The 70,508-nt window shown below is 51.3% G+C and overlaps 1 protein-coding gene across 1 annotated transcript; it reads right to left on the bottom strand.

Annotated features, from left to right (window-relative positions):
• Positions 1–19,789: 19,789 nt before the first annotated feature.
• sec22bb (SEC22 homolog B, vesicle trafficking protein b) lies at positions 19,790–44,170 on the bottom strand. The gene is made up of 5 exons (XM_078536959.1): positions 43,861–44,170; positions 41,133–41,242; positions 32,830–32,990; positions 21,759–21,905; positions 19,790–20,468 (listed from the first exon to the last, which is right to left on the bottom strand). The coding sequence occupies exons 1-5, from the start codon at positions 43,933–43,935 to the stop codon at positions 20,314–20,316; spliced, it is 648 nt and encodes a 215-aa protein (XP_078393085.1). The 5' UTR covers positions 43,936–44,170; the 3' UTR covers positions 19,790–20,313.
• Positions 44,171–70,508: the final 26,338 nt, after the last annotated feature.

Here is a 70,508-nt window from a genome sequence, read left to right as displayed (position 1 = left end):
CTCTCTCTCTCCCCTGGTCTCTCTCTCTCTCCCCATGTCTCTCTCACTCCCTCCCCCCTGATCTCTCTCTCTCTCTCTCACCCCCCTGGTCTCTCTCTCTCTCTCTCACCCCCCTGGTCTCTCTCTCTCTCTCTCACCCCCCTGGTCTCTCTCTCTCTCTCTCACCCCCCTGGTCTCTCTCTCTCTCTCTCTCACCCCCCTGGTCTCTCTCTCTCTCTCTCTCACCCCCCTGGTCTCTCTCTCTCTCTCTCACCCCCCTGGTCTCTCTCTCTCTCGCTCTCACCCCCCTGGTCTGTCTCTCTCTCTCAGCCCTCTCTCTCTCTCCCCTGGTCTCTGTCTCTCTCTCTCCCCCCTGGTCTCTTTCTCTCCCCGCTGGTCTCTCTCTCTCTCTCTCTCTCCCCCCTGGTCTCTCTCTCTCTCTCTCTCTCCTGGTCTCTCTCTCTCTCTCTCTCCCCTGGTCTCTCTCTCTCTCTCTCCCCCCTGGTCTCTCTCTCTCTCTCCCCCCTGGTCTCTCTCTCTCTCTCCCCCCTGGTCTCTCTCTCTCTCTCCCCCCTGGTCTCTCTCTCTCTCTCCCCCCTGGTCTCTCTCTCTCTCACCCCCCTGGTCTCTCTCTCTCTCGCTCTCACCCCCCTGGTCTGTCTCTCTCTCTCAGCCCTCTCTCTCTCTCCCCTGGTCTCTGTCTCTCTCTCTCCCCCCTGGTCTCTTTCTCTCCCCGCTGGTCTCTCTCTCTCTCTCTCTCTCCCCCCTGGTCTCTCTCTCTCTCTCTCTCTCCTGGTCTCTCTCTCTCTCTCTCTCCCCTGGTCTCTCTCTCTCTCTCTCCCCCCTGGTCTCTCTCTCTCTCTCCCCCCTGGTCTCTCTCTCTCTCTCCCCCCTGGTCTCTCTCTCTCTCTCCCCCCTGGTCTCTCTCTCTCTCTCCCCCCTGGTCTCTCTCTCTCTCTCCCTGCTGGTCTCTCTCTCTCTCTCTCTCCCCTGGTCTCTCTCTCTCTCCCCTGGTCTCTCTCTCTCTCCCCTGGTCTCTCTCTCTCTCTCTCCCCCCTGGTCTCTCTCTCTCTCTCTCCCCCCTGGTCTCTCTCTCTCTCTCTCCCCCCTGGTCTCTCTCTCTCTCTCCCCCCCCTGGTCTCTCTCTCTCTCTCCCCCCTGGTCTCTCTCTCTCTCTCCCCCCTGGTCTCTCTCTCTCTCTCCCCCCACCCCGGTCTCTCTCTCTCTCTCTCCCCTGGTCTCTCTCTCTCTCTCCCCCCTGGTCTCTCTCTCTCTCTCTCCCCCCTGGTCTCTCTCTCTCTCACCAGACGAAGTCGCTGCTTTTATCTTCATACGAGTTGACCAGGCCGTTGAGAAGGGGCCGTTTTCTTCCGGCTGCCCCAGATCCAGAACCTCTGCCCGTGCCGCGGCTGCTGCCCGGAGTGGGAGTGGAGGAGGCGGCTGCCGCTCCGCTTCCTGTAATGGCTCCGGGTCCAGGCTGGGGGCTCGGGCTCTGCCGGTTACTCGCCATTATCTCCGGCCAGGCTGACAGCTGGGCTAGGCCGCAGCGCATGCGCACCACCAGCCGGCACCGACGTCGCTCCGACCTGTTGCATACTGGGACTTCCAGCCTGGGCGGAGCTAGGTCCGGGTCGGAGTTAGGGCAAAGGCGGAGCTAGGGCCGGGGCGGTGCACGGGCCGGGGCGGAGCTAGAATCGGGTCGGTGTTAGGGCAAGATCGGATCTAGGACGGGGGCGGAGTTAGGGCAAGGGCGGAGCTAGGACTGGGGCGGAGTTAGGGCAAGGGCGGAGTCTGGGCCGGGGCGGAGCTAGGACTGGGGCGGAGTTAGGGCAAGGGTGGAGTCTGGGCCGGGGCGGAGCTAAGATCGTGGCGGTATTAGAGCAAGGGCGGAGCTATGGCCGGGGCGGCGCTAGGGCCTGGGTGGAGCACGGACCGGGGCGGTGTTAGGGCAAGGGCGGAGCTAGGGCCGGGGCGGAGTTAGGGCCGGGGAGGAGCTCGGACCGGGGCGGAGCTAGGACCGGGGCGGTGCTCGGGCCGGGGCGGAGCTGGTTCCAACATGTCCAGGGGCGGGGCTAGTGTGTCTGGGGGTGGGGGCAGTGTGTCTGGGGGTGGGGCAGTGTGTCTGGGGGTGGTGTCAGTGTGTCTGGGAGTGGTGTCAGTGTGTCTGGGAGTGGGGTCAGTGTGTCTGGGGGTGGGGCAGTGTGTCTGGGGGTGGTGTCAGTGTGTCTGGGGGTGGTGTCAGTGTGTCTGGGTGTGGGGTCAGTGTGTCTGGGGGTGGGGCAGTGTGTCTGGGGGTGGTGTCAGTGTGTCTGGGTGTGGGGTCAGTGTGTCTGGGGGTGGTGCCAGTGTGTCTGGGGGTGGGGGCAGTGTGTCTGGAGGCGTTGCCAGTATGTCTGGGGGTGGTGCCAGTGTGTCTGGGGGTGGTGTCAGTGTGTCTGGGCGTGGGGTCAGTGTGTCTGTGGGTGGGGCAGTGTGTCTGGGGGTGGTGTCAGTGTGTCTGGGCGTGGGGTCAGTGTGTCTGGGGGTGGGGCAGTGTGTCTGGGGGCGTTGCCAGTATGTCTGGGGGTTGGGTCAGTGTGTCTGGGGGTGGGGGCAGTGTGTCTGGGGGCGTTGCCAGTATGTCTGGGGGTGTTGCCAGTATGTCTGGGGGTGGTGCCAGTGTGTCTGGGAGATGGGGCTAACAACTCCATGTTCCCCCAGGTTCTACTACAGAGTCCATTCAGTCCATGGCAGCCGTTGTGGTTCTCCCAGGGAGCTATCCAAATAATCACCTTCCCTTCTCTTTCCCCATTCCCCTGCTTCCTTTCTCTATTTGTCCCCAGTTGAATTTGCTTTGACCATCCTTTCAGTTAGTGCTTTCCAGGTTACACCAACTCGTTGAGTGAGAAACATTTTCCTCATGTCACCTGTGGCTTTTTTCTTCATCTGTCTTCTCTGGTTACTGACCATTTGATTACTCTATTAAAATCCTTCATAATTATGAAAATCATCTTTTAACATTCTCTGTTCTAAGGAGAGCCATCCAGCTTCTCCAATCTATCCACACTGAAGTCCCTCATCTCCGGAAAATCTCCTCTGCAAGGCCTTGATATCCTTCCTAAAAGGTGGTTCCAGAATTGTATGCAATCTAGCTGTGTGCTGACCAGTGTTTCAAATACTAATGTACCTATTAGAAGTAGGAGTAGGCCATTCAGCCCCTCGAGCCTGCTCCACCATTCAATAAGATCATGGCCTCAACTTCACTTTCCTGCCGACCGCTAATACCCTTTGGCTCCCTTGTCGATCAAGAATCTTTCTAACTCACCCCTCAAAATATTCATTGACTCTGCCTCCACCGCCCTTTTGTATCTTTTTAAACTCCCTTCCTTTATTAATAAAGACAAGGATCCCTTTATTTATTTGCAGTGTTCCCAGATTTGTATGATTCAAGGGTTAACATCAGGAACACCTGATACTGACCTAACTACTGATGTATGCTGCAATGTCACATGATTCAGTCACTGCGATCTGGAGGGAAGCAGAAGGACAACCTTGTGCAGACTATTGAGGCCCCCTTAGATTTGTAAATGAACAAGAGTGAATCTGTGGTAACATTCTTAGGGTAACAGGCAAACCCTAAAGAAACCCCAACCAAGCCCGAATCCAAGACAAAACACCAAATATTTTTCCAACAGCCTTCTTAGATTTGTGTGAATACCCACCTTAAGTTTCTCTGTTCCTGCACCCCCTTTAAAATTGTACCACTTAGTTTATGTTGTCTCTCCACATTCTTGCTACGAAACACCAATTAACTTGATCCTGATTATTGTCTCTAAAAGGTCTGTCCACCACCAATGTTTGACTGACTGGCATGTCGTTTATCCTTCTCCCATTCTGTAAACAAGGGCATAAGATTTGCAATCCTGCAGTCCCCTTTCACCACACCCTTATCTGAGGAGGATTGGAAGATTTTGACCAGCGCCTCGACAATTTTCACCCTTGCTTCCCTCAGTGACCTTGGATGCACTACTTCCAGATCGACTTAACTTTTCTACTTTAAGCACTGCCAGTCCCTCCTGTTTATGTATTTTTATCCCATCCACTATCACTGCAACCTCCTTTACTGTGACAAGGTCAGCATTCGCTTTAGTCAAGGCAAATGCAAAGTACTCCATGTACCTCAGCCACACCCTCTGCCTCCAAATAATATAGTTTTCGTCCCTATTTGGTCCCACTCATCCTTTGACAATCCTTTTACAATTTATGTTTATGAACAGACTTTGGCGTTCCCTTTTACATTAGCCTGCTGATCCATTCTCATATACACTCTCTTCCCCTCTTTTTTCCCTTCCTCTGTTCTCTTCCCAACTTTCTGTATTTAGCTTGTTTCTCTACTCAACCTGATATTTATCATAAACCTCTTTTTTTCTATTTCTATTTAATCTCCAGCTTTGGATACCCTTCCTTTCTCCTCATGGGAGTGTGTCATAGAAACATAGAAACAAGGAGCAGGAATAGGCCATTCGACCCTTCGAGCCTGCTCCGCCATTCATTATGATCATGGCTGATCATCCAACTCAATAGCCTGCCCCTGCTTTCTCCCCATACCCTTTGATCCCTTTCGCACCAAGAGCTACATCTAACTCCTTCTTGAAAGCATACAATGTTTTGGTGTCAACTCTGTACTGGAGCCATCTCCTGTTTCAAAGCCCCGACAGTTCATTTACTGTTTTACCTGCCGAGATTTGATTCCAACCCACCTGGGCCAGACCTCTTTTGAACTGACTGGTCTTAGCCCTTGTCCACTTCCGTATTTTCACGCGAGTTAGTTGCCTTGCCTTTTTGCATAAGTCCTCTAGACCTAACATTGTGTCTTTAGCTGAAGCCACTGAGGGGAGGAAATTAGATGAAAAATAGGAGGGAGGCCAAGGATAGATCATGTGGGTGGTGATAAAAATTGAACATAATACCATATACCTTTATTCATAAAACCAAGATGCCATATGCTTTTTAATATCCTTCTCAATTTTTCCTGCCACGCACATAGATTTGTGTACATACACCACTTGTCTCGCTCTGTTCAAGCACCCCTTTTAAGATAGAACCACTTCGTTCCACTTGCTGTGTAAACAAGTTCTTCCTCACATTCCCCCTGTATCTCTTGTTCAAAACCTTAAATCTGTGCCCCCCAGTCCTTATACCATTAGCCAATGGGAACAGCTTTTCTTTGTCTACCTTATCTAAACCTCTCTTAATCTCGTACCCCTCTATCAAATCTCCCCTCAATCTCCTTTGCTCCAAGGAGAACAACCCCAGCTTCTCCGACCTAACCTTGTAACTAAAATCCCTCACCCCTGGATCCATTCCAATAAATCTCCTCCGCACCCTCTCAAGGACCCTCGCATCCTTCCTAAAGTGTGGTGACCAGAACTGGACACAATATTCTAATTGGGGCCTAACCAGAGCTTTATAAAGATTCAGCATAACTCCCCTGCTTTTGTACTCAGTACCTCTGCTTATGAAGCCCAATCCCATCTGCTTTACTAACCCTTCTCAATATGTCCTCTCAAAAATCAGTGCACATGAACCCCCAGGTTCCTCTATCCTGCACACCCATTAGAATTATGCCATTAAATCTATATTGCTGCAGCCCACCTCTTCTATCAAAATGCATCACCTCACACTTCACAGTATCCAATTCCAACCACCACTTGACAGCCCATTCTGCTGGCCTGCGTCTTATTGCAATCGATTGGTATCATCCTCATTTTTTGCCACACCTTCAAGTCTGGAATCACCAGCAAGATTTGAAATTTTACTTTGTATTTCAATATCCAAGTCATTTATGGACATATCAAAAAATAAATAAGAATAAAAGAAGTCAGGACTGAATAGGAGCACAAAGGGATGGGCCAGATAAAATGAACAGCAGCAACAACAAATGGTAGTTAATATTAAATATTTTTCTTCAGTATTTACCAGGGAGAAAGTTCAGGTGGCCCTGATGTTGTGAAATGGGTTTGTTTTTATTTTGTCACGGGATCTGGGCATTGTTGGTAAGACCAGCATTTACTTCCCATCCCTAGCTGCCCTTCAGAAGGTGGTGGTGAGCTGCCTTCTTGAACTGCCGCAGTCCATGTGGTGTAGGTACACCCACAGTGCTGTTAGGGAGGGATTTCCAGGATTTTGACCCAGCGACAGTGAAGGAACAGCGATATAGTTCCAAGTCAGGATGGTGAATGACTTGGAGGGGAACTTCCAGGTGGTGGTGTTCCCATGTGTCTGCTGCCCTTGTCCTTCTAGATGGTAGTGGTCGTGGGTTTGGAATGTGCTGCCTAAGGTGCCTAGGTGAATTTCTGCAGTGCACCTTGTAAATGGTACACACTGCTGCTACTGTGCGTCGGTGGTGGAGGGAGTGAATGTTTGTGGGTGGGGTGCCAATCAAGCGGGCTGCTTTGTCCTGGATGGTGTCAAGCTTCTTAGGTGTTTTTGGAGCTGCACTCATCCAGGCAAGTGGGGAGTATTCCATCATACTGAGGCTGGGGACCTCCAGAGGAGCCGAGATGGATCATCCACTTGGCACTCCTGGCTGAAGGTGGTCGCAGATGCTTCAGCCGTATCTTTTGCATTTATGTGCTGGGCTGTGACCCCAACTCTGACCTGCTTTCCCCTATTATGCTCTATGAGCTTGTCATAGATTTAAGCATCTTTGTAAACTATTCCTTCAGCTAAACACTCCCTCAGTTTTTTTAAACTTATCTTAACAGCCAATAAGCCCACAGTAATCATTTATAGTGCTTTGAACAGAATTCTTGTCGAGACCAGTGTCATTTTGAAGCTTTAGAGATGGGATGGAGCAGCAGTCAGGGTAAGCAATAGGAATTCACTGTTGCCTCCTCCTCTTTTACCTGATAACATGCCCAGCGCTCTTTGAATTCACAAATACTCAGTCCTCCATGAATTCACCTATTTGTTGGTGTGCCCTTTGCCCTTCATTTAATTCGCCATTGCCTACATGAGGCTCCGATGATCAGTTAACTGACAGCGACTCTGTTCACCACCTATTCATTGCCAATGACTTGTGTGGTGTGCTCCAAAATAATACATTCATTTTGAATTTAAATGTTTCACTGTATATTCTGTGTTTTAATATCCATGCAGTAGCAACTTTTGTTGTCTACTGTTTTTCCTGCTGTAATGTTATGTTTCTTGGGAAAGATAAGAATAAAACGTTCCAACACTGCACAAGCTGAGCTCACTGTACACAAGGCTCCAAGCAGATTACCTGGCATTCAAGTTCTTTCCAGTTGTGTGCAGATTCTGTCACATTTTCGAATAGTGCTTTTTCTGTAAACATTACATTACGTTTGCCTTGGAAGAACTGAATAACAAAATACTTTAAGGGGAAAAAGTTTCAACAGGTATTTGGCTTCTGAGGAACTGAAATTTCAAATTTAAACAAAATTAAATAAAAATTGTGAATTGATTCCCCGAATGTATTTTCTAAAATTCTAATGTTTTAGTTGACGCTATCAGAATCTGCCAAAACTTTGGCCGAGACACACTCGTCTGCTAACGTGCTTATAGAGGAGAACAGTAGTATTCAGCAAGTCAAATCTCTGTTAATCTCAACAGAAATCAGTTTGATTGTTTTACAACCGTTTTGAAAGTTTTATTTATATGAAAATTATCCATGGAGTCTGTATTTTTTTAAGAAAAGAGGTTTCTATAGATACCAGCTGGAAACTTACTGCTTCCTAGTCTCTGGGTCAATTTCTGACCTGGAAACTTCACTCCCCAATGAGCAGGTCCCCTGGTGGCTCTTTTCTAGAGCCAAGCAATTAATAGTCTGGCTCCAGGTTCACCAACCAATTAGACAGCGCAGGCAGGATGACATGTGGAATGTAGGAATGAAGAATCTGTATTTAAAGGGACTCAGAATGTCAGCACCTTATGGTGTGAATCACAGTGTGAGGCAGGAAAGAGAACAATGGATCAGTGCTTGGTGATGTGGGAAAGGTATCTCACTGGTTACATCCCTGCAGGTAATGCTGGAAGCACAGGAATCCTTCTTCCAGAAGAGAGCAGGAGATCACCAGCAAGTCTTACCAAACAATCTTGGCTTGAGATTGTAGAGGATGTGACGCCAGTGCCATAAACGTTGCAATGATCTCCTGAAGTCTGATAAGGTGTGTCCTCAGTTTGCAGCCATCACTGTCTAATCTCCTTGCAGTCTTATGTACAGCAATACTCTGAGCCGCACGCTTTTCTGTCACACACAATCCTTCCTGTCCAGGCTCCTCCTCAAGTCTCCAGCTCAGCATACAGCATTAACATTCATCCCCAACCTGGCACCATCTGGTACCCCAGCCCAACCTTCCCACCCTAACACTGCCCACAGCAATAACTTAACACCTCACAATCCGAACTCTCAGCCTTTTCTCATGGTTTTTGGGGACTCCACCCCTGCCGGGACAGGCAGGGAAGTAGGGGTGGAGCTGGATCCATGGTTATCCTCACCACAATTGAGGAGAAAGCCTAGGAGATTGACAGGATGGCAGCAGTGTAGGCCATTGCCAATGAAGGGATGGGGATGGCCCGGGTGAACTCATTACATGCTACATGGCACTGAGAGAAAATGGGGCTTTGACAAACTGGTATTCTGCATGGTATAGCATTCTTATGAGGTTAGGTAACACTTCTCTCTCTCTGGAAAGGCAATTTCTAAACAGTTAGATAAAAGCAAAATACTGCGGATGCTGGAAATCTAGAACAAAAACAAAAATACCTGGAACAAAAACAAAAACAAAAACAAAAAATTTCGAAACAGTCCTTGGAAGAAGTCACTTGGTTCAGGCTTCCATGTTGACATTCCTAAGTTGGTAGGATGGCATCTTGTGTACCCCTTATCTCTGCGAGTGTTTACATATAAAAGGGCCAGGAAATCACCCTCAGCATGATGTAAACTAAAAAGCTGACCTCGAGCAGAGTGATGAACAGGTGTTATGACCAGGATGGGGGGTGTGTGCAGGTGATCCAGCCCCACTGCTCCACAGGCCACAGCTTGAGTGTAAATGTTCAATTCACTCACCAAAATGGCCAATTATTTACCTTCACTACTGTTATCCAGAATAAAAGAAACTGTAACCAGGCTTCTTTCAATAAACAACAAACTTATTAGTTTATTATAAAAAACAGTCTTCTTGAATAGAAAGATAAAACTTATCCACATACAGTATGGAATATGAAATTATACTCATTACTCTTTCCAGATACCTTAAGTCTCTCTCTCTCACACACACAGACACAAAACAGACACACATACATAGACACATACATGGACACACACACACGCAGACACACACAAACGGACACAAACACACGGACACACAGACACGCACACACACAGACGCATACATGGACACACACAGAGACACATACATTGACACACACACACACACATGCACACATACGCATGCACACACATGCACAGACACATATACACACATATGGACACACACACACGCACATGGACACATACTACAAATCCACACACCCACACATGGACACACACACAAATCCACACACACAAGCAATGAAATTAAAATAGAAATGGAGAATTTCTGTCAAAGTCAATGGTTCAAAGGCAATGGAGTCCTTGAAATGTCATCAGGGTTATACAGTTGGTCTCTCAACACTGATCTGCAAAACAATTAATGACTCTGGCACTGCCTTCCAAGAGGGCTAGAGGAACACTTGCAGGTACTCTACATCAGCATGTCGCAGCTTAGCAGCAACTTGTATTCACTTCCAGCTGTGGACTGGTTCTGGACTGCAAAAAGGCTGCTGTCTTCCTTCTCAAAAGCAAAACCAAAACCCACTTATTAAAACCCAGTCTTCCAGACATGGTTTTTCTTCACATTCAGAAAAACCCATGTAGCCCCTTTTGTACACAGTCCACCCAGGTCAAGAGGTTCACAGTTTATTTTCACAACTGCTTAATTACTCTTTCTTCTAAATGGATGCTTTTGCCAGGAATCAGAGTCTTGTGTGAACCCTTTAAGGGACACTGTCTTTTAAACACAAATTCTTCCAGAATGTCCTATGTCCTGTGATTAAAGTGTTAATGACACACGGGAGGAGGTGACCACCTTGAGTTCCTGGGTACCTGCCCTGTATCCATTGGTCACAAGGATCTGAATCGATGATTGACATTGGGTAAGCCACCAGCCCCCAGCCCCCGGTAAGAGGCAAAATCAACAAGTGCTGAGGGACAGGGGGGCGATGCTGGTGAAGTGGCAGCATTCATTGGGCAGCCATCTTCTGTAGATGGAAGATGGATCAGAGGAGGAGGAGGAAGACTAAGAGATCGAGGGAAGAGTCTCCTAACACTTTGATGAGAGAGCAGAATCGTGTTATCACAAGCTGTTGAGATCAACACACTGTGCCAACTATCCGTTCATCCTCCGGGATCAGTAAACCACTCACAACTGTCAAGTCGTATACCTTTTCTGCCCAATTAGTTCATACATTGTATCTAAACTTTGCTTCTTAATAAACTAGATAAAATTACTTATGAATAGCCTATTTTAGATATCTGTGGCCCCCGAATCCAAAAATCTTACAGCACTTAGCTGTCACTCATATTAAATCGATGCCACCATTAACGATCATGCTCTTGAAGCGTGGAAAAATGAAACCCTATTTCACCTCCGTACAGCACTAACTCCTTTCATTCTTCTCCTGCAGGTACTTTGCAGGAGATGAGGGGGAAGGCCATCATGTCCTCAGAGGGGGGAACAGCAGTCTTAGGAAACGCCATTAAGTGACTAAACCAGCACACATACACTCACCTCAGTGGGTCCAACATCACAAGGAGAAAAAGTGGTATACAATGAGGCGCACCTCACTTGTGAGTCCGAGCAGGTGCTGGAGGCAGGAACAGCTGAAGAGACCCGCTGTCAGAGGGCAAAGGGCACGTCAAGCTCTGCTCAGTTGGACACAAATGCTGAGCCTCAGGGGTCATGCACAAACTGGGTACTTATGGAACATCAAAGGGAAATGGGTGGGCATCTTTTTCTTTATTGTTTCACGAGATGTGGGCATCACTCGCTAGGCCAGCATTTATTGCCCATCCCTAATTGCCCTTGAGAAGGTGGTAGTGCGCTGCCTTCTTGAACCGCTGTAGTCCATGTGGTGTAGGTACACCCGCAGTGCTGTTAGGGAGGGAGTTCCAGGATTTTGACTCAGCGACAGTGAAGAAACTGTGATATATTTCCAAGTCAGGATGGTGAGTGGCTTGGAGGGAATTTCCAGGTGTTCCCATCTATCTGCTGCCCTTGTCCTTCTAGGTGGTAGTGGTCGTGTGTTTGGAAGGTGCTGTTGAAGGTGCCTTGGTGAGTTCCTGCAGTGCATCTTGTAGATGGTACACACTGCTGCTACTGTGCGTTGGTGGTGGAGGGAGTGAATGTTTGTGGATATGGTGCCAATCAAGCAGGCTGCTTTGTCCTGGATGGTGTCAAGCTTCTTGAGTGTTGTTGGAGCTGCATTCATCCAGGCAACTGGAGAGTATTCCATCACACTCCTGACTTGGGCCTTGTAGATGGTGGACAGGCTTTGGAGAGTCAGGAGGTGAGTTACTTGTCGCACAATTCCTGGCCTCTGACCTGCTCTTGCAGGCACAGTATTTATATGGCTAGTCCAGTTCAGTTTCTGGTCAATGGTAAACCCCTGGGCTGCTTCACTATCTGAGGAGTCACGAATAGTGCTGAACATTGTGCAATCATCAGTGTACATCCCCACTTCTGACCTTATTATGGAAGGAAGGTCACAGCATCACAGTATCTTTACAGTATAGAAGGAGGCCATTCAGCCCATCAAGTATCCACTGGCTCTCTGAAAGAGCACTCCACTGAGTCCCACTCACCCGCCTTATTCCCATAACCTTGCACATTCTCTCTTTTCAGACAGCAATCCAATTCCCATTTGAACACCTCAATTGAACCTGCCTCCACCACCCTATCAGGAAGTTTGTTCCAGACTCCAACCACCCTCTGGGTGAAAAAATCTTTCTTCACATCACATTTACTCCTTTTGCCAAATATTTTGAATCTGTGCCCTCTAGCTCTTCATGTTCTCTTGAGTGGGAACAGTTTCCAGGAGAATCCCTCAGGATCTTGAATACCTCTATCAAATCACCTCTTAGCCTTTTTTCTCCAAGGAAAACAGTCCCAAACTCTCCAATCTATCCTCATAGCTACAGTTCTTCATCCCGGGAATCATTCTTGTGAATCTCCTCTGTACTCTCTCCAATGCCTTCACATCCTTCTCAAGTATGGGCCCAGAACTGGACACAATACTCTAGATGAGGCCTAACTAGCATATTATACAAGTTCAACACGAACTCCTCACTCTTGTAGTCAATGCTCCTATCAATAAAGCCTAAGATACTATATGCTTTATTAACTGCTCTCTCAACATGGCCTTGCCATCTTCAATGACCTATGTACATATACACTGAGCTCCCTCCATTCCTGCACCAATCCACTAACATGTCTATGTCCTTTTGAAGTTCAAGACTACCTCCATCCAATCTTGTATCATCTGCACATTTTGAAATCATGCCCTGCACACCATGGTCTAGGTCATTAATGTATATCAGGAAGAGCAAGGGTCCCAACACTGACCCCTGGGAAACTCCACAACAAATGTTCCTCCAATCTGAAAAACAACCATTTATCACTACTCTGCTTTCTGTCACTCTGCTAATTTCTCATTCAAGTTCCTACTTTCCCTTTTATTCCATGAGCTAGAATGTTGCTCACAAGTCTGTTGTGTGGCACTGTATCAAATGCCTTTTGAAAATCCATATACACATCAACAGCATTTCCTTTATCAACCTTCTCTGTTACCTCCTCAAAAAACTCCAGCAAGTTAGTTAAACATGATTTTCCCTTAATGAATCCATGCTGGCTTTCCTTAATTATCCTGCTCTTGTTTCAGTAATTATTGATTTTATCCCATACTTTAGTTTCCAGATGTTTACCTGCCACTGAGGACAAACTGACTGGCCTGTAATTGCCAGCTTCATCCTTGCACCCCTTTTTGAATGAGGGTGTAACATTCACAGTTTTCCAGTCCTCTGGCACCTCTCCTGTGTCTAAGGAAGACTGGAAGATTATCACTAGTGCCTCTGTAATTTCCACTCTCACCTCCCTCAGAACCTTGGATGCATCTCATCTGGTCTCAGAACCTTACCTATTTTAAGTAAAGATAGCCTTTCTAAAATCCCCTTCTTCTCAATTGCAAATTCTTCTCGTGTACCAGTTACCTCCTCTCACACCTCGGCCTGGGTAGCATCTTCTTACTTACGTGCAAGTCCCCTTTTTTGTCCCTTCTCAACCCTACTCTTTCTTTTACCACCCTTTTATTATTAACACGCTTATAGGAGACCTTGAGCTTCCCTTTTATGTTCGCTGACAGCCTCTTTTCATGCTCTCTCCTTGCTTTTCTTATTAGTTTCTTCACTTCCTCTCTGGTCCTTCTATATTCAGCCTGATTCTCCATTGTATTTTCTACCTGACATCTGTCGTATGTTCACTTCCTCCTTTTCATCTTCACCTCTATTTCTGTCATCATCCAGGATGCTCTGGATTTATTTGTCCTACTTTTCCCCTTCAAGTGAATATACCTTAACATTGCCTGCAATACTTTTTCATTGAAGGTGGCCCATTGTTCAGCCACCATCTTTTCTGCCAACATTTGATTCCAACTCACTCGACTCAGATTCATTCTCATCCCATCGAAGTTAGCTTTCCGCCAATTCCGCTCTGGATTGTTCTCTGTCCTTTTCCATGATTAACCTAAACCTTATGATACAATGGTTACTGTCCCCTAGAGGCTCTCCCACTGATATTTGATCCACTTGGGCCAACTTATTCCCCAGAACCAGGTCCAAAAATGCATGTCCTCTAGTTGGACTGGAAACATACTGCTGCAGAAAATTATCTTGAACACATTCCAGGAAGTCTTGCCCCTCTTGTCCCTTTGTACTATTCCTATCCGAGTCTATATTTGGATAATTGAAGCCCCTCATTATAATTGTTCTATAATTTTTGCACCTCTCCGTAATTTCTTAGCAAATTTGTTCCATTAGTTGGTTGTCTATATACTACACCAATCAATGTTATTGTACCGTTCCCATTCCTTACCTCTAGCCGCAGTGATTCTGTCCTTGACCCCTCTGGAACATCCTCTCTCTCCAGTATTGTAATACCATCTTTAACCAATATTTCTATGCCCCCCCAGCCCCTTTTCTTCCTTTCCTGTCTCTCCTAAACACCTCATACCCAGGAATATTTAACGCCTGGTCCTACCCTTCTTTGAGCCAGGTCTCTGTTGTAGCAATAATATCATAATTCCATTTGTCAATCTGTGCATGCAGTTCACCAATCTTATTAACCACACTCCGTGCAGTCACATACATGCTGTTATTACTTTTCCCCCTTATTCTGACCCCATTTAATGCCTGCTCTAAATCTATCAAATTCTCTAAGTATTCTATACACCTTGATACTGCTGTCTGATATATCCTCATCAGTTAATACTTCTCTACTTCCCACTGCCAGCTTTTCTCCTCTACACTCTGAATTTCCCCAGGTTTCCATCCCCCTGCCAATTTAGTTTAAACCCTCCCCAACAGCACTAGCAAACCTCCCCACAAGGGCATTAGCCCCAGTCCTGTTAAGGTGTAACCCATCCTTCTTGTACAGGTCCCACCTGCCCAAGAACCACTCCCAATGCCTCCGAAATCTGAAACCCTCCCTCCTACTCCATTTCTCTAACCTTGTGTTGAACTGCTCAATCTTCCTATTCATATACTTTTAGTTGTATTTGTGGGTGGTACTCGCATTTAATAAACACAGTAAATTATGCTGACTAGCATGTGGCACTGGGAGTAATCCTGAGATTACTGCTCTTGAGGTCCTGCTTTTTAATTCCCTTCCTAACTCCCTAAAATCTGCTTTCAGAACCTCATTCATTTTCCTACCTATGTCATTGGTCCCATACTGAGCTGCGCTATGACATCCTTGACCCTGGCACCAGGGAGGCAACATACCATCCTGGAGTCATGTCTATTGCCGCAGAAATGTCTGTCTGCACCCCAACTATGGAATCCCCTACTACTATAGCACGTCCACGTTTCCTCCTTCCCTCACGCTGCTGCTGCACCTCTGGCATTGCCCCTTCTGGAGACAGGAGACCTTAGTGAAGTTGGCAGATCTTAATGGTTGCATCTTGTGAGATCCTGCTGGTATTCAGCTGAACGGCTGGATAGAATCGCACAAGCTGCTCCAACCTGATTATTACACGATGCTTCCAGCTGCTCTTTGTAACATCCCTCTCTCACATTCAGTGAAGGTGTCTGCTGCCACCAGCCTGCCAAACTCCAAGGTTTCCTCTTCCATTGGTGTCAGGATTGCCAATGAGTAGAAAAACTGTGTTCCTAGCTGACACTCCATCCCCCTTTCAGGCCACACTGAGGCTGAACCAGACCATTTCACAAACTGATGTCATGTTTGACCCCAAGCTGAATTTCCAATCTCCCATCCCCTTCATTACCAAAACTGCCTATTTTCAGCAACTAACATCACCATTCTCCACCCCTACCTCAGCAACTGAATCTCTCATCATGCCTTTGTTACCCCCGACATGACTATTAAAATACACTCCTAGCTGACCTCACGTCTTCTGCCCTCCATAAACTCGAGTACATCCAAAACTCTGCTGTACGTATCCCAGCTTCACTAAGTTCTGTTCATCCCTGTGCTCACTGACCTACATTGGCTCCCAGTTCAGTAATGCGCCAATTTAAAAATTCTCATCCGTGTTTTCAAATCAAATTCAAGTCTTGTCCCTTTCTATCTCTGTAACCTCCTCTGGCCCTACAACACTCCAAGAACTCTGCACTCTTACAATTCTGCCCTCTTTTCCGATCCCCAATTTTGATCACTCCATTGATGGCCCAAGATCCAAGCTCTGGAATTCCCTTCCTAAATCTTTCATCCTCTCTCCTTCTTTAAGATGCTCCTTCAAACCTACCTCTTTCACCCTGCTTTTCCTCATATTTACTTCTGTGGCTCGATGTCAAATTTTGTTTCATAATCATCCCTAAAAAGTGCCCGAGATGCAGAATTACATTTAAACGTTATATAAATGCAAGCTGAATTCTCCTTTGGGTTTATTGGTGACTACTTTATATTCATGGTCCCTAGTTTTGGACTCCCCCAACAGTGGAAACATCTCGACACCTGTCCTTTCATTATTTTAAATATCTTGGCCTTTTAAGAACAAAGAACAAAGAAAAGTACAGCACAGGAACAGGCCCTTCGGCCTTCCAAGCCTGTGCCGATCATATTGCCTGTCAACTAAAACATTTTGCACTTCCGGGGTCCATATTCCTCTATTCCCATCCTATTCATGTATTTGTCAAGCTGCCTCTTAAACGCCACTATCATCCCTGCTTTCACCACCTCCTCTGACAGCGAATTCCAGACACTCACTACCTTCTGTGTAAAAAACTTGCCCCGCACATCTCCTCTTAAGTTTTCTCCTCTCACCTTAAATCTATGTCCCCTAGTAATTGACTCTTCCACCTGGGAAAAAGCTTCTATCTACTCTGTCCATGCCACTCATAATTTTGTAAACTTCTATCAAGTCGCCCCTCAATCTCCATCAGTCTAGTGAGAAAAATCTTGAGTTTCTCCAACCTCTCCTGATAGCTAATAACCTCCAGACCAGGCAGCATCCTGGTAGACCTCCTCTGCACCCTCTCCAATGCCTCCATATCCTTCTGGTAATGTGGTGACCAGAATTGCACGCAATATTCCAAGTGTAGCCTAACCAAGGTTCTATACAGCTGCAGCATGAGTTCCCAGCTTTTATACTCAATACCCCTGCCGATGAAGGCAAGCATGCCATATGCCTTCCTGACTACCTTATCCACCTGCGTTGCCACTTTCAGTGACCTGTGGACCTGTACACCCAGATCCCTCTGCCCGTCGATGCACTTAAGGGTTGTCATTTACTGTATAATTCCTACCTGTAATAGACCTTCCAAAATGCATTACCTCGCATTTGTCCGGATTAAACTCCATCTGCCATTTCTCCGCCCAAGTCTCCAACCGATCGATATCCTGTTGTATCCTTTGACAATTTTCTTCACTATCTGCAACTCCTCCAACCTTAGTGTCGTCTGCAAACTTACCAATTAGCCCAGTTACATTTTCCTCCAAATCATTTACGTATACTACAAACAGCAAAGGTCCCAGCACTGATCCCTGCGGAGCACCACTAGTCACAGCTCTCCATTCAGAAAAGCACCCTTCCACTGCTACCCTCTGTCTTCTATCGCCAATCCAATTCTGTATCCATCTTGCCAGCTCACCTCTGATCCCGTGCGACTTTACCTTTTGTACTAGTCTTCCATGAGGGACCTTGTCAAAGGCCTTACTGAAATCCATGTAGATAACATCAACTGCCCTTCTATCGCCGATCATCTTTGTCAGTTCCTCGAAAAACTCGATCAAGTTAGTGAGACACGACCTCCCCTTCACAAAATCATGCTGCCTCTCACTAATACGCCCATTTGCTTCCAAATGGTAGTAAATCCTGTCACAAACAATCTTCTCCAATAATTTCCCCACCACTGACGTAAGGTTCACTGGCCTGTAATTTCCTGGATTATTCCTGCTACCCTTCTTAAACAATGGAACAACATTGGTCATTCTCCAGTCCTCTGGGACCTCACCTGTAGCCAGTGAGGATATAAAGATTTCTGTCAAGGCCCCAGCAATCTCCTCCCTTGCCTCCCTCAGTACTCTGGGGTAGATCCCATCTGGCCCTGGGGACTTATCCACCTTAATATTCTTCAAGACGCCTAACACCTTCTCTTTTTTGATTGCAACATGATCCAGGCTATCTACACACTCTTCCCTGGACAAATCGACCGTTAACTCCTCTTTGGTGAATACTGATGAGAAGTACTCATTTAGTGTCTCTCCCATTTCTTCTAGCTCCACACACAGATTTCCACCTCTGTCCCTGAGTGGGCCTACCCTTTCCCTGGCTACCCTCTTATTTTTTACATATGTAAAAAAGGCCTTGGGATTTTCCTTAATCCTGGTTGCCAATGACTTTTCATGACCCCTTTTAGCCCTCCTGACTCCTTGCTTAAGCTTCTTCCTACTTTCTTTATATTCTCCACAGACTTCATCTGTTCCCAGCCTTCTAGCCTTTACGAATGCTTCCCTTTTCTTTTTGACTAATCTCGCAATATCCTTCATTATCCAAGGTTCCTGAAACTTGCCTTGCTTATCCTTCATCCTAGCAGGAACATGCCAGTCCTGAATTCTTATCAACTGAGGTTTGAAAGCCCCCCAGATGTCAGTTGTTGATTTGCCCTCAAACATCCGCCTCCAGTCTAGATTCTTCAGTTCCTGCCTAATATTGTTATAATTAGCCTTCCCCCAATTAAGCACCTTAACCCAAGGACTCTTGTTATCCTTATCCACCAGTACCTTGAAACTTCCTGAATTATGGTCACTTTTCCTGAAATGCTCCCCTACTGAAACTTCGACCACCTGGCCGGGTTCATTCCCTAATACCAGGTCCAGTTTTGCCCCTTCCCTAGTTGGACTGTCTACATATTGTCTCAAGAAACCCTCCTGGATGCACCTTACAAATTCTGCACCATCCAAACCCCTAGCACGAAGTGTTTCTCAGTCAATATAGTGAAAGTTAAAATCACCCATCACAACAACCCTATTGCTTTTACATCTTTCCAAAATCTGCCTACATAACTGTTCCTCAATCTCCCGCCGGCAATTGGGAGGCCCATAGTAAACCCCCAACATTGTGTCTGCACCCTTCCTATTCCGGAGCTCTACCCATATTGCCTTGCTGCGTAAGCCCTCCGAGGTGTCCTCCTGTTGTACAGCTGTGATATTCTCCTTAACCAGCAGTGTAACTTCCCACCTCTTCTACATCCCTCTCTCTCCTGCCTGAAACATCTAAATCCTGGAACGTTTATCTGCCAATCCTGTTCATCCTTCAACCGAGTCTCTGTAACAGCAATAACATCATAGTCCCAAGTACTAATCCAAGCACTAAACTCTAAGTTAGTATGTCAGAAGACCACAACCTTTGAGTGTGTTTGGACAAAACAATCCAATTCACCACTGGTTTATGAAAAAGGAAGGCTTTACTTCTCGCATTGAAACAAATGCATTTCAGACCCCCAGTCCCACTGTGTTCAGTAATTTCTCCCTGCCTGCTCTTCCTCTTAGTCCTACTGGCCATATTCACTAGTTCCCAGTCATTTATTTCACCTGCTGACCTATTTCTCTGGTTCCCACCCCCCCCTGCCCTACTAGTTTAAACCCTACCGAGTGACACTAGCAAACCTCGCAGCCAGGATATTGGTGAAAAGGAACCCAGCCTATCGAAACATCTCAATTCTCTCTTTTCGTACTTGCTCCAGTGTTTATCGACAGATTAACTCTGCTTCTGTACGACAGCCCAGGCCACAGCCTCCTCTCACTGCAGCCAAAAAATCAGTCTACCACGTCAGTTTTCGTCAAATCTGACAACACCTCTCCAGTGGGATCCACTAGTTCATTCAGGCACGATCGCAGCTGAGTTCTAATGGATAGAATTGCTACAGCCACCATAGACGTGCACAAGTTCTGGGATGGCAAGCGATCTTCCTGCCAGCCTGCAAGAAGCTGGCTCTGTTCAGAAGCATTGTCTGTTTCTCTAACTGCCAGAGACATTCTTAACATAAGTGATTTTATTTATTCAATGAATGTTAATATCGACACAGTGACAGCACAAACTATATGATTAGGCAGTAATCTGGCCCTCCTCAGCTACTTCACCAAGTTCTGTGTATAAAGAGCAACAGACAGAGAGAGGAGGAGAGATCACAGAGTGTCTACAGAGCATTTAAACATATTTTTCACCATTTCAACCCTTCATAATGCTTCTGAGAAATACGATCATTTGTTCTGGCTATAATTTGAAATATTAGAATGTTTCAGTTCAATGGGGTAGAAGGAAGGATTCTTTGTTTCAACATGACAGAGTTAAATGTAATCTTACAAGTGTTGGACATGAAAGGCCCCCATCACACCTACACTAACTACAACAAAAAAGAGCTATAATCTTGACTGACTGGGCCCCAAACTAAGGTGCTAGAAAGAGAACGTGTGCTCACAGCTCCAGCACTCCATTATCAGGGCAACTGATGTGCAGCAAGAGCAAATCAACTTTAATTAGCATCACCCTCAGCCAATCTCAGAGCCACCAGAACCGCACATAAACTATCAGCATGATGGAGAAGACTGCGACAGCTGCCAGCTTGGCGTAGGTTGAACGCATGTTCAAGTACTTGGCATCTTGTCGGTACTTCTTCGACAGGCTGGACAGGCTGCTGGCCTTACTGTCCAAAGCTACATCAAAGAGAACAAAAGAAATCAATTATTTCAAACATGAACTGTTAGTACGATCAAACACATCACCTGGTCTCAGCCCCCCAGATCCCAATCTGAGCACTGAGCAATCACCAAACTGTGGAGATAGTCAGGAGAAGCTGTGTGCGCTACTGGGACCCTACTGCACCCATTCAACCTCCTGAGGAGACGTTGTATGAACTTACTCCCTGAATCCTAAGAAATGAAGCTAAATTCCAGAAAACCAAGCACTGAAGCTGATGATTAATTGCTGCTCAGTTATTTTGCACTGATATCCTTTTCAGGGTGTCAGTAAATGCAGGAAGCTCTCTGTCCATGTGGAACTAATAACAATCTATACCTCTATTCCCAGCCATACACCCGAATCAATCCCTCTCTGCTGATAAAGATGCATATGGAGTATGGGTCCACAATAATCCGAGGCGCGAATGGGGTGGATTTGTTACCTGGCTAATAATCTAGGGACTGGAAGATATCACTATGGCAATTTGAGAATGTGAATCCAATTTTTAGACCAAAGCTGGTATCAGGAAAAGTGAACATGAAGCTGCTGGATTGTTCTAAAATGGTTCACAAACATCCTCCCTGTTCCTACCCAGTCTCGGCTGAAATGTGACTGCATTCCCACATCGCGGGATCAATGTCATCACAGCCAAATTTGTTTTTTTCATTCATGCATGTGGGCATCACTGGCTGGGCCAGCATTTATTGGCCATTCCTAACGGCCCTTGAGAAGTTGGTGGCGAGCTGCCTTCTTGAGCAGCTGCAGTCCCTGGGATGTAGACTCTGGGCATTTAGGAGTCAGCCACATTGCTGTGGGTCTGGAGTCACATGTAGGCCAGACCAGGTGAGGACAGCAGATTTCCTTCTGCAAATTAGTGAAAAATCGACAATGGTTTCATCGTCGCCATTAGACTTTTAATTCTCGATCTTTCTTGAATTCAAACTTCACCATCTGCCATGGCGGGATTCGAACGCATTACCCTGGGTCTCTGGATTACTGGTCCAGCGACAATACCACTACGCCATCGCCTCCCCTATCCTATCATTTACTCACGATATGTGCTTTCTAGAAGGGGCCACCTGTTGGAGATCAGAAGTAGAATTGATGGCTGATATACTCTGAGGTCAGGTGAAGTGCTCCAGTCAAGTCTCCACTTCTGATCGACCAGGCTCAGCTCAACATTGGGGAGGTTATTAAGTTTACACAACAATTGATCAGAGAAACTCCAATGCACTCCTGCTGTTGCTCAGATTCAGAAACTTTACCTGAGAGAGCCTCTCCTCGCTGCAAAACCTCCTCAATATTCGCCACCATTATTCGTTGCACATCCTGCAGTTCTGTGTTTATGGAGCCGAGGTTCCTGCGTGCCCTACTGTCAATGTAAGATTTCTTTGTTTTTTGAATGTATGTGTCTGAAAGAAAAAGCAACAAGTTAGCCCTTCACCACCAAAATCCTGATGGTACAACATAGGCCCACACAGAAACTTTGATTCATCCGTGTTGGATAGAGCAAGGATGGGGATGGGTGGAGGGGAGGCAGAGAAGGGGCAGGTGGAGGGGAGGCAGAGAAGGGGCGGGGGTGAGGAGGCAGAGGAGAGGCGGGGGTAAGGAGGCAGAGGAGAGGCGGGGGTAAGGAGGCAGAGGAGGGGCGGGGGTAAGGAGGCAGGGGAGGGGCAGGGGTAAGGAGGCAGGGGAGGGGCGGGGGTAAGGAGGCAGAGGAGGGGCGGGGGTAAGGAGGCAGGGGAGGGGCAGGGGTAAGGAGGCAGGGGAGGGGCTGAGGTAAGGAGGCAGAGGAGGGGCAAGGGTAAGGAGGCAGAGGAGGGGCGGGGGTAAGGAGGCAGAGGAGGGGGGGGTAAGTAGGCAGAGGAGGGGCAGGGGTAAGGATGTAGGGGAGGGGCGGGGGTAAGGAGGCAGGGGAGAGGCGGGGGTAAGGAGGTAGGGGAGGGGCGGGGGTAAGGAGGTAGGGGAGGGGCGGGGGTAAGGAGGCAGGGGAGGAACAGGGATGGGGAGACAGGGCAGGGACGGGGTGGAGGGGACAGACTGAGGGACGGAGATAGGGAGGAAAGAGGAGGGACGGGGATTGAGGGGACAGGGGAGGGACAGGGATGGGGAGGCAGGAAAATCTTAGTTAATCAAGGAGAAGCAGCACAGATTTATAAAAGTAAACCATACTTGACTAATTCAACTGAATTTAGGTGATGAGGCTGGTGAGCTCGATCACCACTTTTTTTGATGTATATAAAATTTTGAATATTGGAATTTAGAATAAAATTTCAAAGTTGCTTTTGATATCAAAATTGGAAGAGTGACAAACGATGAGGAGAATAGCAATCGACTGAAAGGGGACATGGTTAGGCTAGCGGAAGAGGGACTGAAGTGGTGGATGGATTTTCATACAGAAGTATGAGGCGATGAGTTTTGGGATCAAGGATAGAGAGAAGCAATTTGGACTAATTGCACAACTGGAAAACATGTACAGAGACCGAGAGCCTGAGGGATCTGTCACTTCCAATTCTCTGTGCAACTTGATATTCCTCCCTAGTCCTAGCTCCTGGTTCCCAAAGTTCAATTGCATTAGTCAAGCATCGTCTGCTTTTACAAATCTGTGCTGATTATCTTTGATTAACTTCAATTTTTCTGCCCACGACACCCCACCCCCCCCACCTTTCCCTTGCCAAGCTAGTTTAAACTCTCCCCAATATCACTGAAAAATCACATACAAACATATAAATGAGCAGGAGTAGGCCCCTCGGCCCCTCGAGCCTGCTCCACCATTCGATAAGATCATGGCTGATCTGAATGGACCCTCAATTCCACATTCCTGCCGACCCCCGATAACCTTTCACCCCCTTGTTAATCAAGAGTCTACTTAGCTCTGCCTTAAAAAGGTTCAAAGACTCTACTTACACCACCTTTTGAGGACGAGTTCCAGAGGCTCACAACCCTCGGAAAAAAATTTCCTTATCTCTGTCCTAAATGGGCAACCCCTTATTTTTAAACAGTGACCCCTAGTTCAAACAGAAAATGCAGGCAAAACTCAGCAGGTCTGACAGCCCTGACCACTACCACTAACACACTCCCTTTGTCTTTGTGTCCATGACATCTTTGTCAATCGCTCCTCAGCCCCCATCTATCACTGGCTTTCTATCCAGCTTCACCTGCTCCACCCCCCTTAAACAGGATAAATTTCATCACATTTCTACCTCTCTTCAGATCTGAAGAAGTCATACCAGACTTGAAACGTTAACTCTGTTTTTCTCTCCACAGATGCTGTCAGACCTGCTGAGTTTTCCAGTGTTCCCTATTTTTAGATTTCAGATTTCCAGCTTCTGCAGTATTTTGCGCTTGATCCCTAGTTCTAGAGGGAACTAGGAACCATCCTCTCAATATCCACCTCGTCAGGATCCCTCAGGATCTTAAAGGTTTCAATTAATTCGCCTCTTACTCTTCTAAACTCCAGTGGATACAGGCCTAACCTGTACAGCCTTTTCTCATAAGAGAACCTTGCAAGGTAATTGGTCCATGCTCTGTTCAGGTGCAACCCGTACGGCTTGAACAGGTGCTATCTCCCGCAGAACCGATCCCAATATCCCAGGCAACTCCCTCCCGACAGTATACCAGTGCCTTCTGCTGGGGCTGTCCTGCTGGTGGGACAGGACATAACCAGGGGTGATGGTGGTGTCTGGGACATTATCTGTAAGATATGATTCTGTGAGGATGACTATGTCAGGCTGTTGCTTGACTAGTCTGTGAGACAGCCCTCCCAATTTTGGCACCAGTCCCCAGATGTTAGTAAGGAGGACTTTGCAGGGTCGACAGGGCTGAGTTTGCCATTCTCCTTTCTGGTGCCAAGGTCGATGCCGGGTGGTCCGCCCAGTCAGCAATGGGACGGATTGGATCGCTCTGCAAAGAGGCAGCATGGACCTGATGGGATGAATGGCCTCCTTCTCTACCATAAATTTTCTATGGCCCAGAAGTCCCGGCCTGGGTCAGAATTACTATTTCTGACCCAGATGAGACAAAAAGTTACTGACTTACCTTCCTACAATTTTTCAGGCCTGTCTTCCAATGAAAGTCCTTCTAAACTCTCAGAGTGCAGCAATCTTCACAGGGAGCGGCAGAGAGAGTCATCGCAGAAGCTACACCTCCATATGTCACTGGCTGCTGTGCTCTTAAGTAGAGAGTTTAAAATGTCCCCAAGCCACTTTGAGAAGCTACGGAGGGAAGTTAAGTGTTTATGGAAAGTGGCTGAGAGGGTAGAGTGGCAAGGTAAGTGGGTGAGGGGGTAAGGCGGGTCAGGGGTTGGGGGGGGATAGTCAGATGAGGGGCTGAGGGGGGTAGCTGGGTCAGGGAGGGAGAGGCAGTGGGAAGTCAGGGCGGGTCAGTTGTATTGTCACCCAGGAGTTCGAATTGGTTTTAATCCTTCTAACCTTCCTTGGGTTCTGCTAAGGAAGTCAGACAATCTGAAGTCTCTGACTCTAATTCAGAGTTGGAGACTTTTCGGAGCACAGTGGAATTGCTCATCAGATTTCCAATCTTCCCGGATAATTCCCGCTGTCAGTGCGTCCCATATCGCATAGTGGGGGATACGACCTTCTGGAGATCGGAAGTTCTGGACCCTTGTTTCCCTGTTACCTCCTGAAAACAATCCAGGTATTTGGGGAGGTCCATCTGCTTGTTGTGGACCAATACTGGTTGCCAGGTATTGTCACACAGGTACTCATCATTCTCATTGGAGTTCCAAAGAAGAGTCATACTGGACTCAAAATGTTCATTCTGTTTCTCTCTCCACAGGTGCTGCCAGATCTGCTGAGTTTTTCCAGCACTTTTGTTTTTATTTCAGACTTCCAGCATCCGCAGTATTTTGCTTTTATAACTCAATGTTGTCCCTCGTGATTTAGCCCATCATTTTATTAGTCTTAGTGACATAAGCATCATATGCCTGCACCTGTGGCTGTTTTGAATCTAATTTACTCATGGTATAAAAATAGGAGGATAAAGCAGTTGAATGTGTGGCTGGAGGGATGGTGCAGGAGGAAGGGCGTTACATTCCTGGGACACTGGGAAAGTTTTGGGTGAGGTAGGACCTGTATAAGCTGGATGGGTTGTGCCTGAGCAGAGCTGGGACCAATTTCCTTGTGAGGTGATTTGCTGCTATTGGGGAAGGATTAAATTGATATGGCAGGGATGTGGGAACCAGGAGTTAGTGCTAGAGAGGAACACCAAGATTGCACTAGAGTAGGAAATAGTGGGTTCAGAGGCAGGGAGAAAGTAAGAGTGTCTAAATCAGGGTTACAGTGCATGTATGTGAATGCATGGAGTATAGTAAATAAGACTGTGGAGTTAAAGGCGCAGATTGCCACATGGAAATATGATGTTATGGCTATAACTGAGACCTGGCTCAAAGAAGGGTGTTAAATATCCCTGGATACAAGGTTTCAGGAAAGACAGGAAAGGAATGAAAGGGGGTGGGTTAGCAGTATTGGTTAAGGGGAACATTGCAGAGCTGGAGAGAGAGGATGTCCCAGGGGGTTCAAGGACAGAATCTATTTAACTAGAGCTCAGGAACAAAGAGGGTACAATTACATTGCTTGGTGTAGTCTATAGGCCACCAACCAGTGGGAAACATGCAGAGGAATAAATTTGCAAGCAAAATACAGAGTAGTGCAAAAATTATATAGTTATGATAAGGGACTTTAATTATCTGGATATAGACTGGGATAGTTGTAGCTTAAAGTGTAAAGAGGGGGCGAGATTTCCTATTGTGTGTTCAGGAGAATTTTCTACAGCAATATGTGTTCAGTCTAATGAGAAAGGAGGCATGCTAGGCCTGGTCCTTGGGAATGAGGTGGGTCAAGTGGATCAAATGTCAGTAAGACAGCATATAGGGGACAGTGATCATTGTATCATAAGGTTTCAGCTGACTATGGAAAAGGACAAAGAACAATCCAGAATAAGAATACTTAACTGGGAAAAAGCCAACTTTAACGAGATCGGAATGGACCTTGTGCAATTACATTGGAATCCAAGATTGACAGGTGAATCTGTAGCTGAACAATGGACTACGTTTAAAGAAGAGATACTTTGAACACAATCCAGGTATATTCCCACGAGAGGGAAAGGAAGGGCAAACAATTCTAGAGCTCCCTGGATGACAGTGATATCAAGAAACAGCAAATGGCACTGGATACTGCACAGGCTATGGGTCCTGTCAATATTCCGGCAACAGTACCGAAGACTTGTGCTCCAGAACTTGCCGCATCCCAAAACAAGCTGCTCTTGTACAGCTACAACACTGGCATCTACCCGGCTATGTGGAAAATTGCCCAGGTATGTCCTGTATACAAAAAGCAGGAGAAATCCAACCTGGCCAATTACAGCCTCATCAGTCTACTATCCATCATCAGTAAAGTAATGGAAGGGGTCACCAACAATGCTATCAAATGGCACTTGCATAGCAATAACCTGTTCACTGACGCCCAGTTTGGGTTCCACCAGGGCCACTCAGCTCCTGACCTCATTACAGCCTTGGTTCAAACATAGACAAAAGAGCTGAACTCCCGAGGTGGGGTGAGAATGACTGCCTTGACATCATGGCCGTAGTTGACCGAGTGTGGCATCAAGGAGCCCTAGCAAAACTGGAGTCAATGGGAATAAGGGAGAAAACTCTTGTTAGGTTGGGGTCATAACTGGCACAAAGGAAGATAACTGTGGTTGTTGGAGGTCAGTCATCCCAGCTCCAGGGCATCACTGCAGGAGTTCCTCAGGGTAATGTCCTGGGCCCAACCATCTTGAACTGCTTCATCAATCACCTTCCTTCCATCATAAGGTCAGAGTGGGGATGTTCGCTGATGATTGCAGAGTGTTCAGCACCATTCGCGACTCCTCAGATACTGAAGCTGTCCATGTCCAAATGCAGCAAGACCTGGACAATATCCAGGCTTGGGCTGACAAGTGGCAAGTAACATTCACACCACACAAGTGCCAGGCAATGACCATCTCCAATGAGAGAGAATCTAACCATCACCCCTTGACGTTCAATGGCATTACCATCACTGAATCCCCAACTATCGACATCCTGGGGCTACCATTGACCAGAAACTGAACTGGACTAGCCACATAAATACTGTGGCTACAAGAGCAGGTCAGTGTTAGGAATCGTGCAATGAGTAACTGACTCCTGACTCCCCAAAGCCTGTCCACCATTTACAAGGCACAAGTCAAGAGTGTGGTGGAATACTCCCCACTTGCCTGGATGAATGCAGCTCCAACAACACTCAAGAAGCTTGACACCATCCAGGACAAAGCAGCTGGCTTGATTGGCGCCACATCCACAAACATTCACTCCCTCCACCACCGATGCACAGTAGCAGCAGTGAGTACCATCTACAAGATGCACTGCAGGAATTCACCAAGGCTCCTTCGACAGCACCTTCCAAACCCACGACCTCTACCATCTAGAAGGATAAGGGCATCAGATAGTTGGGAACACCACCGCCTAGAAGTTCGCCTCCAAGTCATTCACCATCCTGACTTGGAAATATATCACCATTCCTTCACTGTTGCTGGGTCAAAATCATGGAATTCCCTTGCTATCAGCACTGTGGGTGTATCTACATGACATGGACTGCAGTGGTTCAAGAAGGCAGCTCACCACCATCTTCTCAAGGGCAACAAGGGATGAGCAATAAAATGCTGGCCCAGCCAGTGAAGCCCACATCTTGTGAAAGAATTAAAAAAAATTAAGGAAAGTCAGTGCGGATTTATTAAGGGGAAATCATGTTTAACTAACCTGCTTGAGTTTTTCAATGAGGAGGGTTGATGAGGGTAATTTTGTTGATGTGGTGTACATAGGTTTCCAAAAAGCACTGATGAAGTGCTGCACCACAGTTTTGTAAGCAAAGTTAGAATTCTTGGAATAATAGGGACAGTAACAACATGGATTTGAAATTGGCTGAGTGACTGGAAACAGAGAGCAGTTGATGATTACTTCAATGCTGCTTCATGCTCTCGTCTGGACCTGGAAAAATGTATTAATTTTGCTTCCAATTTCCACCCCTCCATCATTTTCACATGGTCCATCTCTGACACTTCCCTTCCCTTCCTTGACCTCTCTGTCTCAATTTCTGGTGATAGACTGTCCACCAATATCCATTACAAGCCTACCGACTCCCACAGCTACCTCGACTACAGCTTCTCACACCCTGCTTCCTGTAAGGACTCCATCCCATTCTCTCAGTTCCTTCGCCTCCGTCGCATCTGTCCTGATGATGCCACTTTCAAAAACAGTTCCTCTGACGTCTTCCTTCTTCCTTAACCGAGGTTTTCCACCCACGGTGGTTGACAGGGTCCTCAACTGTGTCCGGCCCATCTCCCGTGCATCCGCTCTCACACCTTCTTCTCCCTCCCAGAAACATGATAGGGTCCCCCTTGTCCTCACTTATCACCCCACCAGCCTCCACATTCAAAGGATCATCATCCACCATTTCCGCCAGCTCCAGCATGATGCCACCACCAAACACATCTTCCCTTCACCCCCCCCGGCGGCATTCCATAGGGATCGTTCCCTCCGTGACACCCTGGTCCACTCCTCCATCACCCCCTACACCTCAACCCCCTCCCACGGCACCTTCCCATGCAACCGCAGAAGATGCAACAGCTGCCCCTTTACTTCCCCTCTCCTCAATGTCCAAGGGCCCAAACACTCATTTCAGGTGAAGTAGCATTTCACTTGCACTTCCCTCAATTTAGTCTACTGCATTCGTTGCTCCCAATGCGGTTTCCTCTACATTGGAGAGACCAAACGCAGACTGGGTGACCGCTTTGCAGAACACCTTCGGTCTGTCCGCAAGCATTACCCAGACCTCCCTGTCGCTTGCCATTTCAACACTCCACCCTGCTCTCATGCCCACATGTCCGTCCTTGGCTTGCTGCATTGTTCCAGTAAAGCTCAACGCAAACTGGAGGAACAGCACCTCATCTTCTGACTAGGCACTTTACAGCCTTCTGGACTGAATATTGAGTTCAACAATTTTAGATCATGAACTCTCTCCTCCATCCCCACCCCCTTTCTGATTTCCCCCCTCCTTTTTGTTTTTTTCCAATAATTTATATAGATTTTTCTTTTCCCACCTATTTCCATTATTTTTAAATGTATTTCCATCCATTGTTTTATCTCTACCTTTTAGCCTTTTTCAATTCCTTCACCCCACCCCACCCACACAAGGGCTATCTGTACCTTGCTTGTCCTGCTTTCCACCCTTAATTAGCACATTCCTTTAGATAATATCACCACCTTCAACATCTCTTTGTCCTTTTGTCTGTGACATCTTTTGGTTATCTCCACCTATCACTGGCCCTCTATCCAGCTCTTCTTGTCCCAACCCCCCCCCCCCCCACTTAAACCAGCTTATATTTCACCCCTTTTCTATTTTCCCTTAGTTCTGTTGAAGGGTCATACGGACTCGAAACGTTAACTGTGTTCCTCTCCACAGATGCTGCCATACCTGCCGAGTTTTTCCAGGTATTTTTGTTTTTGTCTTGGATTTCCAGCATCCGCAGTTTTTTGCTTTTATTATAGCAGTGGTTAATGGTTGGTTTTAGGACTGGAGGAAGGTTAGTCGTGGAGTTCCCCGGAGTCGGTATTAGTCCCCTACTGTTCCTGTTATATATTAATTACCAAGGCTAAGATTTTCCGGCCCTGCTGTGGCGGGACACGCCACAGGGGATACGGCAGCCAAAAGTCCATTGGCTTTTGGTGGGAGTGATCGATCGCGGTGGTGGGTGGGGTCAGAAAATCGTACCTCAAGTATTTGTTGTATGGGGCAGAATTTAAAAATTTGTGGTCAACACAAAACTTGGAAGCATTGTGAACTGTGAGGAGGATAGTGTTAAACTTCATAAGGACAGGAATAGGTTGATGCAATGGGCAGACAAGTGGCAGATGAAATTTAATGCAGAAAAATGTGAAGTGATTAATTTTGGTGAGGATAACATTGAGAGACTGTATGAAAGAAAGGGTACAATTCTAAAGGGGGTACAGGAGCAGAGGGACTTGGGGATTTACGTGCACAAATCATTTAAACTGACAGGAAAAATTGGAAACGTGGAGAATAAAGCAGACTTGGGCTTTATAAATAGTAGAAGAAAATTCAAAAGCAAGCAAGTTATGTTAAACCTGCATAAATCACTGGTTCAGCCTCAACTGCAGTACTGGGCACCACGCTTTAGGAAGGATGTGAAGGCATTAGCAAGGGTGCAGGGAAGATTCACAAGAATAGATCCAGGCATGAGGAACTTCAGTTCACAGAAAGATTGGAGGTACAGGGACAGTTCTCCTTGGGTGAAGAGAAGGCTGAGAGGAGATCTGATAGAGGTCTTCATTTTGAGGGATCTGGACAGAGTAGATAGGGAGAAACTGTTCCCGTTGGTGGAAGGATCGAGAACAAGAGGGCACTGATTTAAGGTAATTGGCAAAAGAAGCAATGGGGATGAGGGGAAGATTTTCATGCAGCGAGTGGTTAGAGTCTGGGTTGCACTGTCTGAGAGTGTGGTGCAGACAGGGTCAATCGAGTGGTTAGAGTCTGGGTTGCACTGTCTGAGAGTGTGGTGGAGACAGGGTCAATCGAGCGGTTAGTGTCTGGAATGCACTGACTGAGAGTGTGGTGGAGACAGGGTCAATCGAGTGGTTAGGATCAGGAATGCACTGCCTGAGATTGTGGTGCAGACAGGGTTAATCGAGTGGTTAGGATCAGGAATGCACTGCCTGAGAGTGTGGTGCAGACAGGGTTAATCGAGTGGTTAGGATCAGGATTGCACTGCCTGAGAGTGTGGTGAAGGCAGGGTCAACCCAGTGATTAGGGTCTGGAATACACTGCCTGAGAGTGTGGTAGACACAGAATGCTTCGAGAGATTAGGGTCTGGAATGCACTGCCTAAGAGTGTGGTGGAGACTGGGTCAATCGAGTGGTTAGGATCTGGAATGTATTGTCTGGGAGTGTGGTGGAGACAGGATCAATCGAGTGGTTAGGATCTGGAATGCATTGTCTGAGAGTGTGGTGGAGACTGGGTCAATCGAGTGGTTAGGATCTGGAATGCATTGTCTGAGAATGTGACAGAGACAGGGTCCATCGAGTGCTTAGGAGCTGGAATGCACTGCCTGAGAGTGTGGTGGAGACTGGGTCAATTGAGTGGTTAAGACTGAAAATGTGGGGTGGAGACAGGGTCGATTGAGTGGTTAGGATCTGGAATGTACTGCCTGAGAGTGAGAGGGAGACAGGGTCCATCAAGTCGTTACCATGTGGAATGCGCTGCCTGAGAATATGGTGGAGACAGGGTCAAATGAGAGGTTAGGGTCTGGAATGTACTGACTGAGAGTGTAGAGGAGACAGGGTCAATCTAGTGGTTAGGGTCTGGAATGCACTGTCTGAGAGTGTGGTGGAGACAGGGTCAATCGAGTGGTTAGGGTCTGGAACGTACTGACTGAGAGTGTGGTGGAGACTGGGTCAATCTAGTGGTTAGGATCTGGAATGCACTGTCTGAGAGTATGGTGGAGGCAGGGTCAATCAAGTGGCTAGGGTCTGGAACATACTGACTGAGAGTGTGGTGGAGACTGGGTCGATCAAGTGGTTAGGGTCTGGAATGCACTGAAGCCAGTGAGTGGTGAAGCTGCTCAGGGTGAAACTTAACAGTATCCAGAAACTGGGTTCAATCAAGGATTTCAAGAGGTAATTAGTCCATTAGCTGAAAAGGAAAGAACTGCAGAGCTGCAGGGAAAGGGCGGAGGTGTAACAATAGGTGAATTGCTCTTGCCAGAGTGCCAGCATAAATATGACAGGTCAAATGGCCTCCTTCTGTGTTGTAACTATTGCTTGTTTCTAGAATCTCAGAATTTTAATTCACCTTCCATTTTATTCACACACTCCATCTGAATATCACCAATGTGTAAACTTTGTCCGAATCTCACTTTGCACCCTTGGGTACCATCCTTCACTCTCTCCAGATTACTGGAATAGCAGCTACTACAGTCTCTCTATTGAAGGCCTTCATCATTTAGCGTACATTGGCTAATCAATCACCCTTTTCAAACATGTGTAAAAAGGCTGGCAATTCTCTTACTGACAAGTCTGGAAAAACTCAGCAGGTCTGGCATTATCTGTGGAGAGAGAAACAGAGTGAATGTTTCGAGTCCGTATGACTCTTCTTTGGAACACGAGGGGTTGGAGTTCATGGAGAGAACTTTAGTTTCCATCACCTGCCTTTGCAGATGAAAGGCAAAGGGTGTGGATGTTCAGGGGGTGATAGAAACAAAGACAAGACTCGCGAATTGTACACTCACCAAATTCAATGAAAGAGTAAGGACGAGAGACTGTCGGGACCCGCTTCCCATGCTGCTCATCAAACTCTGTCTGCAGGTCCTCCAGATACGCAAAAGCCAACTTCTTTGGGTATGCTGCCTCGCATAAGACCAGGTAGCAAATTCCTTTCTCTATGACATAGCTATAAAACAGAGACATTCTGCTCAAGGAACAACCAGTGGAAAGTGAAATTGCAACCCCTGCGAAGGTAACAGCTCTTTTGACCACATCACAAGGCCTTGAATATACCAGGAGAATCAGGGAAATTTATAACAGAGGAGGCCATTCTGCCCATTGTATCTGTGCCAACTGAAAATTCAGCTTTCCAACCTAATCCCATTCTTGGTCTGTAGCCCAGTAGATTACGGAGCTTTAGATGCATGTTGAAGTACTTTTTAAATGCAATAAGTGTTTCCGCTTCTATTAGCCTCGAGGCCACGCCTGGATTATTGTGCACAGCTTTGGCCTCCTTATCTGAGGAAGGATGTACTTGCCCTAGAGGGAGTGAAAAATAGAGGCTCACCAGATTCATCGCTGGGATGGCGTGATTGTCTTATGAGGAGAGACTGAGGAAACTGGGCCTGTATTATCTTGAGTTCTGAAGAATGAGAGGTGATCTCATTCAATCTAACATACTTCTTGTCGGGCATGACAGGTTAAATGTAGATAAGATGTTTTCCCCTAGCTGGTGAGTTTGGGACACAGTCTCAGAATAAGGGGTAGGCCATTTAAGCCTGAGGTGTGGAGGAATTTCTTCACTCAGAGGATGGTGAATCTTTGGAATTCTCTGTCCCAGAGTGCTGTGAAAGCTCAATCATTGAGTATGTCCAAGGCAGAAATCCATAGATTTCTGAAGACCAATGCCATCTCATGATATTGAGAATGGGAAATAATGACAGATAAGAAACAAAGATTGGCACTTATTGTTCCTGTCCCTCTCAATTGTGAAAGATCCTGCAGATTGAACTGTCCCTCATTCCATTTATTGATTGATTGTTTAGATTTAGAATGTGCAAAAGAAAGATTTTATTTGCCACCTTTTTTAGTCTTTGGGAGTTGGTACTTGGTAAGGTTTCCATCCCGCACGAGGGAATTTTCCCAGGATGTGCAGGCGATTGTCAGGTTAATTTTTAAAAATTCTGCAGGTTTTTCTTCAATGAAACCTTAGAGCGCATGGCGATTAAGGCTTGTGGAAGATTGCCTCAGTCCTCAATCGTTGGTCGTAGTAAGTCAAGAAGCTAAGATGAACGATGTCCTGTTGGTACGACACTGCTTCCAACTCAGCAGGAGTGTCCTGGAAACTGCGTGGATTACAGATAAAATTCCTGGACACTGCGGCAACCAATCAAGGAGTAAAATCACAGGGTAATTCTGTATACTTTTTCATTTTTTGAACAGTTTGTACTTAAAAACAAAAGCAATATACAGGGGATTCTGGAAATCTGAAATTTAAAACAGACAGTGGAAACACTCGACAGATAGCATCTGTAGAGAAAGAAAGAAAGTTAACTTTTCAGATAGATGGCCTTTTGGGCTGAGCTGTTAAAGGAATACATTGCACCTGCCTTTACCAAGGAAGAAGATGCTATCCAGGCCACAGTCAAAAAGGAGGTATTTCAGACTCTAGAAGGATTTAAAAATTGATGAGGAGGAGGTAATAGATGAGCTGTCTATACTTGAAATTGATAAGGAACCGGGACTGGATGAGATGCATCCAAGGATATTGAGGGAAGTGAGTGTGGAAATTGCGGAGGCACTGGCCATAATTTTCCAGTCTTCCTTAGACTCAGGGGTGGTGCCAGAGGGCTGGAAAATTGCAACTGTTACACCCTTGTTCAAGAAAGGGTGTAAAGATAAACCCAACCAGTACAGGCCAGTCAGTTTAATCTCAGTGATGAGAAGATTCAATAATGCAGGACCAAATTAATCGTCACATGGAAAAATGCCGATTAATTAAGGAAAGCCAGCACAGATTTGTTAAGGGAAATTTGAGTTTAAATAACTTTCTTGAATTTTTAATGAGGTAACAGGGAGGGTTGATGAGGGATGTGGTGTACATGGACCTCCAATGCTGTTGGATGTGGTGTACATGGACCTCCAAAAGTCATCTGATACAATGCCACACAACAGACTTGTGAACAAAATTATAGCTCAATGAATAAAAGGGGCAGTAGCGAAATGGATACAAAATTGGCTGAGTGACAAGAAACTGAGAGTAGGTGTTCTTTCAGTCTGGAGGAAGGTTTGTCATGGAGTTACCCGGGGGTTAGTATTGGAGCCCTTGCTTTTCCTGATATATATTAATGCTCTAGACCTTGGTATACAGGGCACAATTTCAAAATTTGCGGTTGATACGGAACTTGGAAGTGTTATGAACATTGAGGAGGCTAGCGTAGAACTTCAAAAGGACATAGACAAGTTGGTGGAATGGGCAGACAAGTGGCAGATGAAGTTCAACGTGGAGAAATGTGAATTGATTCATTTTGGTCAGAAGAGCATGGAGAGACAATATAAAATAATGGATACAACTATGAAAGGGGTGCAGGAGCACTTATGTATACATAAGTTATTGAAGATGGTAGGACAGATTGAGAGAGCAGTTAATAAAGTAAACGGTATCCTGTATACTTTATTAAGAGAGGCAATGAGTAAGGAGGTTGTGTTGAACTTGTATAAGACACTAGTTTGGCCACAGCTCAAGTACTGCGTCCAGTTCTGGGCACTGGACTTCAGGAAGGATGTGAAAGCATTGGAGAGAGTGCAGAAAAGATTCAAGAGAATGGTTCCAGGGATGAGGAACTTCAGTTATGAAGATAGATTGGAGGTTAGGACTCCTTTCCTTGGAGAAGAGAAGGCTGAGAGGAGATTTGTTAGAGGTATTCAAAATCATGAGGGATCTGGACAGAGTAGATAGGGAGAAACTATTCCAAGTCATGAAAGGATCGAGAATGAGAGAGCACAGATTTGAAGTAACTGACAAAAGAAACATAAGTGAAATGAGGAAAACCTTTTTCACGCAGCGAGTGGTTAGGGTCTGGAATGCACTACCTGAGAATGTGGTGGAGACAGGTTCAATCGAGTGGTTAGGGTCAGGAATGCACTGTCTGAGAGTGTGGTGGAGACAGGGTCAATCGAGTGGTTAGGGTCTGGAATGAAATGTCAGAGTGTGGTGGGGACAGGTTCAATCGAGTGGTTAGGGTCAGGAATGCACTGTCTGAGTGTGTGATGCAGACAGATTCAATCAAGGCATTCAGAAAGGAATTAGGCTGTTATCTGAAAAGGAAGCACGTGCAGGGTTACGGGGAGAAAATGGGGGAATGGAACTAGGTGAGTTGCTCATGCAGAAATGATGGGCTGAATAATTCTGTGATTCTGTGGGGCAAAATAGTGTAGAGGTAGATGATCAGCCATGATCTGTTTGAATTGCAGAGCAGATTCAATGGACCAAATGGCCTACTCTTGCTTCTATTTCCTATGTTCTTTTCAGGCAGTGAGTTCCAAATGCCCAGCTTCTCCTCCACCCCCTCCTAAAATGCTTCTACCAATTACCTTAATTCTATGCCTTCTTTAAGAAAATAGATGCTTCCTTTCCAGTCTATTTAGCCTCCTCAAAATTTTATACATCTAAGTTAAATCTCCCATCAGCCTCCTCTGTTCCAAAGAAAAACCCAGCATCCGTGCAAAGAGAAAGAGAGTTAATGTTTCAGGTCAATGACCTTACACCAGAACTGAGAAATGTTTAGAAATGTCACTGGTTTGAAGTCAGTCAAAGAGGGTGGAAAAGAACAAGCAAGAAAGAGGGTGATGGGATGGAAGATGAGAGACAGTAAACAGCCAAAATGAGTGGGTGGGACCGAGCCAAAAAGGAGTGGTAAAGAAACACAAGATGGCTCCACAGGAGGTGTGAATGACAATCCAAAGCAAAAACAAGAAGGAAACAAAATTAAGACTGACGTACACTGAGTATTATAGCATTTGGTGCTTTTATTTCAGATTTCTCACATCTGTAATAGTTTGTTTTTTTGTCCCAGCCTATCCAGCCTTTCCTCACCACCAAAATACTCCAGTCCTGTCAACATCCTCATTTATCTCCTTTGTACCCACTCTCATGCTGTGAGAAATCACCTATTAATATCTGTCTCAATTCCTAAGGAACGTATTGAATATTCTAGAAATAGCTCCCTCTCTTATAAAGAAAGCTCCCATCCCAGCTTCCTGAGCTGACAAACACAAGAAAGCAAAGGCTGTTCCGACAAGGACATGTCTCTTGCACAAGCACTGAAACAAGACATTGCTAATGTCTTTGGAGATGGGAGGTAACATAGAAACTAGGAGGAGTAGGCCATTCGGCCCTTCGAGCCTGCTCCGCCAATCATTATGATCATGGCTGATCATCCAACTCAATAGCCTTCTCCCACTTTCTCCCCATACCCTTTGATCCCTTTCGCCCCAAGAGCTATATCTAACTCCTTCTTGAAAACATACAATGTTTTGGTCTCAACTACTCTCTGTGGTAAAGAATTCCACAGGCTCACCACTCTCTGGGTGAAGAAATTTCTCCTCATCTCAGTCCTAAATGGTCTACCCCGTATCCTCACACTGTGACCCCTGGTTCTGGACTCCCCCACCATCGGGAACATCCTTCCTGCATCTACCCTGTCTAGTCCTGTTAGAATTTTATAGGTTTCTATGAGATCCCCCCTGATTCTTCTGAACTCCAGTGAATATAATCCTAATCAATTCAATCTCTCCTTCATATGTCAGTCCCGCCATCCCAGGAATCTGTCGGGTAAACCTTCGCTGCACTCCCTCTATAGCAAGTACATCCTTCCTCAGATAAGACGACCAAAACTGCACACGATATTCCAGGTGTGGTCTCACCAAGGCCCTATATAATTGCAGTAAGACATCTCTGTTCCTGTACTCGAATCCTCTGGCTATGAAGGCCAACATACCATTTGCCTTCTTTACCGCCTGCTGCACCTGCATGCTTACCTTCAGCGACTTGTGTACAAGGACAACAGTAACCTCATAACCCATACATAAACCAACTGTTTGAAGGTTAATAATCTTTTTAGCTCTGAAGAAGAGTCATACTGGACTCAAAATGTTAACTCTGTTACTCTCTCCACAGATGCTGCCAGACCTGCTGAACTTTTCCAGCATTTACTGTTTTGATTTCAGATTTCCAGCATCCACAGTATTTTGCGTTTATGTTTGAAGGTTAAACAGGACATCCTAGCAAGTGATGAGCCACAAGGGTGACTTCACAGGCTTCCTGCAGAAATAGAAGGGAGACCTTGAATATCTGTCCCTTGTCAATAGACAATTGAATAAATGGTTAGATCCTCCCAGAAATAAGGTAAAGGAACAGACTCTCGAGGGGAAAAAAATCATTTCAGATGGAAGGGAGCTTCTTCAGGTAGACCAATACTGGCTCTGGCCTAACACCTTGCTTAGCTCAAGAAGACTTTGGACAAAGGAGAGCATTTCAAGGCGATCCATGCTGTCATTGGCCTAACACTTTGGCTAGCTCAAGAAGACTGAAGCAAACAGAGAAAACTGCCATTTCCAGCCATAGAGATCAGCTTCGTTCATCCGTTTGTCCAATCCAGGACCAGTAAAACCATTCTCACCTGTTATGGGTCATATGTCTTTCTTTTTCTTAATTCATTCATGGCATGTGGGCTTCGCTGGCTGGGCCAGCATTTATTGCCCTGCCTATTTATATCATATCTAGACTGTTACCTCTTAATAAACGTAATATTAAAATCACTTATGAATTTTCAACCCCCTATTTTGGGTTTCTGATTCCCGAATCTTAAAACTGACAATGCGATTACATCCTTCCTGTAATGTGGTGACCAGACTGTACACAGTACTCTAGCTGTGGCCTAACTAATATTTTATACAGTTCCTGTCTAACCTCCCAGCTCTTATTGTCTATGCCTTGTCTAATAAAGGCAATTATCCCATCTGGTATCTTCACCATCTTATTTACCTGTCCAGCTACCATTAGGGATCTATGGAATGCACTCCAAAGTTGCTCTACTCCTCTCAGTATCTCACCAATTGTTATGTACTGCTTTGCCTACATTGCCTTCTCAGATGCATTACCTCACACTTCCCCAGACTGAATTCCATTTGGCACTTTTGTCCACCTGACCAGTTCTCGAGCTACCTTCCTCATTATCAACCACATGGTCAATTGCTAGTTCTCTGCAATGTATTATAATCCAGCGGAATCACCAGCATGCACGTGAATCGTGTTGTTGGTCATCAGACTAATCTCTTATCCAAAAAATGGCACTTCTGACAGAGGAAAGTGCCCAGAGGCCACAATGAACAGTCAGCGGGCTCCATTTGGATTCCAACTGACAGAAAGTCAACTGCTCACAAATCTAACCCATTTAAACAGTGTCAGGCACTGCCTGTAGATCAATGATTATCTATACAGTGACAGATGCTGCCTGTACATCAGGGATTATTTACAATGTCAGACACTGCCTGTAGATCAGTGATTATTTATACAGTGACAGATGCTGCCTGTACATCAGGGATTATATAGTGTCAGACACTGCCTGTAGATTAGTGATTATTTATACAGTGACAGATGCTGCCTTTCATCAGTGATTATTTAGTGTCAGACACTGCCTGTAGATCAGTGATTATTTATAGTGACAGGCACTGCCTGTACATCAGTGATTATTTATAAAGTGAAAGACACTGCCTGTAGATCAGTGATTATTTATAGTGACAGGCACTGCCTGTACATCAGGGATTATTTACACAGTGACAGACGCTGCCTGTCCATCAGTGGTTATTTATACAGTGACAGACATTGCCTGTATATCAGCAATTATTTATTTAGTTCCAGGCACTGCCTGTACATTAGGGAGCATTTATGCAGTGTCAGACATTGTGATTACTTATACAGCGACAGACACTGCCTGTACATTTGTGATTACTCACACAGGGACAGATGCTGCCTGTACATCAGCAATTATTTATAGTGTCAGACATTGCCTGTACATCAGGGAGTATTTACACAGTGACAGACACTGCTTGTACATCAACAATTATTTATAGTGTCAGACGCTGCATGTACATCTGTGATTACTTACACAGGGACAGACGCTGCTTGTACATCAGCAATTATTTATAGTGTCAGACATTGCCTGTACATCGGGGAGTATTTACAGAGTGTCAGACGCTGCCTGTACATCTGCAATTATTTATAGTCTCAGACACTGCCTGTATATGAGGGTGCATTTATAATGTAATATAATTTGAGGTTAATGTGGTCTCTTGGGCTAGTTGGAGACTAAGAATCATAAAATCAAATAGTTACAGCACAAAAGGAGGCCATTCAGTCCATTGTGTCTGCACTAGCCCTCTAAAGGAGCAATTCACCTATGCCAACTTCCCCATCTTTTCTCCATAGCCCTACAAATTTTTCCTTTTCAGATGATACAATCCTTTTTTGAAAGCTTCAATTAACCCTGCCTCCACCACACTCTCAAGCAATGCATTCCAGATCCTAACCGCTCGCTGCGTGAAAGTTTCTCCTCTTGTCGCCATTGCTTCTTTCGCTCATTACCTTAAATCTGTGCCCGCTCATTCTCGATCCTTCCACCAATGGGAACAGTTTCTCCCTATCTACTCTGTCCAGACCCCTCATAATTTTCAACATCTCGATCAAATCTCCTTTCAACCTGCTCTTCTCCAAGGACAAGTCAGAGCTTCTCCAATCTATCTATGTAACCAAAGTCCCTCATCCCCGGAACCATTCTTATCAATCCTTTCTGCATCCTCTCTAATGCCTTCACATCCTTCCTAAAGTGTGGTGCGCCGAACTGGGCAAAGCTGAGGTTTATCATGACCTCCTTGTACTCTATGCCTCTATTACTAAAGCCTAGGATACTGTATGCTTTATTAACCACTCTCAACTTCTCCTGCCACCTTCAATGACTTATGTACAGATACGCCCAGTGCCATCTGTTCCTGCACCCACTTTAGAATTGTTCCCGTTATTTCATATAGTCCCTCTGTGTTCTTCCTGCCAAAATGAATCACTACATACTTCTGTGCACTGAACTTCATCTGACTTGTGTGGTTCTGGATGGCAGATAAGTTCAAGTGTGAAACTTTTCCGATTCGAACAGTTACGTGACACATTTCCAACATCCATTTCCCTCCCTGGGTTTTACACCATGTGTGTGAAATTCAGGAGAGGGGGACAGGATACAAAGCTCACTGAACATCACGGAAGTCTAACACTTACTGGAAGGTCATGGCTCCTGCTTGCAGTGTGCAGCGTGTGGGAGACTGCTCATTCAATTTGCGGAACAGCTGTTTGGCCTGGCTCTGGTAATGCTGCAGGTCACGTCCAGACTAAAAGCAAAACATAATGTGTTGAGCTATGATGGACATAGGACATATGATTTGAAGATGACTACATTCAAATTCTTGGGTTAGCTGTTTGAAGTACCACACTTCCAATACCATACATTTCTCATTGTGTGGAGGGCAAGAATAAAGTGAGCAACTTAACTACCAGGTGATGTAACGTCTTCATATTCCTTCTCCTTTAACTGCATCAGATTATGGGTAATGTCTGGACAGACAAGTATAACACAAGAGGGGAGGACTGGTGGGTACAACTCCATCACTGCCACAAACATTGGTGGAAGGCAGCTATTTTATTGAAGAGCATAGGGGGATGTGGTAGAGGGGAAGGGGAGAGTGAAGTAGTAGCAGAGGGAGGTAGAGGAGGGACAGAAGGAAAATAGGAAAGAAGGATGGAGTGAAGTGGAAGGAGAAAGACATAAAGGTGACAATGAGAGAGGGAATGAGAGAATGAAAAGGGAGGGAGAGAGAGGTAAGTGTTGGGGAGGGGGAAAGGGACTGAAAGAAAGGGGAAGGGAAGAGTGAAGTAATAAAGGATGAGGTGAGGGGATGGGGTGAGGATGGGGGTGTAGACTATTGATTATATATTTCCCTCTGATTCATTATTTGTTATATACATTTCTCTGATTCGCTATTGATTAGATATGCTTCTCTCTGATTCAGTTCTGATTATGTTTCTCTGATTCAACAGCAGGAGGTTTCCTTGCCCATGTTTGACCTGATGCCATGAGACTTTGTGGAGTCCAGAGTCGATGTGAGGACTCCCAGGGCAACTCCCTCCCGACTAGATACCACTGTGCCGCCACCTCTGCTGGATCTGTCCTGCCGATGGGACAGGACATCACCCAGGGATGGTGATGGTGGTGTCTGGGACATTATCTGTAAGGTATGATTCCGTGAGGATGCCTATGTCAGGCTGTTGCTTGACTAGTCTGTGAGACAGCTCTCCCAATTTTGGACTTTGCAGGGTCGACAGGGCTGAGTTTGCCGTTGTCGTTTCTGATGCCTTGGTTGATGCCGGGTGATTCATCCAGTTCCATTCCTTTAAGATTTTTTAGCAGGTTGATACAACTGAGTGTTTTGCTAGGTCATTTCAGAGGGTGTTTAAGATCAATCACATTTCTGTGGGTCTGGAGTCACATGTAGGCCAGTCCAGGTAAGGACGGCAGATTTCCTTCCCTAAAAGGCATGAGTGAACCAGATGGGTTTTTGCAACAATCAACAATGGTTTCATGGTCACCACTGGACTTTTAATTCCAGATTTTTACTGAATTCAAATTTTACTGAATTCACCACCTGCCATGATGAAATTCAAACCCCTGCCCCCAAAACATTAGCCTGGGTCTTTGGAATACTCGTCCAGCAACAATACCAACATGCCACCACCTCCCCCCTGGTCTGATTCACTTTTGATTCTATATGTTTCTCCTTGATTCACCATTGATTGCATGTCTCTCTGATTCACTATTGGTTATATATGGGTCTCTCTGATTCACTATGGATTGAACAGGTTTCTCTAATTCACTGTGAATTATATACATTTATCTGATTCACAATGGAATATATATCTCTCTGATTCCCTATGGATAATACGTCTCTCTGATTCCCTATGGATTATGCAGGTTTCTCTGATTCACTATTGATTAGATATATTTCTCTGATTCACTAAGGATTATATATTTCCCTCTGATCCATCAGGGGTCATATACATTTCTCTGATTCCCTATAGATTACATAGGTTTCTCTCCGATTCCCTGTGGATTATACAGGCTTCTCTGATTCTGTGGATTATATAGGTTTCTCTCTGGTTTGCTATGGTTTCTGGTTCCTTATGAATTCACTACCTTTCTCTGATTCCTTATGGATTCTCTAGGTTTCTCTCTGATTCCCTGTGGATTATATAGGTTTGCATCAGATCCCCTGTAGATTATATAGGTTTGCATCAGATTCCCCGTGGATTATATACGTTTATCTCGGATTCCCTGTGGATTATATAGGGTCATCTCAGATTCCCTGTGGATTCTTTGCATTTATCTTGGATTTCCTGTGGATTATATACGTTTATCTCGGGTTCCCTGTAGACAATATAGGTTTATCTCGGGTTCCCTGTGGATTATATACATTTTTCTCGGGTTCCCTGTGGATTATGTAGGTTTATCTCGGGTTCCCTGTGGATTATATATGTTTATCTCGTGTCCCCTGTGGATTATATAGTTTTATCTCATGTTCCCTGTGGATTATATACATTTATCTCAGATTCCCTATGGATTATATAGGTTTATCTTGGGTTCCCTGTGGATTATATGGGTTTATCTCAGATTCCCTATGGATTGTATATGTTTATCTCAAGTTCCCTGTGGATTATATGCATTTTTCTTGGATTCCCAATGGATTATATATGTTTATCTCAGGTTCCCTGTGGATTATATACATTTTTCTCGTTCCATATGGATTATATAGGTTTATCTCGGATTCCCTGTGGATTATATACGTTTCTCTCAGGTTCCCTGTGGATTATATATTTTTCTCGTTCCCTATGGATTATATAGGTTTGTCTCGCGGTTATATTGATGAATGTTTCTCGCTGACATTTGGGGATTTACCTGTTCATCCTCCTGCATCGAGGCGGCCAGAGGGAGGCCGTCCGCCACCCTCCCGATCACCGTCAGCACCACCATCCCGAGCAGCTCCGGACACAGGCGCCTCTCCCCCTCAGGCCGGGCCGGGCCCCGGTATTTCCTGCTCCCTCTCCCCGCTCTCCCTCCCCCTCAGGCCGGGCCGGGCCCCGGTGTTTCCTGCTCCCTCTCCCCGCTCTCCCTCAGGCCGGGCCGAGCCCCGGTGTTTCCTGCTCCTTCTCCCCGCTCTCCCTCCCCCTCAGGCCGGGCCGAGCCCCGGTATTTCCTGCTCCCTCTCCCCGCTCTCCCTCCCCCTCAGGCCGGGCCGGGCCCCGGTGTTTCCTGCTCCCTCTCCCCGCTCTCCCTCCCTCTCAGGCCGGGCCGAGCCCCGGTGTTTCCTGCTCCCTCTCCCCGCTCTCCCTCCCCCTCAGGCCGGGCCGAGCCCCGGTGTTTCCTGCTCCCTCTCCCCGCTCTCCCTCCCCCTCAGGCCGGGCCGAGCCCCGGTGTTGCCTGCTCCCTCTCCCCGCTCTCCCTCCCTCTCAGGCCGGGCCGAGCCCCGGTGTTTCCTGCTCCCTCTCCCCGCTCTCTGTCTCAGGCCGGGCCGAGCCCCGGTGTTTCCTGCTCCCTCTCCCCGCTCTCTGTCTCGGGCCGGGCCCCTGTCTCTGAACTTCCTCCTGGGTCCGGTTTCCGGATGTTATAAGGTTCGTTCTGAGCTGTTTCAGGCTCTGGATCAACAGCACCGACTCCTGGGCACTGGGAGCATAGCCGAGTGAAGACAGTCAGCCCCGCGCCTGAGGCCATTCAGCCCGTTCCCATCCCCCTGCTCTATCCCTGTGTCCCTGGAAGTTTATTTCTCTCATGTCCCCATCCAGTTTCCTGTTGAAATTATTCATCATCTCTGCTTCCACTCCCCTCGTGGGCAGCGAGTTCCAGGTCATCACTGCTCGCTGTGTAAACAAATTCTTCCTCACATTCCCCCTGTATCTCTTGTTCAAAACCTTAAATCTGTGTGTTCAGTTGATGGAAACAATTTATCATTGTCTGCCTAATCCAAGCTGTCATAGCCCTGTACCCCTCTATCAAATCTCCCCTCAATCTCCTTTACTCCAAGGAAAAAAACCCCAGCTTCTCCAACCTAACCTTGTGGCTTAAATCCTTCATCCCAGGACCCATCCTAGTAGATCTCTGCACCCTCTCAAAAACCCTCACATCGTTCCTACAGTGCGGTGACTTGAACTGGATGCAACACTCTGGCCGTGGCCAAAATTTTATAAAACTTTGTTAAGCTCTGAAGAAGAGTCAGACAGACTCAAAACATTAACTTTCTCTTTCCACAGATGCTGCCAGGCCTGCTGAGTTTTTCCAGCATTTTCTGCTTTTATTCTGTAAAGCATAACTTCCCTACTTGGGTACTTGATGCATCTATTTATGAAGCCCAAGATCCCATAAGCTTTGCGAACTGCTCTCTCATTTTGTCCTGCCACCCTCAAAGACCAATGCATATGAACCTCTCTCCCTCAACAGTGCTGTGAAGTATATTTTGCCTCTCCCTATCCCTTCTGCCAAAATGCATCAACTTACATTTCTCTGTATTAAATTCCATCTTCCACTTGTCTTCCCATTCTGCTTAACTATATCCTGTTGCAGTTGGTTTGTATAATCCCCGCTGTTTGCCACTCATCCAAGTTTGGTATCATAGGCAAATTTTGAAATTTTATTCTGTGTTCCAACCTCCAAGCCATCTATATGTGTTTAAAAAAAAAGGTATTGTTTCTAGCACTGACTCTTGGGGAATTTTAACTTTCCATCGTCGATCAAAAGGATGGGTCCTGGGATGAGTTGATTTTAACTTTCCCTATATTGACTGGGAATCACTTAGTGCTAGGGGTTTGGATGGTGCAGAATTTGTAAGGTGCATCCAGGAGGGCTTCCTGAGACAATATGTAGATAGTCCAACTAGGGAAGGGGCAATACTGGACCTGGTATTAGGGAATGAACCCGGCCAGGTGGTCGAAGTTTCAGTAGGGGAGCATTTCGGGAAAAGTGACCATAATTCAGTAAGTTTCAAGGTACTGGTGGATAAGAATAACAGGAATCCTCGGGTTAAGGTGCTTAATTGGGGGAAGGCTAATTATAACAATATTAGGCAGGAACTGAGGAATCTAGACTGGAGGCGGATGTTTGAGGGCAAATCAACAACTGACATCTGGGGGGCTTTCAAACATCAGTTGATAAGAATTCAGGACCGGCATGTTCCTGCTAGGGTGAAGGATAAGCATGGCAAGTTTCAGGAACCTTGGATAACGAAGGATATTGTGAGATTAGTCAAAAAGAAAAGGGAAGAATTTATAAGGGCTAGAAGGCTGGGAACAGATGAAGCCCGTGGAGAATATAAAGAAAGTAGGAAGAAACTTAAGCAAGGAGTCAGGAGGGCTAAAAGGGGTCATGAAAAGTCATTGGCAACCAGGATTAAGGAAAATCCCAAGGCCTTTTATACATATGTAAAAAGCAACGGGGTAGCCAGGGAAAGGGTAGGCCCACTCAGGGACAGAGGTGGGAGTCTGTGTGTGGAGCCAGAAGAAATGGGAGAGATACTAAATGAGTACTTCTCATTAGTGTTCACCAAAGAGGAGTTAGCGGTTGAGTTGTCTAGGGAAGAGTGTGTAGATAGCCTGGATCATGTTGAAATCAAAAAAGAGGACATGTTAGGCGTCTTGAAGAATATTAAGGTGGATAAGTCCCCAGGGCCAGATGGGATCTACCCCAGAGTACTGAGGGAGGCAAGGGAGGAGATTGCTGGGGCCTTGACAGAAATCTTTGTATCCTCACTGGCTACGGGTGAGGTCCCAGAGGACTGGAGATTGGCCAATGTTGTTCCATTGTTTAAGAAGGGTAGCAGGGATAATCCAGGAAATTACAGGCCGGTGAGCCTTACGTCAGTGGTAGGAAGATTATTGGAGAAGATTCTTCGTGACAGGATTTACTACCATTTGGAAGCAAATGGGCGTATTAGTGAGAGGCAGCATGGTTTTGTGAAGGGGAGGTCGTGTCTCACTAACTTGATCGAGTTTTTCGAGGAAGTGACAAAGATGATCGACGATGGAAGGGCAGTGGATGTTATCTACATGGATTTCAGTAAGGCCTTTGACAAGGTCCCTCATGGCAGAGTGGTACAGAAGGTAAAGTCGCACGGGATCAGAGGTGAGCTGGCAAGATGGATACAGAATTGGCTTGGTCATAGAAGACAGAGGGTAGCAGTGGAAGGGTGCTTTTCTGAATGGAGAGCTGTGACTAGTGGTGTTCCGCAGGGATCAGTGCTGGTACCTTTGCTGTTTGTAGAATACGTAACTGATTTGGAGGAAAATGTAGCTGGGCTAATTAGTAACTTTGCAGACAACACTAAGGTTGGAGGAATTGCAGATAGTGAAGAGGATTGTCAAAGGATACAACGGGATATAGATTGGTTGGAGACTTGGGCAGAGAAATGGCAGATGGAGTTTAATCCAGACAAATGTGAGGTCACGCATTTTGGAATTATACAGTAAATGGCAGAACCCTTAAGTGCATCGATGGACAGAGGGATCTGGGTGTACAGGTCCACAGGTCACTAAAAGTGGCAACTCAGGTGGATAAGGTAGTCAGGAAGGCATATGGCATGCTTGCCTTCATCGGCAGGGGTATTGAGTATAAAAGCTGGGAAGTCATGCTTCAGCTGTATAGAACCTTGGTTAGGCCACACTTGGAATATTGCGTGCAGTTCTGGTCGCCACATTACCAGAAGGATTTGGAGGCGTTGGAGATGGTGCAGAGGAGGTTTACCTGCCTGGTCTGGAGGTTATTAGCTCTGAGGAGAGGTTGGAGAAACTCGGATTGTTCTCACTAGAGTGACGGAGATTGAGGGACGACTTGATAGAAGTTTACAAAATTATGAGTGGCATGGACAGAGTAGATAGAAACTTTTTCCCGGGGTGGAAGAGTCAATTACTAGGGGACATGGATTTAAGGTGAGAGGAGAATACTATAGAGGAGATGTGCGGGGCAAGTTTTTTATGCAGAGGGTAATGAGTGTCTGGAATTCGCTGCCAGAGGAGGTGGTGGAAGCAGGTACAATAGTGGCGTTTGAGAGGCAGCTTGACAAACACATGAATAGGATGGGAATAGAGGGATATGGACCAGGAAGTGCAAAATGTTTTAGTTTGACAGGCAATATGATCGGCACAGGCTTGGAGGGCCGAAGGTCCTGTTCCTGTGCTGTACTTTTCTTTGTTCTCTAATACAACTCCTCAAGTCTGAAAAACAACCAATTACCACAACAGGGCATGTTGAGAGAGCAATTAATAAAGCATATAATATCTTAGGCTTTATTAATAGGGGCATTGACTGCGAGAGTAAGGAGGTCATGTTGAACTTGTATAATGCATTAGTGGGCCTCATCTGGAGTACTGTATCCAGTCCTGAGTGCCATACTTGAGGAAGGAGATGAAGGCTTTGGAATACAGATGAGATTCACAAGAGGCCTTTACACCTCTTTCTTTCGCCTCAGTGAATCCTGACCCTCCTATTCCGTCCCTCCTATTCCATAAGCATCAAATTTTTTAACCAGCCTTTTATATGGTAAAAGTTGTCAAACACTTTGTTAAAATCCAAATAGACAACATTCATTACATCCCCTTCATCAACCTTCTCTGTTACTTACTCAAAAAATTTAATTGGATTATGCAAGAAAGATTTACAAACCCATGCTGGTTCTCCTTCATTAACTCTCCAAATTCCTGTTGACTTTTCCCCACAGAATTACAGAAAATTTACAGTGCAGGAAGAAGCCTTTCAGCCCATCGAGTCTGCACTGGCTCTCTGGAAGAGTATTTTACCTTGTCCCACTTGCCTGCCTTATCCCCGTAACTTTGCACATTCTTTCCTTTCAGACAGCAATCCAATTCCTTTTTGAATCGATCAAAACCTCGATCAAACCTGTCTCTACCACCCTCTCAGGAAGATCGTTCCAGACTCCAACTACCCTCTAGGTGAAAAAACTTTGCTCACATCGCATTTACTCCTTTTACCAATTATTTTGAGTTTGTGCTCTCGTTCTTGATGCTCCCTTCAGTTACCCTGTCCATACCCCTAAGGATCTTGAATACCTCTATCAAGTCTTCTCTCAACCTCCTGTTCTCCAAAGAAAACTGTCCCAATCTCTCAGATCTATCCTCATAGTGACAGTTGTTCATCCCTGGAATCATTCTTGTGAACCTCCTCTGTATTCTCCCAAATGCCTTCATGTCCTTCCTCAAGTATGGCACTCAGGACTGGATACAGTAATCCAGATGAGGCCTCACTAATGTATTATACAAGTTCAACATGGCCTCCTTACTCTTTTAGTCAATGCCCCTAAAAATAAAGCCTAAGATACTATATGCTTTATTAACTGCTCTCTCAACATGCCCTGCCATCTTCAATGACTTATGTACATACACAACAAAATGCCTCTGTTCCTGCACCTCCTTTACAGTTTCTTCCTTTATTTCATACTCTCTTTATATTTTTCCTGCCAAAACTCCACACACTTCTCTTCATTGAACTTCATCTGCCATTTGTGTGGCCAATCCACCAACAGGTAGATGCCCTTTTGAAAGTTAAGACTATCCCCATCGCAGTTGAAGACATTTCCAATCCACGCTGGTTCTGTGAAACCCACCCACGCTGTGTTTCTGCGGAGCCCCCGCGCGCTCTGTGTTTCCATGGAGCCCCCTCGCGCTCTGTGTTTCTGCGGAGCCCCCGCGCGCTCTGTGTTTCTGCGGAGCCCCCGTGCGCTCTGTGTTTCCATGGAGCCCCCTCGCGCTCTGTGTTTCTGCGGAGCCCCCGCGCGCTCTGTGTTTCTGCGAGGCACCCACGCGCTCTGTGTTTCTGCGACGACCCCATGCGCTCTGTGATTCTGGGAGCCCCCCGCGCGCTCTGTGTTCCTGCGAGGCCCCCGCGCGCCTTGTGTTTCCACGGAGTCCCCGCGCGCTCTGTATCCCAGCGAGGCCTCCGGGTGCTCTAACACAGAGAACACCCTGCAAGGCCCCCGTGAGCTCTGTGTTCCTGCGGGGCCCCTGCGTTCTCTGTGTTCCTGATTGGCCCCCACACGCTTTGTGTTTCTGTGATGCGCCATGCGCACTCTGTGTTCCTGCGAGGCCCCCACGTGCCCTCATTTGTTGTGGAGCCCCTTGGCGCTCTGTGTTTCTGTGGAACCCCTGCATGGTCTGTGTTTCTGTGGAGGCCCAAGGTGCTCTGTGTTTCTGTGGAGCACCCGTACGCTCTGTGTTCCTGCGAGGCCCCCGCGCGCCCTCTGTTTCTGCGGGGCCCCCACGCGCTCTGTGTTCCAGCGAGGGCACTGCGCGCTCTGTGTTCCTGCGAGGCCCCCGCTAGCCCTTTGTTTCTGCGGGGCCCCCGCACGCTCTGTGCTCCTGTGAGGCCCCTGCGCTCTCTGTGTTTCTGCGGAGCAGCCGCGCGCCATCTGTTTCTGTGTGGCCCCTGAGCGCTCTGTGTTTCTGTGGAACCCCCGTGCGCTCTGTGTTTCTGTGGGTTCCCCGCGTGCTCTGTGTTTCTGTGGAGCCACCGCGTGCTCTGTGTTTCTGCAGAGCCACCGCGCGCTCTTTGTTTCTGCGAGGCCCCCACGCGCTCTGTGTTTCTGCGGAGCGGCCGCGCGCTCTGTGTTCCAGTGAGGCCCCCGCGCACTCTGTGTTCCTGCGAGGCCCCCGCGCGCCCTGTGTTTCCATGGAGTCCCCGCGCGCTCTGTATCCCAGCGAGGCCTCCACACGCTCTGTGTTTCTGCGAGGCCCCCATGTGCTTTGTGGTTCTGCGGAGCCAGCGCGCGCTCTGTATACCTTCGAGGCCCCCGCGCGCTCTGTGTTCGTGCAAGGCCCCGGCGCATCCTGTGTTTCCACGGAGTCCCCGTGCGCTCTGTATCCCGGAGAGGCCTCCACACGCTCTGTGTTTCTGTGGAGCACCCGCGCGCCCTCTGTTTCTGCCGGGCCCCCGCGTGCTCTGTGTTCCAGCGAGGCCCCCGCGCACTCTGTGTTTCTGTGGAGGCCCCGTGCGCTCTGAGTTTCTGCGAGGCCCCCGCGCGCACTGTGTTTCTGTGGGGCCCTCGTGCACTGTATGTTTCAGCGGGGCCCCCACGCACTCTGTGTTTCTCCGGAGCCCCTGCGCGCTCTGTGTTTCTGTGGGGCCCCCGCGCGCCCTGTGGTCCTGCCAGGCCCCTGTGCGCACTGTGTTTCTGCGAGGCCCTTGTGCTTTCTGTGTTTCTGCGGAGCACCCACGTGCTCTGTGTTTCTGCTGAGTGCCCGCACGCTCTGTGTTCCTGCGAAGACCCCGCACGCTCTGTTTCTGCGGAACCCCCATGTGCTCTGTGTTTCTGTGGGTCCCCCGCGTGCTCTGTGTTTCTGTGGAGCCACCGCGCACTCTGTGTTCCTGCGGAGACCCCGCGTGCCCTGTGTTTCCACGGAGTCCCCGCGCTCTGTATCCCAGTGAGGCCTCCGGGCGCTCAGTGTTCCTGCAATGCCCCCGTGCGCTCTGTGTTTCTGCGAGGCCCCAGCGTGCGCTGTGTTTCTGCGAGGCCCCCACGCGCTCTGTGTTTCTGTGGAGCACCCGCATGCTCTGTGTTTCTGCGAGGCCCCCACATGCTCTGTGTTTCTGCGGAGCACCCGCATGCTCTGTGTTTCTGCGAGGCCCCCGCGCGCTCTGTGTTCCTGCGAGGCCTGTGCGCGCTCTGTGTTTCTGTGGGGCCCCTGCACGCTCTGTGTTTCTGTGGAGCCCCCGTGCGCTCTGTGTTTCTGTGGAGCCCCTGCGCGCTCTGTGTTTCTGTGGAGCCCCCGCGCGCTCTGTGTTCCTACGAGGCCCCTGTGCGCTCTGTGTTCCTGTGGGGCCCCCTTGCGCTCTGTGTTCCAGCGAGGCCCCCACGCGCTCTGTGTTCCTGCGAGGCCCCTGTGCGCTCTGTGTTTCTGTGGAGCCCCTGTGCGCTCTGTGTTTCTGTGGAGCCCCCGCGTGCTCTGTGTTTCTGTGGAGCCCCCGCGCGCTCTGTGTTCCGGCGAGGCCCCTGTGCGCTCTGTGTTTCTGCGGGGACCCCATGCGCTCTGTGTTCCAGTGAGGGCCCCCGCACGCTCTGTGTTTCTGCGAGGCCCCCGCACGCTCTGTGTTTCTGCGAGGCCCCCGCGCGCTCTGTGTTTCTGTGGAGCACCCGCATGCTCTGTGTTTCTGCGAGGCCCCCACATGCTCTGTGTTTCTGTGGAGGCCCCGCGTGCTCTGTGTTTCTGCGGTGCCCCCACGCGCTCTGTGTTTCTGCGATGCCCCCACGCACTCTGTGTTTCTGCGATGCCCCCGCACGCTCTGTGTTTCTGCGGAGCACCCGCATGCTCTGTGTTTCTGCGAGGCTCCCACACACTCTGTGTTTCCACGAAGCCCCTGCATGCTCTGTGTTTCTGTGGAGCACCCGCATGCTCTTTGTTTCTGCGGGGCCCCTGCACCCAGTGTGTTTCTGCGGGGATCCCGCGCACTCTGTGTTTCTGTGGAGCCCCCGCGCGCACTGTGTTTCTGTGGAGCCCCCGAGCGCTCTGTGTTACCGCGGAGCACCCACGCGCTCTGTGTTTCTCTGGAGCCCCAGCTCACCGTTTGTTTCTGCGAGGCCCCCGCACGTTGCGCTCCTGTGAGGTCCCTGCTCGCCCTTTGTTTCTGCGAGGCCCCCGCGCACTCTGTGTTTCTGCGGGGCCCCCCGCACGCTCTGTGTTCCTGCGAGGCCCCTGTGTGTTTCTGTGGAGCCCCCGCGCGCTCTGTGTTTCTGTGGAGCCATCACGTGCTCTGTGTTCCTCCGAGGCCCCCTCACGTTCTGCAATTCTGCGAGGCCCCCGCACGCTCTGTGTTCCTCCGAGACCCCCTCACGTTCTGCATTTCTGCGAGGCCCCCGCACGCTCTGTGTTCCTCCGAGGCCCCCTCACGTTCTGCATTTCTGCGAGGCCCCCGCACGCTCTGTGTTCCTGCGAGGCCCCCTCGCGTTCTGCGTTTCTGTGAGGCTGCCACTAGCCCATTGTTTCTGCGGGGCACCCATGCATTCTGTGTTCCTGCGAAGCCCCGGTTAGCCCTTTGATTCTGCGGAGCACCCGCGTCCTCTGTTTTCCTGCGAGGCCTCCGCGCGCTCTGTGTTTCTGTGGAGCACCCGCATGCTCTGTGTTTCTGCGAGGCCCCCACATGCTCTGTGTTTCCGCGAAGCCCCCGCGTGCTCTGTGTTTCTGTGGAGCACCCGCATGCTCTTTGTTTCTGCGGGGCCCCTGCGTCCTGTGTGTTTCTGCGGGGATCCCGCGCACTCTGTGTTTCTGTGGAGCCCCCGAGCGCTCTGTGTTTCCGCGGAGCACCCACGCGCTCTGTGTTCCTGCAAGGCCCTCACGCACCCTGTGTTTCCACGGACTCCCCGCGCGCTCTGTATCCCAACGAGGCCTCCAGGCAGTCAGTATCCCAGCGAGGCCTCCGGGCGCTCAGTGTTCCTGCAAGGCCCCCGTGCACTCTGTGTTTCTGCGAGTCACCCGCGCGCTCTGTGTTTCTGTGAGGCACCTGCGCACTCTGTGTTTCTGCGAGGCCCCCACGTGCTTTGTGTTTCTGCGGAGCCCCCGCACGCTCTGTGTTCCTGCGAGGCCCCCGCGCGCTCTGTGTTCCTGCAAGGCCCCCACGCGCTCTGTGTTTCTGTGGGGCCCCCGTGCACTCTGTGTTTCTGCGAGACACCCACGTGCTCTGTGTTTCTGCGAGGCACCAGCACGCTCTGTATTTTTGCGAGGCGCCTGCGGACTCTGTGTTTCTGCGAGGCCCCCGCGCGCTCTGTGTTTCTGCGATGACTCCATGTGCTCTGTGTTCCTGCGATGCCCCCGCGGCATCTGTGTTCCTGTGAGGCACCCACGCGCTCTGTATTCCTGCGAGGCCCCCACGCAATCTGTGTTCCTGCGAGGCCCTCGCGCGCTCTGTGTTCCTGCGAGGCCCCCGCGCGCTCTGTGTTCCTGTGAGGCCCCCGCGCGCTCTGTGTTCCTGTGAGGCCCCCGCGCGCTCTGTGTTCCTGTGAGGCCCCCGCACGCTCTGTGTTCCTGTGAGGCACCCACGCGCTCCGTGTTCCTGCGAGGCCCCCTCGCGTTCTGCGTTTCTGCGAGGCTGCCACTAGCCCATTGTTTCTGTGAGGCACCCACGCGTTCTGTGTTCCTGCCAAGCCCCGGTTAGCCCTTTGATTCTGCGGAGCACCCGCACGCTCTGTGTTCCTGCGAGGCCCCCACGCGCTCTGTGTGTCTGTGGAGACCCCGTGCGCTCTGTGTTTCTGTGGAGCCCCCGCACGCTCTGTGATTCTGTGGAGCCCCCACGCTCTCTGTGTTCCAGCGAGGCCCCCGCGCGCTCTGTGTTCCTGCGAGGCCCCCACGCGCTCTGTGTTTCTGTGGAGCCCCCGCGTGCTCTGTGTTTCTGTGGAGCCCCCGCGTGCTCTGTGTTTCTGTGGAGCCCCCGCGTGCTCTGTGTTCCTGCCAGGCCCCCGCGCGCTCTGTGTTTCTGCGGAACACCCGCATGCTCTGTGTTTGTGCGAGGCCCCCGCACACTCTGTGTTCCTGCGAGGCCCGCGCGCGCTCTGTGTTACTGCGGGGATCCCACGCGCTCTGTGTTTCTGTGGAGGCCCCGCACGCTCTGTGTTTCTGCGGTGCCCCCACGAGCTCTGTGTTTCTGTGGAGCACCCACGCGCTCTGTGTTTCTGCGATGCCCCCGCACGCTCTGTGTTTCTCTGGAGACCCAGCTCACCGTTTGTTTCTGCGAGGCCCCCGCACGCTGTGCTCCTGTGAGGTCCCTGCTCGCCCTTTGTTTCTGCGAGGCCCCCGCGCACTCTGTGTTTCTGTGGAGCCACCGCGCGCTCTGTGTTCCTCCGAGGCCCCTCACGTTCTGCGTTTCTACGAGGCCCCCGCACGCTCTGTGTTCCTGTGAGGCACCCACGTGCTCTGTGTTCCTGCGAGGACCCCTAGCGTTCTGCGTTTCTGCGAGGCTGCCACTAGCCCATTGTTTCTGCGGGGCACCCACGCGTTCTGTGTTCCTGCGGGGCACCCACGCGTTCTGTGTTCCTGCGAAGCCCCGGTTAGCCCTTTGATTCTGCGAAGCACCCGCGCGCTCTGTGTTTCTGCGGGTCCCCTGCGCGCTCTGTGTTTCTGTGGAGCCCACGTGTGCTCTGTGTTTCTGCGGAGCACCCGCGCGCTCTGTGTTTCTGCGGGTCCCCCGCGTGCTCTGTGTTTCTGTGGAGCCCCTGCGCGCTCTGTGTTTCAGTGGAGGCCCCACGCGCTCTGAGTTTCTGCGATGCCCCCGCGCGCTCTGTGTTTGTGTGGAGCCCCCACGCACTCTGTCTTTCTGCGGAGCACCCGCAAGCTCTGTATTTCTGTGGAGCGCACATGCGCTCTGTGTTCCTGCAAGGCCCCTGCGCGCTCTGTATTCCTTCGAGGCCCCCACGCGCTCTGTGTTCCTGCGAGGCCCCTGCGCGCTCCGTGCTCCTGCGAGGCACCCGCGCACTTGGTGTTCCTGCGAGGCCCCCGTGCTCTCTGTGTTCCTTCGAGGCCCCCATGCGCTCTGTGTTCCTGTGAGGCCCCCGCGCGCTCTGTGTTTCTGTGGAGCACCTGCATGCTCTGTGTTTCTGCAGGGCCCCTGCGCCCTGTGTGTTTCTGCAGAGATCCCGCGCACTCTGTGTTTCTGTGGAGCCCCCGTGCGCCCTGTGTGTTTCTGCAGAGAATCCGCGCACTCTGTGTTGCTGTGGAGCCCCCGCGCGCTCTGTGTTTCTGTGGAGGCCCCGCGCGCACTGTGTTTCTGCGGTGCCCCCACGCGCTCTGTGTTTCTGCAATGCCCCCGCACGCTGTGCTCCTGTGAGGTCCCTGCTCGCCCTTTGTTTCTGCGAGGCCCCCGCGCACTCTGTGTTTCTGCGGGTCCCCTGCACGCTCTGTGTTTCTGTGGAGCCCCCGTGTGCTCTGTGTTTCTGTGGAGCCCCACCCCGTGCTCTGTGTTTCTGTGGAGCCCCCGCGCGCTCTGTGTTTCTGTGGAGCCCCCGCGCGCTCTGTGTTTCTGTGGAGCACCTGCGCGCTCTGTGTTTTTGTGGAGCCCCCGCGCGCTCTGTGTTTCTATGGAGCCCCTGTGCGCTCTGTGTTTTTGTGGAGCCCCCGCGTGCTCTGTTTCTGTGGAGCCCCCGCGCGCTCTGTGTTTCCGGGAGGCCCCCGCGCGCTCTGTGTTTCTGTGGAGCACCCGCATGCTCTGTGTTTCTGTGAGGCCCCCGCGCGCTCTGTGTTTCTGCGAGGCCCCCGTGCGCTCTATGTTTCTGTGGAGCACCCGCATGCTCTGTGTTTCTCCGAGGCCCCCACATGCTCTGTGATTCTGCGGAGCACCCGCGTGCTCTGTGTTTCTGCGAGGCCCCCGCGCGCTCTGTGTTCCTGTGAGGCCCGCGCGCGCTCTGTGCTTCTGCGGGGATGCCGCACACTCTGTGTTTATGTGGAGGCCCCGCACGCTCTGTGTTTCTGCGGTGCCCCCGCGCGCTCTATGTTTCTGTGGAGCACCCGCATGCTCTGTGTTTCTGCGAGGCCCCCGCGCGCTCTGTGTTTCTGTGGAGCACCCGCAAGCTCTGTGTTCCTGCGAGGCCCGCACGCGCTCTGTGTTTCTGCGGGGATCCCGCACGCTCTGTGTTTCTGTGGAGGCCCCGCGCGCTCTGTGTTTCTGCGGTGCCCACACGCGCTCTGTGTTTCTGCGATGCCCCCGCGTGCTCTGTGTTTCCGTGGAGCCCCCGGGCGCTCTGTGTTTCTGCGGAGCACCCACGCACTCTGTGTTTCTGCGATACCCCCGCACGCTCTGTGCTTCTGCGGAGCACCCGCATGCTCTGTGTTTTTGTGAGGCCCCCGCGTGCTGTGTGTTTCTGCGAGGCCCCCACACGCTCTGTGTTTCCGCGAAGCCCCCGCGTGCTCTGTGTTTCAGTGGAGCACCAGCATGCTCTGTGTTTCTGCGGGGCCCCTGCGCCCTGTGTGTTTCTGCGGTGATCCTGCGCACTCTGTGTTTCTGTGGAGCCCCCGCGTGGTCTGTGTTTCTGTGGAGGCCCCGCGCGCACCGTGTTTCTGCGGTGCCCCCACGTGCTCTGTGTTTCTGCGATGCCCCCGCGCGCTCTGTGTTTCTGTGGAGCCCCCGCGCGCTCTGTGTTTCTGCGGAGCACCCACGCGCTCTGTGTTCCTGCGAGGCCCCCTCGTGTTCTGCGTTTCTGTGAGGCTGCCACTAGCCCATTGTTTCTGCGGGGCACCCACGTGCTCTGTGTTTCTGCGGAGCACCCGCATGCTCTGTGTTTCTGTGAGGCCCGCGCGCGCTCTGTGTTTCTGCGGGGTTGCCGCACGCTCTGTGTTTCTGTGGAGGCCCCGCGTGCTCTGTGTTTCTGTGGAGCCCCCACGCACTCTGTGTTTCTGCGGAGCACCCACGCACTCTGTTTTTACGATGCCCCCGCGTGCTCTGTGTTTCTGCGGAGCACCCGCATGCTCTGTGTTTCTGCGAGGCCCCCACGTGCTGTGTGTTTCTGCGAGGCCCCAACACGCTCTGTGTTTCCGCGAAGCCCCCGCGTGCTCTGTGTTTCTGTGGAGCACCCGCATGCTCTGTGTTTCTGCGAGGCCCCCGCGTGCTCTGTGTTTCTGTGGAGCACCCGCATGCTCTGTGTTTCTGCGAGGCCCCCGCGCGCTCTGTGTTTCTGTGGAGCACCCGCATGCTCTGTGTTTCTGTGAGGCCCCCGCGTGCTCTGTGTTTCTGTGGAGCACCCGCATGCTCTGTGTTTCTGCGAGGCCCCCGCACGCTCTGTGTTTCTGTGGAGCACCCGCATGCTCTGTGTTTTTGTGGGGCCCCTGCACCCTGTGTGTTTCTGTGGTGATCCCGCACACTCTGTGTTTCTGTGGTGCCACCGCGCGGTCTGTGTTTCTGTGAAGGCCCCGTGCGCACCGTGTTTCTGCGGTGCCCCCACGTGCTCTGTGTTTCTGCGATGCCCCCGCGCGCTCTGTGTTTCTGTGGAGCCCCCGCGCGCTCTGTGTTCCTCCAAAGCCCCCTCACGCTCTGTGTTCCTGCGAGGCCCCCATGCTCTCTGTGTTCCTGCAAGGCCCCCATGCGCTCTGTGTTCCTGCGAGGTCCCCGCGCGCTCTGTGTTTCTGCGGGTCCCCTGCGCGCTCTGTGTTTCTGTGGAGCCCCCGTGTGCTCTGTGTTTCTGTGGAGCCCCCCCTTGCTCTGTGTTTCTGAAGAGCCCCCGCGCGCTCTGTGTTTCTGTGGAGCCCCCGTGCGCTCTGTGTTTCTGTGGAGCTCCCGTGCGCTCTGTGTTTCCGTGGAGCCCCCGCACGCTCTGTGTTTCTGTGGAGCCGCCGCGCGCTCTGTGTTTCTGTGGAGCCCCCGCGCGCTCTGTGTTTCTGTGGAGCCCCCGCGCGCTCTGTGTTTTTGTGGAGCCCCCGCGCGCTCTGTGTTTCTGTGGAGCCCCCGTGCGCTCTGTGTTTCTGTGGAGCCCCTGCGCGCTCTGTGTTTCTGCGGAGCACCCGCACGCTCTGTGTTTCTGTGGAGCACCCGCATGCTCTGTGTTTCTGCGAGGCCCCCGTGCGCTCTGTGTTTCTGCGAGGCCCCCGCGCGCTCTGTGTTTCTGCGGAGCACCCGCATGCTCTGTGTTTTTGCGAAGCCCCCGCGTGCTGTGTGTTTCTGCGAGGCCCCCACACGCTCTGTGTTTCCGCGAAGCCCCCGCGTGCTCTGTGTTTCTGTGGAGCACCCGCATGCTCTCTGTTACTGTGGGGCCCCTGCGCCCTGTGTATTTCTGCGTTGATCCCGCGCACTCCGTGTTTCTGTGGAGCACCCGCGCGGTCTGTGTTTCTGTGGAGGCACCGCGCGCACCGTGTTTCTGCGGTGCCCCCACGTGCTCTGTGTTTCTGCGATACCCCCGCACGCTCTGTGCTTCTGCGGAGCACCCGCATGCTCTGTGTTTTTGCGAGGACCCCGCGTGCTGTGTGTTTCTGCGAGGCCCCCACACGCTCTGTGTTTCCGCGAAGCCCCCGCGCACTCTGTGTTTCTGTGGAGCCCCCGCGCGGTCTGTGTTTCTGTGGAGGCACCGCGTGCACCGTGTTTCTGCGGTGCCCCCACGTGCTCTGTGTTTCTGCGATACCCCCGCACGCTCTGTGCTTCTGCGGAGCACCCGCATGCTCTGTGTTTTTGCGAGGACCCCACACGCTCTGTGTTTCTGCGAAGCCCCTGCGCCCTGTGTGTTTCTGCGGTGATCCCGCACATTCTGTGTTTCTGCGGAGCACCCACGCACTCAGTTTTGCGTTGCCCCCGCACGCTCTGTGTTTCTGTGGAGCCCCTGCGCGCTCTGTGTTTTTGTGGAGCCCCCGTGCGCTCTGTGTTTCTGTGGAGCCCCTGCGCGCTCTGTGTTTCTGCGGAGCACCCGCACGCTCTGTGTTTCTGCGAGGCCCCCGCGCGATCTGTGTTCTTGCGGGGCCCCTGCGCCCTGTGTGTTTTAGCGGAGATCCCACGCGCTCTGTGTTTCTGTGGAGGTCCTGCGCGCTCCGTGTTTCTGCGACGCCCCCACGTGCTCTGTGTTTCTGCGAGGCCCCCGTACGCTCTGTGTTCCTGCGAGGCCCGCGCACGCTCTGTGTTTCTGCGGCGATACCGTACGCTCTGTGTTTCTGTGGCAGCCCCACGCGCTCTGTGTTTCTGCGCAGCACCCACGCACTCGGTTTTTGCGATGCCCCCGCACGCTCTGTGTTTCTGTGGAGCACCCGCATGCTCTGTGTTTCTGCGAGGACGCCGCGTGCTCTGTGTTTCTGCGAGGCCCTCGCGCGCTCTGTGTTTCTGTGGACCACCCACATGCTCTGTGTTTCTGCGAGGCCCGCGCACGCTCTGTGTTTCTGCGGCGATACCGTACGCTCTGTGTTTCTGTGGCAGCCCCACGCGCTCTGTGTTTCTGCGCAGCACCCACGCACTCGGTTTTTGCGATGCCCCCGCACGCTCTGTGTTTCTGTGGAGCACCCGCATGCTCTGTGTTTCTGCGAGGACGCCGCGTGCTCTGTGTTTCTGCGAGGCCCTCGCGCGCTCTGTGTTTCTGTGGACCACCCACATGCTCTGTGTTTCTGCGAGGCCCCCACATGCTCTGTGTTTCTGCAGAGTACCCGCATGCTCTGTGTTTCTGCGAGGCCCCCACGCGCTCTGCGTTCCTGCGAGGCCCGCGCGCGCTCTGTGTTTCTGTGGGGATGCCGCACGCTCTGTGTTTCTGTGGAGGCCCCGCGCGCTCTGTGTTTCTGCGGTGCCCCCACGCGCTCTGTGTTTCTGCGATGCCCCCGCGCGCTCTGTGTTTCTGTGGAGCCCCCGGACGCTCTGTGTTTCTGTGGAGGCCCCGCGCGCTCTGTGTTTCTGCGGTGCCCCCACGCACTCTGTTTTTGCGATGCCCCCGCACGCTCTGTGTTTCTGCGAGGCCCCTGCGTGCTGTGTGTTTCTGCAAGGCCCCCACACGCTCTGTGTTTCTGCGAGGCCCCCGTGTGCTGTGTGTTTCTGCAAGGCCCCCACATGCTCTGTGTTTCCGCGAAGCCCCCGCGTGCTCTATATTTCTGTGGAGCATCCGCATGCTCTGTGTTTCTGTGGGGCCCCTGCGCCCTGTGTGTTTCAGCGGTGATCCCGCGCGCTCTGTGTTTCTGTGGAGGTCCTGCGCGCTCTGTGTTTCTGCGATGCCCCCACGCGCTCCGTGTTTCTGCGATGCCCCCGCGCGCTCTGTGTTTCTGTGGAGCCCCCGCACACTCTGTGTTTCTGCAGAGCACCCGCACACTCTGTGTTTCTCTGGAGCCCCAGCTCACCATTTGTTTCTGCAAGGCCCCCGCACGCTGTGTTCCTGTGAGATCCCTGTGTGTCCTTTGTTCCTGCGAGGCCCCTGTGTGCTCTGTGTTTCTGTGGAGCCCCCGCGCGCTCTGTGTTCCTGTGAGGCACCCACGCGCTCTGTGTTCCTGCGAGGCCCCCGCGCGCTCTGTGATCCTGCGAGCCCCCCGCTTGCTCTGTGTTCCTGTGAGAACCCCACGCGCTCTGTGTTCATGCGAAGCCCCCGCGCGCTCTGTGTTCCTGCGAGGCCCACGTGCTCTCTGTGTTCCTGCGAGGCCCCCACGCGCTCTGTGTTTCTGTGGAGCACCCGCATGCTCTGTGTTTCTGCGAGGCCCCCACATGCTCTGTGTTTCTGCGAGGCCCCCACATGCTCTGTGTTTCTGCGAGGCACCCGCATGCTCTGTGTTTCTGCGGGGATGCCGCACGCTCTGTGTTTATGTGGAGGCCCTGCGCGCTCTGTGTTTCTGCGGTGCCCCCACGCACTCTGTGTTTCTGCGAGGCCCCCGCATGCTCTGTGTTTCTGTGGAGCACCTGCATGCTCTGTGTTTCTGCGAGGCCCCCACATGCTCTGTGTTTTTGCGAAGCCCCCGCATGCTGTGTGTTTCTGCGAGGCCCCCACACGCTCTGTGTTTCCGCGAAGCCCCCGCGTGCTCTGTGTTTCTGTGGAGCACCCGCATGCTCTGTGTTACTGCGGGGCCCCTGCGCCCTGTGTATTTCTGCGGTGATCCCGTGCACTCTGTGTTTCTGTGGAGCCCCCGCGCGGTCTGTGTTTCTGTGGAGGCACCGCGCGCACCGTGTTTCTGCGGTGCCCCCACGTGCTCTCTGTTTCTGCGATGTCCCCGCACGCTCTGTGTTTCTCTGGAGGCCCAGCTCACCATTTGTTTCTGCGAGGCCCCCGCACGCTGTGCTCCTGTGAGGTCCCTGCTCGCCCTTTGTTTCTGCGAGGCCCCCACGCACTCTGTGTTTCTGTGGAGCCCCCACACGCTCTGTGTTTCTGTGAGTCCCCTGCGCGCTCTGTGTTTCTGTGGAGCCCCCGTGTGCTCTGTGTTTCTGTGGAGCCCCCCCTTGCTCTGTGTTTCTGAAGAGCCCCCGCGCGCTCTGTGTTTCTGTGGAGCCCCCGTGCGCTCTGTGTTTCTGTGGAGCTCCCGTGCGCTCTGTGTTTCCGTGGAGCCCCGCACGCTCTGTGTTTCTGTGGAGCCGCCGCGCGCTCAGTGTTTCTGTGGAGCCCCCGCGCGCTCTGTGTTTCTGTGGAGCCCCTGCGCGCTCTGTGTTTCTGCGGAGCACCCGCACGCTCTGTGTTTCTGTGGAGCCCCCGTGCGCTCTGTGTTTCTGTGGAGCCCCTGCACGCTCTGTGTTTCTGCGGAGCACCCGCACGCTCTGTGTTTCTGCGAGGCCCCCGCGTGATCTGTGTTCCTGCGAGGCCCGTGCGCGCTCTGTGTTTCTGCGGGGCCCGTGCGCGCTCTGTGTTTCTGCGGGGCCCCTGCGCCCTGTGTGTTTCAGCGGAGATCCCGCGCGCTCTGTGTTTCTGTGGAGGTCCTGCGCGCTCTGTGTATCTGCGATGCCCCCACGCGCTCCGTGTTTCTGCGATGCCCCCGTGCGCTCTATGTTTATGTGGAGCACCCGCACACTCTGTGTTCTGCAGAGCACCCGCACACTCTGTGTTTCTCTGGAGCCCCAGCTCACCGTTTGTTTCTGCGAGGCCCCCGCACGCTGTGTTCCTGTGAGGTCCCTGCTCGTCCTTTGTTCCTGCGAGGCCCCTGTGTGCTCTGTGTTTCTGTGGAGCCCCCGCGCGCTCTGTGTTCCTGTGAGACCCGCATGCGCTCTGTGATTCTGCGAGCCCCCCGCGCTCTCTGTGTTTCTGTGGAGCCCCCGCGCACTCTGTCTTTCTGCGGAGCACCCGCACGCTCTGTGTTTCTGTGGAGCACCCACATGCTCTGTGTTTCTGCGGAGCACCCACATGCTCTGTGTTTCTGCGAGGCCCCCGTGCGCTCTGTGTTCCTGCGAGGCCCGCGCGGGCTCTGTGTTTCTGCGGGGATGCCGTACGCTCTGTGTTTCTGTGGAGGCCCCACGCGCTCTGTGTTTCTGCGGAGCACCCACGCACTCAGTTTTTGCGATGCCCCCGCATGCTCTGTGTTTCTGTGGAGCACCCGCATGCTCTGTGTTTCTGCGAGGCCCCCACACGCTCTGTGCTTCTGCGAGGCCCCCGCGTGCTGTGTGTTTCTGCGAGGCCCCCACACGCTCTGTCTTTCCGTGAAGCCCCTGCGTGCTCTGTGTTTCTGTGGAGCACCCGCATGCTCTGTGTTTCTGCGGGGCCCCTGCGCCCTGTGTGTTTCTGCTGAGATCCCGCGCACTCTGTGTTTCTGTGGAGCCCCCGCGCGCTCTGTGTTTCTGTGGAGCCCCTGCGCTCTCTGTGTTTCTGCGGAGCACCCGCACGCTCTGTGTTTCTGTGAGGCCCCCGTGCGCTCTGTGTTTCTGCGAGGCCCCCGCGCGCTCTGTGTTTCTGTGGAGCACCCGCATGCTCTGTGTTTCTGCGAGGCCCCCGCGCGCTCTGTGTTTCTGTGGAGCACCTGCATGCTCTGTGTTTCTGCGAAGCCCCCGCGTGCTGTGTGTTTCTGCGAGGCCCCCACACGCTCTGTGTTTCCGCGAAGCCCCCGCGTGCTCTGTGTTTCTGTGGAGCACCCGCATGCTCTCTGTTACTGCGGGGCCCCTGCGCCCTGTGTATTTCTGCGTTGATCCCGCGCACTCCGTGTTTCTGTGGAGCCCCCGCGCGGTCTGTGTTTCTGTGGAGGCACCGCGCGCACCGTGTTTCTGCGGTGCCCCCACGTGCTCTGTGTTTCTGCGATACCCCCGCACGCTCTGTGCTTCTGCGGAGCACCCGCATGCTCTGTGTTTTTGCGAGGACCCCGCGTGCTGTGTGTTTCTGCGAGGCCCCCACACGCTCTGTGTTTCCGCGAAGCCCCCGCGCACTCTGTGTTTCTGTGGAGCCCCCGCGAGGTCTGTGTTTCTGTGGAGGCACCGCGTGCACCGTGTTTCTGCGGTGCCCCCACGTGCTCTGTGTTTCTGCGATACCCCCGCACGCTCTGTGCTTCTGCGGAGCACCCGCATGCTCTGTGTTTCTGCGGGGCCCCTGCACCCTGTGTGTTTCTGCGGTGATCCCGCGCATTCTGTGTTTCTGCGGAGCACCCACGCACTCAGTTTTTGCGTTGCCGCCGCACGCTCTGTGTTTCTGTGGAGCCCCTGCGCGCTCTGTGTTTTTGTGGAGCCCCCGTGCGCTCTGTGTTTCTGTGGAGCCCCTGCGCGCTCTGTGTTTCTGTGGAGCACCCGCACGCTCTGTGTTTCTGCGAGGCCCCCGCGCGATCTGTGTTCCTGTAAGGCCCCCCCGCGCTCTGTGTTCCTGCGAGGCCCCCGCGCTCTCTGTGTTTCTGCCAGGCCCGCCCGCGCTCTGTGTTTCTGTGGAGCCGCCGCACGCTCTATGTTTCTGTGGAGACCCCGCACGCTCAGTGTTTCTGTGGAGCCCCTGCGCGCTCTGTGTTTTTGTGGAGCCCCCGCGCGCTCTGTGTTTCTGTGGAGCCCCCGTGCGCTCTGTGTTTCTGTGGAGCCCCTGCGCGCTCTGTGTTTCTGCGGAGCACCCGCACGCTCTGTGTTTCTGTGGAGCCGCCACATGCTCTGTGTTTCTGCGAGGCCCCCGTACGCTCTGTGTTCCTGCGAGGCCTGCGCGCGCTCTGTGTTTCTGCGGCGATACCGTACGCTCTGTGTTTCTGTGGCAGCCCCACGCGCTCTGTGTTTCTGCGCAGCACCCACGCACTCGGTTTTTGCGATGCCCCCGCACGCTCTGTGTTTCTGTGGAGCACCCGCATGCTCTGTGTTTCTGCGAGGCCGCCGCGCGCTCTGTGTTTCTGCGAGGCCCTCGCGCGCTCTGTGTTTCTGTGGACCACCCACATGCTCTGTGTTTCTGCGAGGCCCCCACATGCTCTGTGTTTCTGCGGAGTACCCGCATGCTCTGTGTTTCTGCGAGGCCCCCACGCGCTCTGCGTTCCTGCGAGGCCCGCGCGCGCTCTGTGTTTCTGCGGGGATGCCGCACGCTCTGTGTTTCTGTGGAGGCCCCGCGCGCTCTGTGTTTCTGCGGTGCCCCCACGCGCTCTGTGTTTCTGCGATGCCCCCGCGCGCTCTGTGTTTCTGTGGAGCCCCCGGACGCTCTGTGTTTCTGTGGAGGCCCCGCGCGCTCTGTGTTTCTGCGGTGCCCCCACGCGCTCTGTGTTTCTGCGATGCCCCCGCGCGCTCTGTGTTTCTGTGGAGGCCCCGCGCGCTCTGTGTTTCTGCAGTGCCCCCACGCGCTCTGTGTTTCTGCGATGCCCCCACGCGCTCTGTGTTTCTGTGGAGCCCCCGGACGCTATGTGTTTCTGTGGAGGCCCCGCGCGCTCTGTGTTTCTGCGGTGCCCCCACGCACTCTGTTTTTGCGATGCCCCCGCACGCTCTGTGTTTCTGCGAGGCCCGCGCGCGCTCTGTGTTTCTGCGGGGATGCCGCACGCTCTGTGTTTATGTGGAGGCCCTGCGCGCTCTGTGTTTCTGCGGTGCCCCCACGCACTCTGTGTTTCTGCGAGGCCCCCGCACGCTCTGTGTTTCTGTGGAGCACCTGCATGCTCTGTGTTTCTGCGAGGCCCCCACATGCTCTGTGTTTTTGCGAAGCCCCCGCGTGCTGTGTGTTTCTGCGAGGCCCCCACACGCTCTGTGTTTCCGCGAAGCCCCCGCGTGCTCTGTGTTTCTGTGGAGCACCCGCATGCTCTGTGTTACTGCGGGGCCCCTGCGCCCTGTGTATTTCTGCGGTGATCCCGTGCACTCTGTGTTTCTGTGGAGCCCCCGCGCGGTCTGTGTTTCTGTGGAGGCACCGCGCGCACCGTGTTTCTGCGGTGCCCCCACGTGCTCTCTGTTTCTGCAATGTCCCCGCACGCTCTGTGTTTCTCTGGAGGCCCAGCTTACCATTTGTTTCTGCGAGGCCCCCGCACGCTGTGCTCCTGTGAGGTCCCTGCTCGCCCTTTGTTTCTGCGAGGCCCCCACGCACTCTGTGTTTCTGTGGAGCCCCCACACGCTCTGTGTTTCTGTGAGTCCCCTGCGCGCTCTGTGTTTCTGTGGAGCCCCCGTGTGCTCTGTGTTTCTGTGGAGCCCCCCCTTGCTCTGTGTTTCTGAAGAGCCCCCGCGCGCTCTGTGTTTCTGTGGAGCCCCCGTGCGCTCTGTGTTTCTGCGGTGCCCCCACGCACTCTGTTTTTGCGATGCCCCCGCACGCTCTGTGTTTCTGCGAGGCCCCTGTGTGCTGTGTGTTTCTGCAAGGCCCCCACACGCTCTGTGTTTCTGCGAGGCCCCCGCGTGCTGTGTGTTTCTGCAAGGCCCCCACATGCTCTGTGTTTCCGCGAAGCCCCCGCGTGCTCTGTATTTCTGTGGAGCATCCGCATGCTCTGTGTTTCTGCGGGGCCCCTGCGCCCTGTGTGTTTCAGCGGTGATCCCGTGCGCTCTGTGTTTCTGTGGAGGTCCTGCGCGCTCTGTGTTTCTGCGATGCCCCCACGCGCTCCGTGTTTCTGTGATGCCCCCGCGCGCTCTGTGTTTCTGTGGAGCCCCTGCACACTCTGTGTTTCTGCAGAGCACCCGCACACTCTGTGTTTCTCTGGAGCCCCAGCTCACCATTTGTTTCTGCAAGGCCCCCGCACGCTGTGTTCCTGTGAGATCCCTGCATGTCCTTTGTTCCTGCGAGGCCCCTGTGTGCTCTGTGTTTCTGTGGAGCCCCCGCGCGCTCTGTGTTCCTGTGAGGCACCCACGCGCTCTGTGTTCCTGCGAGGCCCCCGCGCGCTCTGTGATCCTGCGAGTCCCCCGCTTGCTCTGTGTTCCTGTGAGAACCCCACGCGCTCTGTGTTCATGCGAAGCCCCCGCGCGCTCTGTGTTCCTGCGAGGCCCACGTGCTCTCTGTGTTCCAGCGAGGCCCCCACGCGCTATGTGTTTCTGTGGAGCACCCGCATGCTCTGTGTTTCTGCGAGGCCCCCACATGCTCTGTGTTTCTGCGAGGCCCCCACATGCTCTGTGTTTCTGCGAGGCACCCGCATGCTCTGTGTTTCTGCGGGGATGCCGCACGCTCTGTGTTTATGTGGAGGCCCTGCGCGCTCTGTGTTTCTGCGGTGCCCCCGCGCACTCTGTGTTTCTGTGGAGCCCCCGCGCGGTCTGTGTTTCTGTGGAGGCACCGCGTGCACCGTGTTTCTGCGGTGCCCCCACGTGCTCTGTGTTTCTGCGATGCCCCCGCACGCTCTGTGCTTCTGCGGAGCACCCGCATGCTCTGTGTTTTTGCGAGGACCCCACACGCTCTGTGTTTCTGCGAAGCCCCCGCACGCTCTGTGTTTCTGTGGAGCACCCGCATGCTCTGTGTTTCTGCGAAGCCCCTGCGCCCTGTGTGTTTCTGCGGTGATCCCGCACATTCTGTGTTTCTGCGGAGCACCCACGCACTCAGTTTTGCGTTGCCCCCGCACGCTCTGTGTTTCTGTGAAGCCCCTGCGCGCTCTGTGTTTTTGTGGAGCCCCCGTGCGCTCTGTGTTTCTGTGGAGCCCCTGCGCGCTCTGTGTTTTTGTGGAGCCCCCGTGCGCTCTGTGTTTCTGTGGAGCCCCTGCGCACTCTGTGTTTCTGCGAGGCCCCCGCATGCTCTGTGTTTCTGTGGAGCACCTGCATGCTCTGTGTTTCTGCGAGGCCCCCACATGCTCTGTGTTTTTGCGAAGCCCCCGCATGCTGTGTGTTTCTGCGAGGCCCCCACACGCTCTGTGTTTCCGCGAAGCCCCCGCGTGCTCTGTGTTTCTGTGGAGCACCCGCATGCTCTGTGTTACTGCGGGGCCCCTGCGCCCTGTGTATTTCTGCGGTGATTCCCGTGCACTCTGTGTTTCTGTGGAGCCCCCGCGCGGTCTGTGTTTCTGTGGAGGCACCGCGCGCACCGTGTTTCTGCGGTGCCCCCACGTGCTCTCTGTTTCTGCGATGTCCCCGCACGCTCTGTGTTTCTCTGGAGGCCCAGCTCACCATTTGTTTCTGCGAGGCCCCCGCACGCTGTGCTCCTGTGAGGTCCCTGCTCGCCCTTTGTTTCTGCGAGGCCCCCACGCACTCTGTGTTTCTGTGGAGCCCCCACACGCTCTGTGTTTCTGTGAGTCCCCTGCGCGCTCTGTGTTTCTGTGGAGCCCCCGTGTGCTCTGTGTTTCTGTGGAGCCCCCCCTTGCTCTGTGTTTCTGAAGAGCCCCCGCGCGCTCTGTGTTTCTGTGGAGCTCCCGTGCGCTCTGTGTTTCTGTGGAGCTCCCGTGCGCTCTGTGTTTCCGTGGAGCCCCGCACGCTCTGTGTTTCTGTGGAGCCGCCGCGCGCTCAGTGTTTCTGTGGAGCCCCCGCGCGCTCTGTGTTTCTGTGGAGCCCCTGCGCGCTCTGTGTTTCTGCGGAGCACCCGCACGCTCTGTGTTTCTGTGGAGCCCCCGTGCGCTCTGTGTTTCTGTGGAGCCCCTGCACGCTCTGTGTTTCTGCGGAGCACCCGCACGCTCTGTGTTTCTGCGAGGCCCCCGCGTGATCTGTGTTCCTGCGAGGCCCGTGCGCGCTCTGTGTTTCTGCGGGGCCCGTGCGCGCTCTGTGTTTCTGCGGGGCCCCTGCGCCCTGTGTGTTTCAGCGGAGATCCCGCGCGCTCTGTGTTTCTGTGGAGGTCCTGCGCGCTCTGTGTATCTGCGATGCCCCCACGCGCTCCGTGTTTCTGCGATGCCCCCGTGCGCTCTATGTTTATGTGGAGCACCCGCACACTCTGTGTTCTGCAGAGCACCCGCACACTCTGTGTTTCTCTGGAGCCCCAGCTCACCGTTTGTTTCTGCGAGGCCCCCGCACGCTGTGTTCCTGTGAGGTCCCTGCTCGTCCTTTGTTCCTGCGAGGCCCCTGTGTGCTCTGTGTTTCTGTGGAGCCCCCGCGCGCTCTGTGTTCCTGTGAGACCCGCATGCGCTCTGTGATTCTGCGAGCCCCCCGCGCTCTCTGTGTTTCTGTGGAGCCCCCGCGCACTCTGTCTTTCTGCGGAGCACCCGCACGCTCTGTGTTTCTGTGGAGCACCCACATGCTCTGTGTTTCTGCGGAGCACCCACATGCTCTGTGTTTCTGCGAGGCCCCCGTGCGCTCTGTGTTCCTGCGAGGCCCGCGCGGGCTCTGTGTTTCTGCGGGGATGCCGTACGCTCTGTGTTTCTGTGGAGGCCCCACGCGCTCTGTGTTTCTGCGGAGCACCCACGCACTCAGTTTTTGCGATGCCCCCGCATGCTCTGTGTTTCTGTGGAGCACCCGCATGCTCTGTGTTTCTGCGAGGCCCCCACACGCTCTGTGTTTCTGCGAGGCCCCCGCGTGCTGTGTGTTTCTGCGAGGCCCCCACACGCTCTGTCTTTCCGTGAAGCCCCTGCGTGCTCTGTGTTTCTGTGGAGCACCCGCATGCTCTGTGTTTCTGCGGGGCCCCTGCGCCCTGTGTGTTTCTGCTGAGATCCCGCGCACTCTGTGTTTCTGTGGAGCCCCCGCGCGCTCTGTGTTTCTGTGGAGCCCCTGCGCTCTCTGTGTTTCTGCGGAGCACCCGCACGCTCTGTGTTTCTGTGAGGCCCCCGTGCGCTCTGTGTTTCTGCGAGGCCCCCGCGCGCTCTGTGTTTCTGTGGAGCACCCGCATGCTCTGTGTTTCTGCGAGGCCCCCGCGCGCTCTGTGTTTCTGTGGAGCACCTGCATGCTCTGTGTTTCTGCGAAGCCCCCGCGTGCTGTGTGTTTCTGCGAGGCCCCCACACGCTCTGTGTTTCCGCGAAGCCCCCGCGTGCTCTGTGTTTCTGTGGAGCACCCGCATGCTCTCTGTTACTGCGGGGCCCCTGCGCCCTGTGTATTTCTGCGTTGATCCCGCGCACTCCGTGTTTCTGTGGAGCCCCCGCGCGGTCTGTGTTTCTGTGGAGGCACCGCGCGCACCGTGTTTCTGCGGTGCCCCCACGTGCTCTGTGTTTCTGCGATACCCCCGCACGCTCTGTGCTTCTGCGGAGCACCCGCATGCTCTGTGTTTTTGCGAGGACCCCGCGTGCTGTGTGTTTCTGCGAGGCCCCCACACGCTCTGTGTTTCCGCGAAGCCCCCGCGCACTCTGTGTTTCTGTGGAGCCCCCGCGAGGTCTGTGTTTCTGTGGAGGCACCGCGTGCACCGTGTTTCTGCGGTGCCCCCACGTGCTCTGTGTTTCTGCGATACCCCCGCACGCTCTGTGCTTCTGCGGAGCACCCGCATGCTCTGTGTTTCTGCGGGGCCCCTGCACCCTGTGTGTTTCTGCGGTGATCCCGCGCATTCTGTGTTTCTGCGGAGCACCCACGCACTCAGTTTTTGCGTTGCCGCCGCACGCTCTGTGTTTCTGTGGAGCCCCTGCGCGCTCTGTGTTTTTGTGGAGCCCCCGTGCGCTCTGTGTTTCTGTGGAGCCCCTGCGCGCTCTGTGTTTCTGTGGAGCACCCGCACGCTCTGTGTTTCTGCGAGGCCCCCGCGCGATCTGTGTTCCTGTAAGGCCCCCCCGCGCTCTGTGTTCCTGCGAGGCCCCCGCGCTCTCTGTGTTTCTGCCAGGCCCGCCCGCGCTCTGTGTTTCTGTGGAGCCGCCGCACGCTCTATGTTTCTGTGGAGACCCCGCACGCTCAGTGTTTCTGTGGAGCCCCTGCGCGCTCTGTGTTTTTGTGGAGCCCCCGCGCGCTCTGTGTTTCTGTGGAGCCCCCGTGCGCTCTGTGTTTCTGTG

This window comes from Cetorhinus maximus, unplaced genomic scaffold (assembly GCF_964194155.1).
Source record: "Cetorhinus maximus unplaced genomic scaffold, sCetMax3.hap1.1 HAP1_SCAFFOLD_1698, whole genome shotgun sequence".
NCBI lineage: Eukaryota > Metazoa > Chordata > Chondrichthyes > Lamniformes > Cetorhinidae > Cetorhinus > Cetorhinus maximus.
The sequence above is the reverse complement of the archived record's forward strand: the minus strand, read 5'-3'. Positions and strand labels throughout refer to the sequence as shown.

Bases quoted from the DNA above. Each gene is read 5' to 3' on its own strand.
- sec22bb (XM_078536959.1), bottom strand. From the start codon at position 43,935: ATGGTGGTGCTGACGGTGATCGGGAGGGTGGCGGACGGCCTCCCTCTG. The intron at 21,906-32,829 runs GTGAGTGTACAA...TTTTTCTTTCAG, and splicing joins TTACTCTTTCATTGAATTTG to ACACATACATTCAAAAAACA. The intron at 20,469-21,758 runs GTAAAGTTTCTG...TCTTTGATGTAG, and splicing joins GCGAGGAGAGGCTCTCTCAG to CTTTGGACAGTAAGGCCAGC.